The sequence below is a fragment of the Sciurus vulgaris genome, assembly GCF_902686455.1.
Source record: "Sciurus vulgaris genome assembly, chromosome: 7".
NCBI classification, from domain to species: Eukaryota; Metazoa; Chordata; class Mammalia; order Rodentia; family Sciuridae; genus Sciurus; species Sciurus vulgaris.
Genome location: NC_136467.1, coordinates 105,667,940 through 105,740,028, shown reverse-complemented (window position 1 = coordinate 105,740,028; position 72,089 = coordinate 105,667,940). Strand labels below are relative to the sequence as shown.

The 72,089-nt window shown below is 39.1% G+C and overlaps 3 protein-coding genes and 1 pseudogene across 5 annotated transcripts in view; 2 read left to right on the top strand and 2 right to left on the bottom strand.

The window, feature by feature from the left end:
- Window positions 1-115: 115 nt before the first annotated feature.
- Window positions 116-3,666, top strand: IL17A (interleukin 17A). Its single transcript, XM_079146429.1, has 3 exons — window positions 116-178; window positions 1,250-1,452; window positions 3,105-3,666. Exons 1-3 carry the CDS (start codon window positions 152-154, stop codon window positions 3,340-3,342), a joined length of 468 nt encoding a protein of 155 aa, XP_079002555.1. The 5' UTR covers window positions 116-151; the 3' UTR covers window positions 3,343-3,666.
- Window positions 3,667-33,029: 29,363 nt separating this feature from the next.
- On the top strand, window positions 33,030-39,592 carry LOC306665751 (small ribosomal subunit protein eS4-like; annotated as a pseudogene). The gene is made up of 3 exons: window positions 33,030-33,189; window positions 35,183-35,316; window positions 38,701-39,592. The product of its transcript is annotated as a small ribosomal subunit protein eS4-like (transcript).
- Window positions 39,593-41,964: 2,372 nt separating this feature from the next.
- Window positions 41,965-48,723, bottom strand: IL17F (interleukin 17F). The gene is made up of 3 exons (XM_079146428.1): window positions 48,654-48,723; window positions 43,527-43,747; window positions 41,965-42,545 (listed from the first exon to the last, which is right to left on the bottom strand). The coding sequence occupies exons 1-3, from the start codon at window positions 48,708-48,710 to the stop codon at window positions 42,308-42,310; spliced, it is 516 nt and encodes a 171-aa protein (XP_079002554.1). The 5' UTR covers window positions 48,711-48,723; the 3' UTR covers window positions 41,965-42,307.
- Window positions 48,724-71,178: 22,455 nt separating this feature from the next.
- Window positions 71,179-72,089, bottom strand: part of MCM3 (minichromosome maintenance complex component 3) — an 18,439-nt gene continuing 17,528 nt past the window's right edge. For both annotated transcript variants that reach the window (XM_079147634.1, XM_079147635.1), the window contains one exon: window positions 71,179-71,835. In XM_079147634.1, the coding sequence (XP_079003760.1) occupies window positions 71,637-71,835 (199 nt within the window). In that variant the 3' untranslated portion in view covers window positions 71,179-71,636. The remainder of the gene's footprint in view (window positions 71,836-72,089) is intronic.

Below are 72,089 nucleotides of genomic sequence, written 5' to 3'. Positions count from 1 at the left end.
ATGGTGTCAACACCAAATCCACTCCAACACGCCAACGTAAGAGACCACAGAAGAAGCAAAGCCCTATAAAAAGAGAGAATGTGGTGCTGCATTTTGTCCATCTCACAGCAGGCACAGCTCATCCAGCCCCAGTTGATAACAAGAAGCAGTGATGTCTCCTGTGAGGACTTCATCCGCGGTGAGTCCTGCACTGTTGTGCAATGCACTTGTTGGTTGGGACCAGAGCATATTTCTGGACTGTGGCATGAAAATTGCTGGAGTCTAACTGTGGAGAGCCACAAATGTGGCATATGTAGGATGGGAAATTAAGCCTTTGGTAGATAACTGCACTACATTTTCAGGAATTGATACACATCAATTTGAAAGATGAGATTAAAACTGAAAGATGTCTGTATTGGGGCTAAACCACACAAGAAGTGTGATATGATGCTGTATAGTAATATAAATTTTTGTTGACAGTCTGTTTTCCTGATTATTGGGATTTAATATAAATTCTCCCATGGTGTTTTTCTTTGATTCATAGTAAAATGGGTTGCTATCTCTGAGGCCTTAAAAACTGTGGGTTCTCCCCACAGTTTTTCCCTTTGTTTCTATTATTTCATGCTACTTCTTGGTACATGAAAACTACTCTTATTAGGTAGATGGATAACTGCTTTAGAATGAATGGACTTAATATTTTAAAAAATATTTAACTTAAACAAGAATCAATGTCTGGTAAATTCAGAAGAAGAAGAAAATATACCTATGGAGACATAAAGGGGATACAGTTTTTAGTAGGTTGTTTTCCAGTGGTACACACAGTATTTCTAACATGAATACTGATACCACATGAATTTGCTACAGTTCTTTTCTCCAAGGTGCACATTTGATTTCACAGAATGATCAGACTGAGAACAGTGGTGCAGAAGGACATTTCCCCCTAGAAAATCAAGGTCATCTCTGATCCTATTGACCTGGTACATGTGCTGATAGGCTCTTGTTGTGGCGTGGCTTGACATTTTTACCAAAATTACTGTCAGCCAATATGCATAACATGCCTTTCCTAAGTCAAAAGAAAATGTTGAAAATTGGTAAAAATTTCAATGTCTTAGCATTATTTTGATCATCTAATGGGGTTTTTATGTATTTATTTATCTGATCTAAAATTTTCGTATGGATTTTTCCAGTATGTTTCCTATGATTAATAATACAATCAGCATCACAATGAATTTATCTACAAAAACCTATCTCTGTCTCCTTTCCCATTCAGTTCCAGTCCCTGCTGCTATTACTGAGCCTGGTGGCTATAGCAAAAGCAGCAGTAGCAATCCCACGAAACCCAGGATGCCCACAGGCTGATGACAAGAACTTCTTTCAGAATGTGAAGGTCAATCTGAACATCCTTAGCTCCAGTAAGAATTCCAGAAGACCCTCTGACTACTACAACCGATCCACTTCACCCTGGAACCTCCAGTACGTAAGGATAAAATCTCTACATCCTTCAATTCTCCCGTGCACCAGACTGCCCTAAGTCACCCAGAGCATGACTTTTTTTATTTTTATTTTATTTTTTGCAGTGCTGGGGATTGAACCAGGGCCTTGTGCATGCAAGGCAAGCACTCTACCAACTGAGCTATATCCCCAGCCCCAGAGCATGACTTTATTCACTCAGAATCACTAGAAAAGCCCACTGTACAGAGCTGTAATTTCCCGACTTTCATTCTACAGACTTCTTTGACAGCACAGGACACCCCATTCCACAATACCTAGCCTGTTAGATCTCATTGTCATGACACCAAAATCAACTCAAATTAATGATACTCGTTATTCTAATATTTATAAAACCTCAAGTCTACTAATCTTTTTTTTTAAATTTGTTTGCTTGTTTATACCACGGATTGAACTCAGGAATACTTAACTACTGAGCTACATGCCCAGCCCTTTATTATTATTATTATTATTATTATTATTATTATTATTTGATACAGGTCTCTCTAAGTTGCTTAGGTCCTCACTAATTTGCTGAGGCTTGTGATCCTCCTGCCTTAGCCTCCCAAGCCACTGGGTCAATTTTTTTAAATTAGACTTTTATCATAGAGGATTAATGCTTAAATTCTTTCTACCAGACCTACCATTGAGAAGACATGTTGAAAATAACTAATAACTAGCTAGGATTTCTGTGCCTGTCCTTGGGGAGAGGTCATATGCGCACTCAGGAAATAACACCTTGAATCCTAGTGGAGGAAGAATCATGTTGGGTATTTCTGTTCCTGTTTGAGTTAGATAGTTTGATCTATCCCCTCAACACTTGGCACTTGCTACATTGTTAGTATACCTACTATATAGACCCCATCAAAGATGAAATACAATGTATTTTGATAATTTGACTTTGTGCAAATAGCCAGTTATAGGAACCCTATTGATTCACCTGACTGTAGGATTTCTTCTCCTCTTGCCATTACTAAGAATAGCTAAACTAAATCAATTCAAGAGGCAAAGCAAGATGAAGGAGAGAGGGAAGAGAAACTTATAGAGGACAAGCCTTTGTTTCCACCCCTTCATATCATCTTTGGGCTCTGTCCCATACATGTGCTCTTAGATAAAATTCTGAGGCATTCCCTCTTATTGGGGTCGATTTCATCAAGTCACACAAATAGCTATCTTACTCCTAGATGATCTCAAGTCTACTCTTCCCTTGGTCTTCTCCCCTCAATCAAAGGTACCCTAAAAATGTTTCCTTCATGTAAAACTAAATCCTCGCTATGGTCCCAGTCTATCTTATTTTGTTCATTCTTCAAAGAAATTAGGAAAAACTGACCATTGCCTTCTTTTCTGTAATATTCCATATGCTTGAAAATTCATGTTTCAGAGTTGGGGATGTGGCTCAGTAGTACAGCATGTGCAAGACCTTAGGGTCAAGCTCTAGCACTACAAATATTTTTTGAAAAAGAAAGAAAAATGCAAGTGTCCCCCAAAGTTCTTCCTTAAAGTAACATCCCTTAGAGATTTCGCCAGGCCTATAATTTGTCACCGGTGAATTTGCCTCCTTTCCCTTATTACTGTTTGGTTTTCTTCCTACTTACACTGGGAATTCACTTTCCTCCTGGCTTTTGTCTCCCCTGCAGCCGCAATGAGGACCCTGAGAGATACCCCCCTGTGATCTGGGAGGCAAAGTGCCGCCACCTGGGCTGTGTTAACGCTGAAGGGAAGGTGGACCACCACATGAACTCCGTCCCCATCCAGCAAGAGATCCTGGTCCTGCGGAGGGAGCCTCAGCACTGCCCCAACTCCTTCCGGCTGGAGAAGATGCTGGTGACTGTGGGCTGCACCTGTGTCACCCCCATCGTCCGCCACGTGGCCTAAGAGTTTTGGGTCAGTCCAAGTCTCCCTGCAGCAGTTAGGTTTTCTGGGGAGACCCTGGTCCTTCAAAGACCCAGCCCCATTTTTGGCCAAACTCAAGGTTCTTAAAATAGTTTATCAGATTGACACTGGTTCAAAGAAGGAACCCAAATGGTCCTTCCTTCTCCCCAGAGAGAAAGGTTTAGAATGGATACAGTGTACTTCTTGTTTTCTAAAGGCTTTAAGTTATTTATGTATTTAACATGTCCCAAGATAACTTTGGGGCATAAGATTTTATTTTAATTAATTGCCTATCTTATTTTGTGTTTCTTTTTAAAGAAGAGTCAAGACTAGGGGATTTTATTATTTAAAAAGTAAAACCTTTATTTATGGATCTATTTATGTTTCTTAACTCTTTAGAGACAGGTAAAAGAATATGATTATCAGTTCTGCCTAGGGAAATCCTAGGTAGCATTCAATGGTAGTTGAACATGTGTTTTGCTACATATGGATATGGGATTTTTCTCCTCTGTGTCTCTTAGAAGTGCATGGCATGGCTTAAAAGAGAGAAAGACTAAACTTAATAGTTTCCTATTTATTAACTTGTTTTTAAATTATTGAGATTTCTTAAAACAGATGGCAAATCTGTTTTGTTAAAAAAAAAAAAACCTTTACAATAAAATCACTCTAATAAAAATAAAATGTGGAGGAAAAATTTGTTTCCTTATTCTTTTTTTCTTTCTTCCTTTCCTCCTTTCTTTTCTTTCTTTCTTACTTTGGCAGTGCTGGGCATTGAACCCAGGATCTCACACTTACATGACGCTCTGCCACTAAGTTATATCCCTGATCTTTTTTTTTTTTTTTTTTTTTTTTGAGATGGGGTATCACTGTATTGCCCAGGCTGTTTGGGAACTCCTGCCTCAGCCTTCTTATTAGATGGGACTATAGGCATAAAGATATGGGTCATCATGACCAGTTCTTTCCTTACTCTTTCTCCTTATCTCCTTAAAAGTACAGTCAGCCCACCATATCCATGTGGTCTGCAGCCTCAGATTCAACCAATCGGGGATCAAAATTATAGGGAGGCCTATGATGGTCACATCTGTCCTGAACATGCATACCCTTTCTTATCAGTGTTCCCTAAACAATACAGCATAACAGCTCTTTACACAGTATTTACATTTTTGAGGTATTATAAGTAATAACTAGAAATGATTTAAACCATACTGAAGAATGTATGTAGGCTATATGCAAATACTACCATCAAGCATTTGTGGATTTTGGTATTCCGGGGATAGTGGTATCCTGTCATAAATTCCCCAAAGATACTGAGAACAACTGCACTTCAGCAAATTCAGTTCTTCCCTAATTGGAAGGGTATCCAAATTCACCTACAGAGCCAAACATGCCATTGAGCAGCAATGCCCTCAAACCACCCAAGCCCAAGTTCTTCATTTCCCATAACTTTAAGACAACCACAGCAAGCAATGCTATGAACAGAAGCATTCCAAAATGATTTAAGCAAATAAAATACTGGTCCTGGGAAAATGGCATGTCATTACTAATGATCAAATGAAAAAAATAAACGACCTCCCAGAAATATAATCTGAAGTTTGGTGTGAAAGAGGAAGTACTGGGAGGAGACTGTTTTCAGATGAGGTTGCCCAGTGTCTCCCCAGAACTCAGGCTTCCTTTGGAGGTTAAGGGTCACCAGAGATCAACAGGGGAACAGTTTTCTCTACTTCAGCCACACTCCCAGGACCTGGCCTCTCTGATCTGACACACCAAGGACCCAAAAAGGAGCTGATGGACCAGAACCAGCTGAGAAAAGTTTAGTCCAAATAAAATGAAAACTGAATCATACTCAATTCCAGAACAGTTTCAAGTTTAGAATCCTAACCATCTCCCACCTGCCATGGCCCCGCCAGCTATCTTGCCCTACGTTGGAGGCCTCTGGAAATTCTCCATCCAATTCCACAGTCTTCAGCCTTCTTGAAAAACTTCCCCTTCACTCCTTCATTTTACCAGCATGTTCTGCCCAGAAGCCCATGGCCTTTCTCTACTTCTTTCCCAACTCCAAATCCAGGTGTCAGCTTCTCTAGCTCCATCCTTTCATTATGTGCTCCTTATGTTTTTGCTCTTTTGCGCGTTCCAGTCACCAGCATCCAACAGGATATCCATACACAGTTGCAACCAACAGATTTTCAGAATCCTTATGCTTTAAAACTCTTCACTAAAAACACTGCTCATTTTTGGTTTTCCCTAAAAGGTAGTGGTAGAAAGAAAATTTGGGGGTTTTTTTGTTTTGTTTTTGGAGAAGACCTAGAAAGGGACATATACACATCCATGTTCCTGAACTGTTACTTCCTAGATTGTTTCCCTGAGAAATATTTTGGGTAGATAATGGCAGTTGCCTTCTGTCTTAGTATGTTTTGTGTTGTTATGACAAAATACCTGAGGCTAAGTACTTTATAAAGAAAAGAGGATTATTTAGTTCTGGAGATTTAAAGCCATAGCACTAGTATCTGCTTGACTTTTGGTAAGGATTTAATAGTGGATAGCATCACATGGAAGGATCACGTGCCAAAGAAGAAGGGAAGGTACCAAGCTTGCGTATAGCAGGACAGTCCCCTGAGACCTGATCCACTTTCATTAGATAGTATAAATCTCTTCTAATGGTGAGGTCTCTATGACCAAATAACCTTGCGATAGGTCTCACAGCCTAAATATTCCACCACCTCAACACAGCCACACTGGGGACCAAGCTTCTAGCACACACATTCTGGAGACAAACTCCATCCAAACCATAGCACTTTCTACATCCACCCTAATCTGACATGCCTTGATTTTACTCTACCCTCATGTTTCCCAATTAGCAATATCATCTACTCACTCATCCAAGGTTTTCCTGACTCCTCTTTCCTCTTTATCGCTCCTAACATCCATAAATCCTCAAACTCTATTTTTTCACTTCCCAAAAGTTCTCAGGGGTCCCTCTTCCTCCTCATCAATACCTTTCCACCCAGCTTCAGGATTCCATCTGTTACTTCCTTCCTCATACTACAACTTCTTAACTGTTCATCCTGCCCCCTCAACCCATCCCCCAACATTTACATATGGCACAAAGTCAAACATAATAGATCTGTGATCTTGCTCTGCTCGCTCTTCTGCTTTATCTCGTGCCACTTCCTCCATGGTATTTCATGATCCGGTTGTAGTGAGGTTCTTGTGGTAACCTCCATGCTGTTGTTGACTTTAGTGTCTCAGTGCCTATGTCATGTGGTCCCCTCTGCCTGAATGTCCTTCCCAGCCTGTGCCCAGATCTTTCTTTATTCATACCCTGCCTTCTCTTCTCCCCTACCCCCAACACTTTGTTCATCCACTGAGGTATCATCTCCTCAAAAAACCTTCAGATTCATCAATCCCTGTTATCCTAGATTAGACCTCTTTTCTGCACTCCAAGAGCATGGTGAATTTCCTTTATCACTACTCTTAGAGATTATTGGTTTTATTTATTTAACCAGTTTGTTGTTCTTTGAGAGCAGAGACATCAACACTTGACCTAGCACATAGTAGAAGTCAATGCTGAACTGAACTTTGAACCAAGAGTTCACAGACACCTTGATGTCTACAAAGACAAAAACTAGACTATCTTTACTCCCAAACTAGCTCCTGCTGCAGTTTTCATCTAATGGAAAGTCATCACCCACACATCTGAACCAGAAAACTAGTTCTCTCCAGCCTTCATTCCCTTCATCCAAAAACTGTCAAATACCCCGTCAACGCTCATGTGTCCTCTCCCTCCCTCCTCTCTAGTTCCAAGGTTGCTGGTGTGGTTACAGATTCCCACTACAGTAACACAGCCACATCAATGTTCACTCAATTCACAATAGCTAGATTGTAGAACCAACCTAGATGTCCTTCAACAAATGAATGGATAAAGAAACTGTGGTATATATACACAATGGAATATTATTCAAACATAAAGAAGAATAAAAGTATGGCATTTGCAGATAAATGGATGGAATTGGAGAATATCATGCTAAGTGAAATAAGCCAATCCCAAAAAACCAAAGGCCAAATGTTTTCCCTGATAAGTGGATGATGATACATAATGGGGGGTAAGAGAAGAATGGAGGAACTTTAGATTATATAGAGGGAAATGAGAGGGTAGAGAGGATGGGGGAATGAAAGATGGTAGAATGAGACAGACATCATTATCCTATGTACATGTATGATTACATGAATGGTATGACTCTACATCATGTACGACCATAGAAACAAAAAGTTGTACCCCATTTTTGTACAGTGAATCAAAATGCAGTCTGTAAAAATAAAAATTTTAAAAAAGTTTATGTTTATAAATGTTGAAATAATGCTTTAAATGTATTATAAAGTTAAATATACCAAAATTTTAAAAAATTCACCTGTTTATTTTTTCTTTGTTAACATAGCTACTACAATTTTTTTCATTAAAATTGGTGATCATTGTATTTCTGTTAGCCAATGAAAGAGATGAAAAGGTTGAAAACCATGTGTGCAGGGTTTAAGGACCAATCTTGTTAACCAGATCTCAATCACCCCAAATTAATGCCAATGGATACTGGGAGATGTCCTTTTTCTGGGTGTCCAGAAAAGAAAATTAAATGGAATTTAATAGACTCAAAGCACTTTACCTTGTCCACATACAGAAAGAATGTCATACTCCTCAAGCTGCACAAGTGCAAACAGCTGAGCTGCTATGGGGCTACTTTCTGGTGGAAGAAAATTTCCATTGCAAGTGAGAGTGAGATTATTATAACTTTGAATCTTACTAATCTTTAAAATATTCTTTATAAAATTTTGAATTTGGTATACTACAGAGCAAATAGCTTGCATGTGGCATGCCTCACAACCAACTCCAGCATGCCTACGTTCTATAATCATGCAATAATCATTGCTGCATCCCAGCTCTCCTCGTTTCCAGAATGTTCTAAAATGTAAATCTCACAGTTGCTGATTGCTCCTCAGTAACTCCCCTATGCCTGTAGTGTAAAGTATAAACCATCTCAAATAACACAGAATAACTCATTGGCCTGACTCAGCTCACCTCAGTGCTATGACACACCTTTCCCCCACCCTGCCACTGGTTCTCAAGGTCATGCTTGACTGAGTCCCACTGGGGCTTTGCTTATGCTCTGGTTTGCCTGGAATATCCCTCTTGGTTTCCCCCTTTCTCATCAACATTAAATTGTTATAAATATCTAAGCATTTTTTTCAAAATCAGGTCAAGTTAAAATGAATCTCTGAAGCTGGGCATGATAGTGCACACCCCTAATCCCAGTGACTTGGGAAGTTAAAGTAGAAAGATTGCAAGTTCAAAGCCAGCCTCAGCAATTTAGTGTGGCCCTGAGCAATGTAGCAAGACCCTGTCTCAAAATAAAAATTAAAAAGGGATGGGGATGAGGTTCAATGATTAAGCAACCCTGGGTTCAATCCCCAGTACCAAAGAACAAGCAAACAAACAACTGAAGGAGTTTGAGAGACTATTCTTAACAACCTCCCTAGGTGGTTTTGATGCACCCTCCTTGGCAACAAACAGTCTTTTGGAATCACTGATGGAGATGATTAAATTGAGATATTCTCAGAATACAGATGAATATTAGCAAAAAAATGAATTATCAGAAGAAATTGTGGCATATATACTAAATGGAATATTACTCAGCCTTAAAGAAGATTATGTACAACTGTAGAAGTGAAAAGGTGTACCCCATTTGTGTACAACAAATCAAAATGCATCTGTAAAAATAAAAAAAATAATAATAATAAAATAAAAATAAGTAAAAATTAGAAGAGATGACAGGGCAGTAATCATCTCTTATCTCTTATTTCCAACTAAGCAGATACTTAATAAAATTGTATTAAATTGAAGAAAAAAAGAAGAAATGAAATTATGGCATATACTGATAAATAGATGGGCTTGGAGAATGTTTTGATAAGGGAAATAAGCCAATCCCAAAGAACCAAAGGCTGAATTCTTTCTCTGATATTCAGATGCTCATTCCCAATATGGGGGGTGGGGGAAAGAATAGAGATACTTTGGATTAGACAGAAGGGAGAGAAAGGAGGGGAGGGAGTGTGTTTGTAAGAAGGATAGTAGAATGAATTGGACATTTTTACCCTATGTGCTTATATGACTACAAGACCAGTATAACTCTACATCATGTACAACCAGAAGAATGAGACATTATGTTTCATTTATGTATGATATGTCAAAATGCATTCTACTGTCATGTGTAACTAATTAGAACAAATAAAAAAGAATTCTCAAAGTAAATTGATCATGAATACAAAAGGGAGCAAGATGAACTATGTCAGCAATAGAAATTTTAAATAAGAGACATAAGTAATTTAAGGAGGTAAAATAAGGAAAGTTACAATAAAAGAATATATTCCTGGGTTAGGGAAAAATTTTTAAGTGAATCTGAAAAAAAAAAGTGACACAAAAAACTAGGTTTAGGCAAAAGTAATTTATATTCAATCTTTTTGTGTGTGTAGTACTGGAGATTGAACCCAGGGGTGCTTTACCCCAGCCCTTTTTATTTCTTACCCTAAGTTGCTCAGACTGGCCACAAACTTGTGATCCTCCTACCTCAGTTTCTCAAGTTGCTGGGATTATGGGCATGAGCTGCCACATCCAGTCATAATCTTTTTTTTTAATTTTAAGAATAAAGAACACATAAAAAGAATAAAGAACACAAAAAGAATATATAAAACACCAACTCAGGAACCAAAATTACATTGGCATCAGATTTTCCATATCAAACACTGGTTGTTAGGAGGGTAAAGTCTTTCTCAAAAGGGGGGAAAAAAGCACAGGTCGATAGCATCTGCTTATGCAAATCTTCCTGGACAAATTCATAATATTCAATTGAGCAGCACACTTAATGAGCGGCCTTTTTCTGTATTAAGTAATTTGTCTGTCAGCACAGAGGAGAGTCTGGTGCCACCAAAAACACAAGGATCAGGCAGGTTCTGCTGCTGAGGAAGGTCCCACCCTCAGACCTCTAGACCCGTTCAGGTTTTAGAACTCTACCACCTGACCTTCTGGCAACAAACTGAGGAATCTGTACAGCCCAAAAGGAAAAGTTTAAAGAATCCCAGAGGGAGTTCTCCACAAATGGCCCCACATCCACCCTTTAGTGAAACTTAAGAGTTCACAAATTTTCCCATATGCACTGAGTTTCCAATCAGATTTTATCTTAATCTTGAGAAAACATCTGGAAAAAGTCCCTTGAACTTGAAGACCGATATCAACATAAACACAAAAGAGTATTAGGAGATAACATAAAACACACAAGGAGGGAAAAACACCCTCCCAAGGTCACTAAAGTCCTCAGAAAGTTCTCGGAGAAGTTTCGTGAAATCATGGATCCATAAAATCAAAATAAGAAGCTACTTCAGAAGGAAAATACCAAGAACAGAAAAAAATGCTCTTGAAAATTAAAAATATGAGAGCAGAAGTGAAATGGCCAACCAAATGCTGGGAAGAAAAAGTTTAGAACATGTTCAAGGAAACAGAGCAGAACCATGAAAAATATTAGAGAAAGATAAGAAAGGGAACCCATGCAGAAAGAACTATACCAAAATAGAAAGAACAGTGGTTTATGGAGAGGAAATCAATAAATTCAACACGTAAAAGAAATTTCTCAGAACTAGAGAATGAGCTGCCAGAGGACTCAATGCCTATTAGGTCTAGACAGACACACCAAGTCAGATCTTGGTGAAATTTCAGATAGTCAAGGCAAAAAGAAAATTCCAGCAATTCCTTGGGAGAAAAACAGACAGGTGCAAAGGATCCAGAATCAGAATATGCTCAGAATTCGGAACTGTGTCCCTAGAACACAGACAATGATGGAATAATATATTCAAATTCCAAGAGAAAGTCATTTCTTTTTTTTTTTTTGTCTTTTACTTATTTTTATTACCTCTTTACAACAAAGATCAGAAATAAAATTAAGTCACATTAAATTCTTTTATGTGTTTTACATATAAATCTTTTAAATTTCAATCTGCTTTCATGTATTAATGACATAACATCATTTCCTATAAAACATTTCTTTTTTTTAAATTCATTTTATTGTAAACAAATGGGATACATCTTGTTTCTCTGTTTGTACATGGAGTAGAGGCATACCATTTGTGTAATCATAAATTTACCTAGGGTAATAGTTTTTGATTAGAAAGTCATTTCTGACATAAAACTTCAGACACACTGAAGTTGTATTATGAAGGAAGAGAAAAGGCATTTCAGATAAACAAGATCTCAAAATCTCATCTCTTTCTGGGATGCTAGTTAACTTATTTATTCAGCTTTCATTTCTATCTCAACTATCTAAATTAAATTATCTGTGTTGTCCTTCCTCAAGAAACTTGAGGATATTTTCCATTAAAACAAGAGAGTAAACCAAGAAATAGGCAGATATGAAGCAGAGGAACTGAAGTTAACACAGGAAAGATGCTAAGAGTTTTCTGCCAAGATAGCAAAGAGATCCCAGAAAGATAGCTGTGCAAAAGAGGTACAGAGTACCCAGTATCTATGGGGCCATGTTTTTCAAGGGACAGACATACTGAGGACTTTCAATAGGAACATCTCTGCTGCCATGTAGCTCTCTTGAATCTGAGGACAGAATAACAGGTCAGCCTATCTCAAATTCTTATTTGTATGTAACTACTCTTGACTATGAGGAATTTCCTCATCTCCTTCTTGCCTCATTGTCTGGATTAGTTTAAGGTTTCATTCCTTTCCTCCCATTCTGCCTACCAAAGTATCTGTTCAGACCTGCCTTTGGAAAACAGAGAGTAGGCATGGTAGGCTCAAAACAGAAAATACAGAGCAACCTAATCACCATATATCTGCTAGACTTCAAGAACCTCTGGTATCAAAGTAGAATAAAGAGCCGAAGGGCAGACCCACAATGCATCATGACCAGACAGAAGCTTGTTTCTCACTCAAATGATAGTTCAGGAGAGGTATTTCTGTTCAGTATGTATTTCTCCTTCATGTTGAAATTCCAGAGCCCAGACTCTTTTTCATCTCATGTAAAAGTGCTGGGAAATGAGGTCTCTGGATAAGTAGATATATCCCACATGCAGCTCTGTCCTGAACTATGGGTATGGCTGGCAGTTCCACTTCCCTGGCCTCACTCCACAACTCTTGGGGTTTCCCAAGAACTTACTTACCAGAATATGTTCTTATAAAATCCCAGAAAAGCTGAACCCAGCCTACAACCAGGATCAAAGACTCACCTCATCCATGGAAGTCTCCCCAATAGTGAGAATGTCATCTTCTCATCAGCAAAGTTTGTTTGCCTGCCTGATTTTACAAAACTCAGCAATATATCATGTGAGGATGAAAAATAAATGTGATACAACCATAAAGAAAAGCAAGGGAAGGGGAGATCCAAGATGGCGGAACAAAGGAGGTCACGTTCCTGGCTGCTCTGCGACATGAAACCAAGAAAGCAGACAGACAGCTTCACCTCAAGGAGGGAGAACATAAAAAAAAGGGGGGGGGGGGGTACTTTACTGGACCCTAAAACAGGACACTTAAAGCAGACTGGGGACACCAGAGGTTGGATATAATAAAACAAGGAAAAAGTTCCCAGTGGCACAGCTGCTGCCACATCTGGGCTGGAAGCTCCAGTGGGAGCTGTCCCTCGGTGAGCATAGTAGAGGGATAAGGGAATTAAAGGAATCCACATTTTAGGGACCCAAGAGATGTGTCTGGGCACAGAGCATTTGAAGACCAAGGACACTGCCAACAAACCTGAAGGATTCGCTGCATGAGATCAGTGTGAGGCAAAAAAAAAAAAAACCACCATCTCTCTTCACAGTGTGAGGAGGACAAAGGAAGGAACTATTTTGCAACTACAGCTCAGGGCCAGCAACTGAGGGAAGAAGCTGATTCCTGGCAAACCTGACTTTGGCCTGAAGTACAGGCCCAGTAAACACAAGCTACATGACATAGAATGTACATAAGTGATTGGATAAATCCAATGTGGACAGAGGTTTACACAGGGGACAACTGGTGGTGGAAACCCACCCAGCTCTACCCCTTCCCCTCCAATCTGACTGCTTACAGGACCAACTGGGAGAGACGCCTCTGGCCAGGAACTCAGAAGAGCAAGGGTGGGAGAAATTGTTTGGAGACTGAATCAAGACCAGGAAATGTGGGGTCTACAGATGACATAGGGGACTAAGAATTGGCTCCTCCACCACACCCGTGGAATCCAGGGGAGATCACTGGAGTAAAGTCTTCCAGCATGGACCAGCAAGTACTGGGCACTGGAGGTGCCCTGATTTAAAATCTCCAGGCCAATCAGCATCCAGTGAAGAGCCTGAAGCCACCTAAGCCTAAACCCTGCCTCCAGGACCTCTGTCTATGGGTGACCTCTCTCACTCCAGCAATCCATGACTTCTTTAACTTTTCATCAAGAGTTCTGTTTAACTCTTTTTCACCATTTAATTGTGACTTTAATGGTACATGGACATTATACAGTCTTCTTTTTTTTCCCTTCTCATCCCTAGCATTTTTGAAGCCAGTTGTTTTACATGGATTAGTTTTTTGTGAATTAGGATGTTTGATTACTATATTTTAGTTTTTTCTTTTTCTTTTTAATTTTTTAAATTTTTACTTTATATTTATTTTTTCTCCAACTTATTTCCCTTGATTATCACTTTTCTAATTCTAACAGCCAATGTCCATTTTTCTCTCTCACTTTTCCTTTAATGTTTTACTTCTGTCTTCTCTCCTCCTCCCTCACAATCATCACATCCTATATCACATCTATTCTCTACCTGTTCACCATTTGAAAATGTAAACCCTTTTGCAAACATGCTGTTTTCATTATAGTCAACAACTGATCATATGATTTCTGTTTATTGTGATAATTAGCATTGTAGACATCATAATAGGAACTATTTGGTTCAATGTTTTAAATTGTTTGCATTCGTTATTGTTATTATTTATCTCCCCCTAAACAGTGAAGTACTGGAAACCGTCAGGGACACTATAAGTCCACAGGGTAGAAACTCTACTGCCTCAGATCCATACTATTAAATGGATAGACATACAAATAACATGAAAAAGCAAAGCAACAAATTGCCCCAAGCAAATCAAGTTACTCCAATAACAGAATCCATCAACACCACAGTGGAAGAAATGTCAGAGAAGGAGTTTAGAATGTACATAGTTAAACAGATCTGTGAAGTAAAGGATAATGTAAGAGAACAAATACAGGTAGCAAAACATCACTTCAATAAAGAGAGATTCTGAAAAATAAAAAACAAACAGAAATCCTTGAAATGAAGGAAACGATAAACCAAATTAAAAATTCAATAGAAAGCATCATGAATAGATTAGGCCACATAGAAGAGAGAACCTCAGGCAAGGAAGACAAAACATATAATCTTGAAAATTGAGTTGACCACAGAGAGAAAATGTTAAGAAATCATAAACAGAATTTTGAAGAATTATGAGATAACATGAAAAGACCAAATTTAAGATTTATTGGGAGAGATGAAGGTGCAGAGGTATAAACTAAAAGAATGCACAATCTTTTCAATGAAATAACATCAGAAAATTTCCCAATCTAAAGAATGAAGTGGAAAATCAAATATAAGAGGCTTACAAGAATCCAAATGTGCAAAATTACAACAGATCCACACCAAGGAACATTGTAATGAAAATGCCTAGCACACTGAATAAAGATAGAATTTTAAAGGCTGTGAGAGAAAAATATCATAGTACACATAGGGGGAAACCAACTGATTTCTCAACCCAGAACCTCAAAGCTAGGAGGTCCTGGAATAATATATACCAAGTTCTAAAAGAAAACAGATGCCAAACAGAATATATACAACAAAATTAAGCTTCAGATTTGAAGATGAAATAAAAACTTTCCATGAAAAACAAAAATTAAAACAATCCACAACCAGAAAGCCTACACTTCAGAATATTCTCAACAAAATATTCCATAAAGATGAAATGAAAAAAAAAAGTAAAAACCAGTGAAGGGAGGAACTACAATAAAGGAATAGTCAACCAAAAGAGAAACTAATTCAAATTAAAAACTAGAAATAAACCAAACACAAATCAGATCTCAATAATAGCCTTGAACATTATTGACCTAAACTCAACGAAAACATATCTCAAGAATAGCCTTGAATGTTAATGACCTAAATTCAAAAGACATAGACTGGCAGATTGGATTAAAAAGCAAGACCCAACAATATACTATCTCCAAAAGATTCACTTCATAGGCAAAGACATCCAGACTGAAGGTGAAAGGATGGGAAGAAAACATATCACTCACATGGATTCTGTAAACAAACAGTGGTTTCTATCCTCATATTAGATAAAGTGGACTTCAAAGCAAAGTCAGTCAGAAGGAACAAAGAAGGCCATTTCATACTGCTTAAGGGAATCATTCATCAACAAGACATAACAACAATAAATATTTATGCCCCCCAAAATGGAGCATCTATGTGCATCAAACAAACCCTTCTCAACCTCAAGAATCAAATAGAGGTTTTCAAGATGGCAGACTAGAGGGTGGCTGCATTTCATGTTGCTCCAGGACTCAGGATTCAAAAGAGGAGATATTGAGAGACTTGGACCAACTCAAAGCAGCCAGGTGAGTCTCTCCCATTGGGGAGGCGTCCTGGATGGGGCGGTAGTCCCGGAACACAGGGAACTTTGTGAAGTAGAGCTGCCTGGCGAGACACCCCTCCCCCCGCTGGAGCAGTGAACTCGGACAACTGGGAGCATCGTAGAGGAGGCCGCTCAGCACAGCGTTTGGACTCGGAGCAACCACTGGGGCTCCGGGCGGCTGCCCAGAGGAGGAGCTGCAAGGAGAGTTGTTTGGACTTGGAGCAACCACTCCTGAACACCGGGGCCTGCCCGGAGGAGGAGGAGGAGGGGAGGAGGAGGAGGAGGAGCGCGGCCACTTGGACTCAGAGTGACTGTACCACAGCTACAGGCGGTTGCCAGAGGAGGAGCTGCGTGGAGAGCCGTTTGGACTCAGAGAGACCGCTTCTGAACACCAGGGGGCTGCCTGGAGGAGGAGGAGGAGAAGGAGCGTGGCGGGTCGCTTTGACTCGCAGTGACTGAATCAGAGCTCCAGGCAGCTGCTCAGAGGAGCAGGCGAGTGATGAGTTGTTTGGACTCAAAGCGACCGCTCCTGAACACCGGGGGGCTGCCTGAAGGAGGAAGAGGAACGGGGCGGGTCACTTGGACTCGGAGTGACTGCCCAGGGCTACAGGCGGTTGGCAGGAGGAGGAGGCATGCAGTGAGTTGCTTGGACTCCTAGTGATGTCTCCGGAACACCAGGCGGCTGTCTGGAGGAAGAGGCATGCTGCGGGTCACTGGGATTCAGAGCGATTGTACGGGGCTCCAGGTGGCTGCTCAGAGGAGGGGCCGCATAGCCAGGTGATTAGGTGCAGAGCAGGGTCCCAGGACCTAGGAGGCTTCTTGGTGGAAGGGCCACACAGAGACACGCTTAGGGGCGGAGTGAAGGTTCCAGGACTGTGGGCAGATCCTCTGAGGAGAGGCAGCCTAAGGAGACTAGTCTGCGAAGGGTGAGGCTCCCAGGCCCAGGAGGTAGGTCCGGGACCCTGGGACGTTGCAGAGGAAGGCAGCCCAGCCCAGGCAGTAGTTGTAGATTGAGGGGAACCTCTAAGAGGGAAACTGACCGGCAAGACCTCCCCACCGGGTGAGTCTTCCCTGCCAGGTGAGGTTTTCCCACAAGGACGGAAAAACCAGAGACACAGGCCCAAACAGGCCTTGCCTCAGCCTGCAGCCTAGATCCCCTTCGGATGACCATTGGTCAACAAGTGGAGGCACCTCTGCCCACTAGCAGGGAATATACCCCACCTGAAGGCCACCACCCCTAGAGAGGCAGCTTCCTTGTGGAGCACCGCACTATCAACTTCCTCCAAGACTTCAGCCTACTGAAGGCTAAGAGGGGATATACTAGAAATCTTCAGGGACATTATAAGTCAATAGAGGAAACCTGCAATATCTCAGCGGTCCACTAATACCTGAACAATATGAGAAAACAATGGAAGAAAATGCCCCCCAAAAATCTAGATGTTACATCAATAAAACCCAATGACAGAATGGCAGAGGAAATGACACAAAAGGAGTTCAGAACGTACATAATTAAAATGATCAGGGAAGCAAGCAATCAGATGAAAGAGCAAATGCAGGCACTGAATGATGAGATGAAAGAGCAAATGCAGGCATTGAATGATCGCACCAATCGACAGTTAAAAGAGCAAATACAGGAAGCAAAAGATCATTTCAATAAAGAGTTAGAGATATTGTAAAAAAAAAACAAACAGAAACCCTTGAAATGAAGGAAACAATAAACCAAATTAAGAACTCCATAGAAAGCATATCCAGTAGGATAGAACACCTGGAAGACAGAACCTCAGACATTGAAGACAAAATATTTAACCTTGAAAACAAAGTTGAACACAGAAGATGGTAAGAAATCATGAACAGAATATACAAGAACTATAGGATATCATGAAAAGGCCAAATTTAAGAATTATTGGGATTGAGGAAGGCTTAGAGAAACAAACCAAAGGAATGAACAATCTATTCAATGAAATAATATCAGAAAATTTCCCAAATCTGAAGAATGAAATGGAAAATCAAGTTCAAGAGGCTTATAGGACTCCAAATATACAAAATTACAACAGACCCACACCAAGGCACATTATTATGAAAATACCTAACATACAAAATAAAGACAGAATTTTAAAGGCTGTGAGAGAAAAGAATCAAATTACATTCAGGGGGAAACCAATATGGATATCAGCAGATTTTTCAATCCAGACCCTAAAAGCTAGAAGGGCCTGGAACAACATTTACCAAGCCCTGAAAGAAAATGGATGCCAACCAAGACTCTTATACCCAGGAAAACTTACCTTCAAATTTGATGATGAAATAAAATCCTTCCATGATAAACAAAATCTAAAAGAATTTACAAAAAGAAAGCCAGCATTACACAATATTCTCAGCAAAATATTCCATGAGGAAGAGATGAAAAACAAAGAAGCAAATCAGCAAAGGGAGGAATTATCCTAAAGGAATTGTCAAATAAAGGACGAACCAAGTCGTGTCAAATGAATAAATAAATAAATAAAATTTAAAAATGAATCAAATGACTCGGAATACAAATAATATCTCAATAATAACCCTGAATGTTAATGGCCTCAATTCATCAATCAAAAGACATAGATGGCAGATTGGATTAAAAAGAAAGATCCAACAATATGTTGCCTGCAAGAGACTCACCTCATAGAAAAAGATACCCATAGACTAAAGGTGAAAGGATGGGGAAAAACATACCATGCACATGGACTCAGCAAAAAAGCTCGAGTATCCATCCTCATTTCAGATAATGTGGACTTCAAGACAAAGTTAGTCAGAAGGGATAAAGAAGGACATTTCATACTGCTTAAGGGAAGCATAAATCAGCAAGATATAACAATCATAAACATCTATGCCCCAAACAGTGGCTCATCCATGTATGTCAAACAAATCTTTCTCAATTTCAGAAACCAAATAGACCATAACACAATAATACTAGGTGATTTTAACACAGCTCTCTCACCACTGCACAGATCTTCCAAACAAAAATTGAACAAAGAAACCATAGATCTCAATAACACAATCAATAATTTAGACTTAACAGACATTTATACAGTATACCATCCAACCAAGAGCGAATACACTTTCTTCTTAGCAGCACATGGATCCTTCTCTAAAATAGACCATATATTAGGCCACAAAGCTAATGTTAGCAAATACAAGAAGATAGAGACACTACCTTGTATTCTATCACATCATAATGGATTGAAGTTAGAAATAAATGAAAGAGTAAAAAACAGAAACTACTCCAACACCTGGAGATTAAACAATATGCTATTATACGATGAATGGATAACAGAAGATATTAGGAAGGAAATTTAAAAATTCTTAGAGGTAAATGAGAACAAAGAAACATCATATCAAAATCTCTGGGACACTATGAAAGCCGTACTTAGAGGAAAATTTATTTCATGGAGCGCATTCAATAAAAGAAGTAAAACTCAACAAATAAACGACCTAACACTACAGCTCAAAGCCCTAGAAAAAGAAGAACAGATCAACACCAAAAGTAGTAGAAGACAGGAAATAGTTAAACTCAGAGCTAAAATCAACTAAATTGAAACAAAAGAAACAATACAAAAAATTGACAAAATACATAGTTGGTTCTTTGAAAAAATAAACAAAATTGATAAACGTTTAGCCACACTAACAAAGAAAAGACGAGAGAAAACCCAAATCACTAAAATTCAGAATGAACAAGGATATATCACAACAGATACGATTGAAATACAAATCATAATTAGAAGCTATTTTGAAAATCTATACTCCAACAAAATAGAAAATTTCGAAGACATCAACAGGTTTCTAGAGACATATGAATTGCCTAAACTGAACGAGGAGGATATACGCAATTTAAATAGACCAATTTTAAGTACTGAAATAGAAGAAGTCATCAAAAGCCTACCAACAAAGAAAAGTCAGGGACCAGATGGGTTCTCAGCCGAGTTCTACAAAACCTTTAAAGAAGAGCTCATTCCAATACTTCTCAAAGTATTCCATGAAATAGAAGAGGAGGGAACCCTCCCAAACTCATTCTATGAAGCCAATATCACCCTGATACCTAAACCAGACAAAGACACATCGAGGAAAGAAAATTTCAGACCAATATCCTTAATGAACATCGACGCAAAAATTCTCAACGCAATTTTAGCAAATCACATACAAAAATATATTAAAAAGATAGTGCACCATGATCAAGTGGGTTTCATCCCAGGGATGCAAGGTTGGTTCAACATCCGGAAATCAATAAATATCATTCACCATATCAATAGACTTAAAGTCAAGAATCACATGATTATTTTAATAGATGCAGAAAAAGCATTTGATAAAATACAGCACCCCTTCATGCTTAAAACACTAGAAAAAATAGGGATAGTGGGATCATTCCTTAACATTGTAAAGGCCATCTATGCTAAGCCCATGGCTAATATCATTCTAAATAGTGAAAAACTGAAAGCATTCCCACTAAAAACTGGAATAAGGCAGGGATGACCTCTTTCACCACTTCTATTCAATATCATCCTTGAAACTCTGGCCAGAGCAATTACAGACCAAAGAAATTAAAGGATACGAATAGGAAAAGAAGAACTCAAACTACCCCTATTTGCTGACGATATGATTATAAACTTAGAGGAACCAGGAAATTCCACCAGAAAACTTTTAGAACTCATAAGTGAATTCAGTAAAGTAGCGGGATATAAGATCAATGCACATAAATCTAATGCATTTTTATATATAAGTGATGAATCTTTGGAAAGAATAATTAGGACAACTACCCCATTCACAATAGCCTCGAAAAAAATAAAATACTTGGGAATCAATCTCACAAAAGAGGTGAAAGACCTCTACAATGAGAACTACAGAACACTAAAGAAAGAAATTAAAGAAAACCTAAGAATATGGAAAGATCTCCCATGTTCTTGGATAGGAAGAATTAATATTGTCAAAATGGCCATACTATCTAAAGTGCTATACAGATTCAATGCAATTCCAATTAAAATCCCAATGATGTACCCTACAGAAATAGAGCTAGCAATTATGAAATTCATCTGGAAGAATAAGAAGACCAGAATAGCTAAAGCAATCCTTAGCAGAAAGAGTGAAGCAGGGGGTATCGCAATACCAGATCTTCAACTCTATTAACAAAAACGGCATGGTATTGGTACCAAAATAGACAGGTAGGTCAATGGTACAGAATAGAGGACATGGACACAAACCCAAATAAATACAATTTTCTCATATTAGACAAAGGGGCCAAAAATATGCAATGGAGAAAAGATAACCTCTTCAACAAACGGTGCTGGGAGAATTGGAAATCCACATACAATAGAATGAAACTAAACCCATATCTCTCACCATGCATGAAACTAAACTCAAAATGGATTAAGGACCCCGGAATCAGACCAGAGACGCTGTAGATTATAGAATAAAAAGTACGTCCAGATCTTCAACATGTCAGCTTAGGACCAGACTTCCTCAACAGGACTCCCATAGCACAAGAAATAAAAGCAAGAATCAATAACTGGGATAGATTCAAACTAAAAAGCTTTCTCTCAGCAAAGGAAACTATCAGCAAAGCAAAGAAAGAGCCTACAGAGTGGGAGAAAATCTTTGCCAATCATACTTCAGATAGAGCACTAATCTCCAGAATCTATAAAGAACTCAAAAAACTCTACACCAATATTACAAATAATCCAATCAAAAATGGGCTAAGGAAATGAATAGACACTTCACAGAAGAAGATCTACAAGCAATCAACAAACATGGAAAAATGTTCAACATCACTAGTAATAAGAGAAATGCAAATCAAAACCACCCTAAGATTTCATCTCACCCCAATTAGAATGGCAATTATCAAGAATACAAGCAACAACAGGTGTTGGCAAAGATGTGGGGAGAAAGGTACACTCATACGTTGCTGGTGGGGCTGCAAATTAGTGCAGCCACTCTGGAAAGCAGTGTGGAGATTCCTTAGAAAACTTGGAATGGAACCACCATTTGACCCAGCTATCCCACTCCTTGGCCTATACCCAAAGGACTTAAAATCAGCATACTACAGGGATACAGCCACATCAATGTTCATAGCTGCTCAAGTCACAATAGCCAGATTGTGGAACCAACCTAGATGTCCTTCAATTGATGAATGGATAAAGAAACTGTGGTATATATATATATATACAATGGAATATTACTCAGCCATAAAGAATGATAAAATTATGGCATTTGCAGGCAAATGGATGAAATTGGAGAATATCATGCTAAGTGAGATAAGCCAATCTCAAAAAGCCAAAGGTCAAATAATATCGCTAATAAGTGGATGAGGACACATAAAGGGGGGAGGGAAGGGTTAGTGTTAGGGTTAGAGTTAGGGTTAGGGAGGGGGGCAAAAATGGAGGAAGGAAGGACTGTATAGAGGGAAAAGAGGGGTGGGAGGGGTGGGGGAAGGGAAAAATAACAGAATGAATCAAACAACATTACCGTATGTAAATTTATGATTACACAAATGGTATGCCTTTACGCCATGTACAATATGTATCCCCTTTGTTTACAATAAAAAAATAAAAATAAAAAATAAAAAGCATACACATAGCAAGAAAAAAACAAAAATAAACAAAAAAAACTTTTTAAGATGTAGTATAAATAAAAAGTGAAAATCATAAGTAGAAGAAAGACTGATTCAACTCTGAAATAAGACAGAGAAAGAACAGGAAATAAATATGTAAAAATGCTAGCAGAAATTACTCTGGATTGTGATGAATGGATAATTTTTATTTTTCCTTTAGAATTGCAGACTAAAGGAACATCTATTTGTTTTTAACTGAGGAGTATCTTCTCATGATCTGAAAATTGACAACGTTAAAACAAATGATTGTGACTTGATGATTCGATTATTTCTATTCTTAAAGAAAGTGTAAATGAATGGGGGAGCTTAGGTGATGCAACAGTGGCTCAAAGATAGAATCAACCTCTGAAATCTGGAAATTCAAACTGAAAAACAAAGGAAACCAGGCTGCTTTGCTTATGGTCTCTTGCATCCCCTGGTGGTAAAACACTTCAGGAGAGAAACAGAAGTGAGAACCCACTCAGGATGAATAAACTACAAAATCTAGCAAATGCTTCACTCTAAAAATAAAACTTGAAAATACCAGGAAAAAGATCTCTGACATGTAAAGCAACACTGAAATAAAAACACTTTCATCTTTTTTTGTGTGGTATCACCTCCCAGGGAATAAAGACCCAAAGCCATACATATGAACTCCTAGAACAGCATTAAGCAACCATTTAAACCAAAAGACTCAACAAGTCCACTTTGGAGCATGAATTATACACATGGACTGAAGATTGAATGAGCCTCTCACTGCTACCTCTCCATTATCTTCTTAGCCTTGGGGTCTCAGGTGACAAATCCATTCTGCAGGATCAAAGCAACGTAGGGGTGGAGGTGAGGACACAGGAGGAAATGGGTTCAGAAGCTTTCAAGCATCCAAATACCACAAATTGAAATCCTCAGATAGTGATTTTCCACCTCTCAAACTGGGAAAGATTTTAAAATATTGTAACACCCACTCTAATCACACCCTCGCCCAGGCATTTCTCCAAAATAGTTCCTCCCACTGTCACCAACAGCTTCCACGTGGCCAAGTTACAAGTTGTTTCTCAGCCCTCGTCTTACTTCACCTTTAACGACACGTGACGCTCATGAGCATGCCCTCTCCTCTCTGTCACCAGCCAGCTCCCTTGCCATGGTTCACCTTTCTCAAGCAAGTTTTCTTCAGGTGTAAGAATGCTATAACAGAAACATGAAGGACAAACAGAAAGATGAAGTAAAAAAAAGTCCCATGCTTATAGTCCTTCTAGGTGCCAGCACACTCCTCCCGCACAGCATTTAATGCTTCCTCTGTCTTCACCACTGAGAAGTGCACACCTGGTGGGGAACCTGAGTTGCAGCCTAGCCAACCTTCCCCTCCACCCGGTCTCCCAGCTGCATTGTTGGAAGGCCTTCCTATGACACTAGCAGGAAAGTCTGACCTAATTTTCTGGAGGGAAAACAAAGGCCCCACATTGAACCTCATCCCAGAGAGAGGGAAATTCGGGTTTCATCCATTTCTGCAGCACATTCTACTTCCAGATGTGGCCCATTTCCTCACCTGTTAACCCAGTGCACCTGCCTGACCTCATGTAGAGTGAGGTTGCTCACTTTCCCTGAGGATTTGTTGTTAAATGTCTTGGGCTCTGAAAGATTTTCAAACTGTTCACCAAGAAGTCCTGTCCTATAGACCCATAGCTGACCTACCCTGAATAAAATTATATAGGAGAGAAAATCTGGCCTCCCTGATCCCGTTCAATGACCACTTTCCCCAGCCCTTTGTCACACACTGCCAACTGCAGTGCTAACCACATTTCCAGAGAGGAAATACTTCAAGGCATTTAAGTATTTCAATGGTGAGAAAGAACTTGGGACCGTGCTGTGTAATTCAGTGTTGGAATTTTCAGGAGAGATTTATTGATTTAGGGAGCAGTAAGGGAGAATGTTTAAAATCTGAACTGATTTACACAATTGTGAGTTTTCCCTACCTTCCAAAAGCATCCCTTACTTCTGTCTAACAACCCAGCTTGCTATTTTCTTTGCATCTTTCCTCAGCTGCCTGGCAGAAGGGTTCTTTCTGTTCCATCCTAGGGTATGAGTGACATGCATTAATATATCTTCTCTTCTCATGCACAGACACAACCACCCTTGAAGTCTCTAGGCCTAGTCTGACACAAAATGAGCAAATCAGAAAAATATTGGGCCTCGGGTATAGCTCAGAGGTAGAGCACTTGCCTAGCATGCACAAGGCCCTGGGTTTGATCACCAGCACTACAAAGCAAAGTAAAGGTAAGGTGCTAACCATCAAAAAGAGAGGCCTAGAGACCCCAAGGGTGGTTGTGTTTATCCCCACACATTCTCACACTCCCAGGCAACAACTCTCATTAAATATATAATTTAGCACTCAAATAATATGGTTGATTCTCAAAACATGAAGTTCTTAGGGATGTCAGGGAAGTTGACGTATGTCTGGGGTTAAAAGCAAACAGTCTTTTAAGGCCTAGATCAAAAGTGATCTGTACCTCACATGCCTCATTCCAGAAAAATCACAGGTAGATTACTCCCATAAGTTCCTGGAAAGAGTAACCGTGCACAGTGATTTGCTCATACCTGTATGTGTGCCGAATATGAATGATGGTGATGGTGATGAAGACTCAATTATAAGATGTCATTTATTGAGGGCATCTGTGTCATTGTTTCTGCATGAATTACTACAAAGTCAAAGGTGGGAAGGTCAACTCAGTCACCTTTACCTGCTCAGGGCCTTCCTGGAGAAATAGGACCTTAGCTGCCTCTTACTGGATGATTATAAGACAATTATGGAATCATCATGCTGGAAAAGTTTGCATGGTCTTGCAGCCCATTTCTCTGACAAAATATATAAAAAAGTGATACTATTCATGAGCAAAAATACTGAGAAAATTTTTAAAGAGTTTCACATATGAAAATCTCACAATTATCCCAAAAAGTCCTTCTTTTTGTCCAACTGAAATCTTTGTTCATGTATGTAAGAATTCATTCCATTCATTACCTTAAAGGAGATGTAATGAGATATCAAAGAAACCATAATAACCTTACCTTTTCTTCCTCCACTTTTTCAAATTGATGCATTATAGTTGCACATAATGGTGGGGTTTGTTGTTACATATTAGTACGTACACACAACACAACAATATAACTTGACCATTATCACCCCTCAGCATTTAACCTTACCTTTTAATTCAGAAAATTATATACATGTATATAACTGATTCAGGAATAAAGGAGCATTATTCATAATGACATAATATAGAGATATAACACTTTCTTAAATTGTATCCAACAAATTGCATATTGCAAGGTGCACTCCCCTTTGGGAAGATCTGTGTCATATGAATTAAGAAAAAACTACAAAGATGCCTTCTTAGGGAATAATCCTGGAGCAGTAAACTTGAGCAGGGGAAAGGGACAGAAGCCAGTGAACTACTGGAAGTGAACTACTGGAGGAGTCAGCCTTGGCCAGCGTACAGTCAGGTGAGTCACAGTCATGGGACAGAAATCAGATTCAAGAGAAGGGGAGATGTTATAGGTCTAGAAGCTCCCTCTGGTTTCTTTTAGGGTCTGCATAAAATAAGGAGTAAGGTCACCTACTGAGGGTGGAAATGGTGGCACAGGTATTGGAGATTTTTGAAGAGTGTATCAACCAAGATAGATTTGGGAATGGAAGGCAATAAATTGATAACTGGCACAAGAAAATAAGGAAAAGGGTGAAATAGTCCTGTAGGGGAGGGTTAGTAGCATCATGAACCTAGGTGAGTTTAGTAATCACACTTTCAAAGTGCAATGAGTCAGCAGAGATGTGTGTTTTTCTTCAGGCAAAATCAGTAGTGCAGGTTTTAAACACAAAGTGGAAAAGTGAATTTAACAGTGGTTGGAATTTTACCAGTTGAATATGACCAAGTGAAAGAGCCAAAAGACTGAGATCACATGCAAAAAAGCAGTTGTTGTGACTAGCCATGGGATTCCAGTTGGGTAAGGAGGGAAACGGAACATGAGGACAAAGGACAGAAAATTGATTATAGGGCTTAGCAAGGATGGAGTCAAAGATCGCTGGAATTGGGATCCTCAACTGACATAGAGTCACCAGTGACTATTGATTTTCCTAATGCTTACACCTCAGTGAATCTAGATTAGTTTAATCTACTCCTATTTGGTGTTTCTGACTCCCACCCAGCCTAGAGACTGGTGGATTTCATAAATTGCAGAGTAGAAGGTTTGGGCTATGAGGTGAGACAGGAATAAGGAAGATTAATTAGTTTAGACTGCTAATGTGGTTGAGCAAGGAAGCTGTCAAGAGAACATATCCAAGATAGAATAAAGTCCTCTACTAGAAGATGGCGCTCCCTGCCCTGATAGTGCCTTGCTTATATCAGGTAGTTGTTGAATATGTTGGAAGAATAAAATGGAACAGAGGGAATAATTTTAAAAGATATGATTTGCCTGAAAGAGAGAATAAGATTGGCAGTGGAAGTGGCCAATCCAGCAGGAGAAAAGGCAAAGGCAAACATGGGCTCAGTGCTGAAGAAGAAGAAACTAGAACCAGATTCCTCACAGTGCACCACTGTTCTGAGAAGACAGGTTCACAGGGACCCTCACAGGATTGGGACGTGGTGACAGAGAAGAACAAGTGAAAAGTCCATTACCTAAGATGGGCCTGCTAGTGCATGGGATTAGCCTTTCATGCATGCACACCCCCCAAAATAACACCTAGAGAAGGGACAGAGCTCCTTGGTGTCATGAATGTTTAAATCAGTATATTGTGACATGAAAATTTAAAGCACATACTTAGGCACAACCACAAGAGTGACTAAAATTAAAAACCAACAATGCCAGGTTTTGCTAAAAATGTGAGAAAACCTGTAATTCTCATATATTCCTGATGGAAATGCAAAGTAAAACAGTCTGTTAAACAAAGTTTATGGGAGGCCGTAGCTTTGGACTGGCCTCCTGCACTAAGCCCACTAAGTCCCAGCAGATCAGACCAAACCAGAATGGAGTCACGTGTGCAAAGCGCTCAGTAATCCAACTAAATAAATGGACTGGTTTTCCAAAAAAAAAAAAAAAAAAAAAAAAAAAAAAAAATTGATAGAAGATTCTCAGTCAGCCTAGTTCAACACAAAAAGAAAATGCCCTCTGTTTTAACCCCACATGGAAAACAACTTTGAAATGATCATCCACTTTTTGTTCCGTTTCTTCCTTCTTCAGCCTTTTTCTACTTATAAAGCCAAACTTCTCTGCTCAGTACTGAGAGCTCTCATTCTATAAAATAAAATGAAGTGCTACCAATTTTTAAACTAAACTTGTTGTAGTTTTGTCTTCAGACAAGTCATTTTGTAAAATAATTCAGCAGTTAAATGGAAACTTTCCACACTTTCCATATGCCTCAATCCTATCTTAGGTATTTACCTGAGAGAAATGAAAGCACACGGCCACACAATTATCTATGGATAAACTTTTAGTAATAACAGGCAAAAACTACAAATAGCCCATATGTTCATCAACTAGCGTATGAATAAACAAATCTGAACATATCCAAACAATGGAATATTACCAGCAATGAAAAAGAACATATCATTGACATACAACGTGAATGACTTTTAAAAGCATTATGCTAAAGTGAAAGAAGCAAATGCTAGAGAATACAACCTCAAACTCCCTGCTGCCAAATTTTGACAAAAATTCTGTTGTTAAAAAAAAATGAATTTATGTTTGAACCATACATTTAAACTACCATTTTATTAAATCAGGAATGAACAAACAATTTTGCCCAAGGTAAGTCCCAGGAAAAAAAAAAATCTGCAATCCTCAGTTTATTATATAAATTATTTTTTCTACCAGGATATGCTGGGCATTCATTTAATGTTTCTTTAACAGAGAGTTTCAGATTATTTGCCAAAGTTTCTGCAATGTCATGAGAAGTATCTGGTTTAAAGTTTTGCCCTTGAGGAGATGTTGTGGCATAGAATAGTCATGAAGTTCTTCACTGTCCCAGATAGCCTAGACTTTATCTCCGCATCACATCCAAGTCAACTCCCATAAGTCCCTGCATCTCTCGCCTTGGTCTACCTTGTCTCTCAGCGAGCCCGTGTGGTTAACCAAACTGTCTACAGCTTTTCTGATAAACTGGCAGCTTGCCATAGTGATGCTAACCACAATAATATATAACTCTGTTCTCAGATTCAGGCTGAAAAAAGGAAAAAAAATGTACCTTCTTCATTGCAGTGAAGTAGAAATTTTCATCTTAAATAATAATAATATGGGTGAAACTAAGCCTAGCCAAAAAGAGAGCTACTCCAATACCAGTCTCTTCCTCTTCCTTTTAAGACCCTTTGTCTGCCTTCTTATCAGCTTCAAGAAGAGAACTGAAGAGAAATTAAACAGAACAAACTGTTCTTCATTTCTACAAAAAGTGAAATATTCCTCCGTCTTTCATTCCTCAATCTGGAATACTCCCGAGTTGTCACTGTTTCTTGTAACTTTTCTAAATTTCTCTAAAACTGGCAGATCAATAAACATGAGTATTTCCTAAATAAAAAAGAAAAGAAGATCAGAAAAAGGAGAGAGTGAGAGAGTGAAGGAGGAGACACTGCTATTCTTTGTTTTTTTTGTTTTTGTTTTTGCTTTGTTTTGTTTTATAGTACCAGGGATTGAACCTAGGGGTACTTAACCACCGAGCCCCATCACCAGCCTTTTTATGTTTTTATTTTGAGCAAGATCTCACTAAGTTGCTTAGGACCTAGTTACTGAGGCTGGCCTTGAACTTGTAATCCTCCTGCCTCAGCTTTGCCGTCACTTGGATTACAGGTATACACCACGGTGCCTAGCAAACATACTTGGTATTTCTAAGTGTTCATTTTAGATTAGTCATTAAGTGCCTGAAACAGGACTTCAGAAATTTACACCTGAAAGAACTCAGGTTAAGACAGGAGTCTTACGTGGGCTAAATTCTCATTGTGATTTAAAGAATCAATGAACTTAATCACCCATGATTTTTAGCACTACATCTTAGGGACCTGGGTGCATTCAGCCTAAGCCACTCTCTCATCTCTGTTCAGATCAGCAGCAATCAAATACACAGGGAAAACTTCAGAGACTTGTGTTATCTCACAGGGTGATTTTTAATGAATGAGTTCATATGATCGAGAGTGTATTATTTTTATACATGTCAGTTCAACCAAATGTGACATATCTAAACAATGTAAACTTATGAGACAAATATGTAAATATTCGAGATAAATACTGTTAATAAAATATGTATTAAATTCATCAGTATCTCCTAGAAGTACATTTAAAGCGTGTTCTGTCACTTGAGTACATTTAGGAACATTTCTCCAGCAATTCCTACATCTACTGTGCTAAGTTTTTTGTTTTTATTTTTGTTTTTCATTCTTTCCAAGATCCCAATCCCAATTCATTCTCTTCCTCCTCCCCAGAAAATTCTTTTGAACTAAAGGCCCCCAATGTTCACTCTGTCCTCAGCGAAAACCCTCTTTTCTGCCTCAGAGGCACCTCACCCTGTGTCCACACTCCCACACTCCTCCACTTCCTTGAAACCATTCATTCTTCCCCCTTCTTGATATTTTTCATCCCTTCTGTGGGATCCCACTTCTATAAAAGATGTTTACCAGTTGAAGACATCCAGAAGACAAACTCTCTGACAACACTTCATGCAGCCCAAAAGCAATATTTTGAGAAAAGTGACCCAAGGACATGAAGGCCCTGGTCTTTTGTTTCACAACATACAGCCCACTCTAAATGTGGGGTTTCAGGGGGACCAGGCTGCCCCACTTCTTTTAGGCTGATTCAACAGGGTGAGCCTGGTAAGGAAGTCTTCTCAGATCTCAGGAGACTCCAGGAGCTACATCCTCACTGCTCAAGTACCCTGATCATCTGACTATATGGATGAGGCCTACTGGGTCCTTCGCCCAAACCAAAGAAAGTGCCTGTTTTCCACAATAGTTGATTCTCAGTGCTTCCTCACAGAGCACCATTTCCATCTTTCCAGTAATTCATAGGCATCACTGCATCTTGCAAAGCCAGATACGATGAACAGCCACTTGGTACCGATTGCGTGTCTACTACCTCACCTCCTCACCTCCACCAGCTTCCTAAGCCCTTATGTTTATCTTTTACGACAACAATGTAATTGAAATTGATCTCTCCAATGCCATCTTCTAATTGTTCCTGGAAGAACTGCTCCTGGGTTTCCCAACATTTCACTATTTTGGTTCTTATTCACCTTCCTCTTGGTCTCCTCTGGAAACCCCCCTTCCTTCTCCAAGAAAATAAGCCCAAGGGCTTGTCTTCATATCAGCTATAGTAAAATGGATTCATATATACTCATGAAACTGGAAGGGAAGAAGAAAGGGAGTATTGGATCTAAGGCCCAGGCAATGGCACTGAACTCTCCACCCACCAGGACTCTTAATCTCCGTATCCAGTTCTCATTTATTATTCTTGCCTCTGCCTCTGCGGTGTTGCCTCATCCCCTCCCATGCCAAAAAAAAAAAAAAAAAAAAAAAAAAACCTTTGCTTGTATGACGGGGAATGTGGCCATGGGCAGGTCCAGCTGATCTTTAATGAAAAGAGAGATTTCTCCTCCCTTGTTGGCTGAGGCTCCCAGGGCTTCCAGAGTTGACACTGCCCACATGCCAGGAGCCTCCGCAGAGTTAACCCAATAAGGACATTTTTGGATGCTGACCTATCTTCAAGGAAATCCTAGTAGAATCAGGTGGCTGACAAAGTGGGTTACCTTGCAGTGCAGTGGCAACAGGAATGCGGCCTGATGCAGGGGAGAACTCAGGCTTCTCTAGAGGGCCCAACCTTCACATGTGCCTGAGAACCTCATCCCAGGCCTGCCAGAATCCACTGGGATTATTTTCCGTAGTCATGTAAAATAAGAAAAAGTAAAACTGCAACCAACTTCCCAATTTTTGCCCTAAGGAAATGCCACAATATATGTTGCCATCTATATTAAAGAAGTATTTACAAAATACCTTGGAAAGGAGTGTCTGGTGCAAAAGATAAGGTCACTGGGACCTGTTTTAGCAAACAGTGAAACAGAAATAGCAAAAACACACTGAAAATGGAAGGTACTAGAATGTGGTGAGGGGCAACGGAAACTGAGAGGCTGAGAAGCGAAGATAGGTGGAGTCAGAGGCCAAGCTCTTAGGAGAAAGGCAAGGAGCTTATGCAGAAATGTTCACCCTGAGAATCTCTCACTGCCAGCAGTGGCTGAAGAATGTTTAGGAGCAAGAATATCCAGTATGGAGTGTTGAATTCATTGCTTCAGGGTGCGCCACTGGGCACCGCCCTCTGTCACTCTGCACCTTCAAGGACCTCTTTCACACACATAAAACACAGTGTGCTTTTCTCACAAGGCAAAGCATCCAGTCACCTCAGACCAGAGCCATCTTGCAGGAGGTGGGCCATGAGAGCTGACCCTGAGGACTGCCAAAACCAGGCTACCAGAAGAAACCTAAGATTCAACCAGGAGTACTCACTGGGATGGGAGGAGGGCAACTTGTTTAAACAAATCGTGCTCTACCAATTTCAGTAGACATGGTGACTCCAGCTGATGGGGGTCCTATTTTCTGACTTGTATTTATTTTTTGTCTCTATTTTTAGACCATGAACAAGATAAATTGAAAGAATCATTCCTTATTGATCTTTGATTCCTCAGTGGTTACTAGAAGACTGAATCTACATTTCCATGTTAATGGGTCAGCCACCTAGAGGTGTGTGGTTTTCAAAAAGCCCTCAAAAGTGATGTTTCCAAGAGAATATTTCAGCAGAAAAACGAAGATACATTTTGGAGGCAGTTTTCTCCCAGGGTCCCACATCACACCACATAGAAAATGGTTTCTTTCACTAAGATCAACACCAGCCAGCCATAGCTGGAGACACTTGAAAATGAAATAAAGAGTTAAGAGGTTCTGCAAGTAAAAGGGGCAGGCTTTCCTAAAAGCATAACTTGGCATGCCCACAGCGACAAATAATTACCCACTTATACCATTTGCCTATTGACCTTTCATTGGAAAATTCAAAGTTAAATGCAGCAAAGGATTTCAAGTAGTCTTTATATTAAATATGATCATCATGCAGTGTTTACTTTTATGCATTTAACCTTAAGCCACTGAGTAGGATGAAAGCCATTTTGGAGGCTGAAAATGTAGGTCAAGCCATCTTGGTTTAAGTTTGTGGAGGGAGTGCTCTACCAACACTGACTTCCTTCCCCTGGGGTTACTGTAAAGAGTTGCCTGCTGTTTCAGACGGTGAGAAGGCGACTTGGGGTTCCAGAATGCACCTTCCTGTCTCCCACATAGATCATGCAGTAGTCAAACTGAAACAGCATCCTTGCTGCTGCCTTTCACAATCCGCCCCATGAGTGAGTCAGAGGCACTTCTGAGCCTGTGTCACCTGCTGCTCTCAAGGATAGCAACAACTGAGCTGACTCCGGGATCAAGCCAATTGGCCATCATAGACTACTGGAATGGGGGCCTCGACACAATGAACCTGAATTTCCGTTCTGCAGTAGAAGACGGTGGCACAGAGATTGCAAACAGGTCGATAATGCCTGATAATTCCTAGAATGCATTCTCTTCCAGACTGGGAACGAAAGTCTTAGGCTAACTGAACATCTGAGTTGACGAAGAGTTGCTTAAGCAAAAACACTTTCAAAGAAGAAAGAATGCTCAGATACACATCGCATTTTATTAGTTTCCCATCAGTGCTGTAACAAATAACTACAAGCATGGTGGCTTAAAACAGAACACATTTATTTTACCGCAGAATGAAAATCAGGCGTCAGCAGCCTCATGTGGGCAGGGTCATGCTCCCTCCAGGAGCTGGGAGAAGTGTCATTTCTTTGTCTTTGCAAGCTTCTAGAGCTACCGTTCTGAACTGCTTGACTTGCAGTCCTTCCCTTCATCTTATAACCAGCTACAAAGCATCTGGTCCATCCTCACATGCCTTTTGTCTAAGATCGAATCTTTGCCTCCTTCACAAGAGGACCCTTGTGATTGTATTCAAGGCCCACACAGGATTGTCTCCCCATCTCAAAATCCTTAATTTAATCATATCTGCAAAGTCACCTTTGCCATATAAGGTAACAGTCACAGGTTCCAGATGTTAGGATGTGGATATCTTTGGGGACCATTTGTCAGCCTAATACATCATACAAGAATGATTTTCAAAACAGAAAAAACAGATGCACCTAGTACTCCAACACAACTGAACATAATAGCCTCTTGATTATACAGAGAGCAATATCTGAGGTCGTTTTCCTTGTGAACATCAATTCGTCACCATGTTCTTGGGGCACAGCAATACTTGTTAATACAGAATTCTGGTAAATAAATAAAATTAGAGGTAAAGCTGCATTTGACTTTAGAATAAATCACAAAGTATCGTCTTGCTTTTTTTACTTTCTTAGTGAAAAAAATAGTATTTGAAAATCTGCATTTCCAAGAGGTGAGTGCTTTTCTGCCTTGCAGGAAATGTGTCTTGAAACCCTCTATTTCTTTTCTGAACAATAAACACAGTTGGGCCCTTTAATTGGGAAAATGTACAGTAACACTGCATTTCCTAGAATCTAATTGCCCTTTGTAAAAGGTGACATAAAAAGTCGTTTTTACTGTAGGCGCAGTGGCATCTCTTCAGACCGTTTCATAGAAAAATGCCCAACTATCCATTTATTGTGCTGGTGTATATTGCTGCTTAATATTACACAGGTGTGTTTGTATGTTTTTAATCTGAGTTGTTGGATTAGCCAGAAATGCAACAGAGATACAAGGACACAATTTTCAATACCTGGTGGATAACAGAACAAAAAATAGAATTGAATTAGGCGTAATCTAGCTCACCTAGACTCACGAATTTAAGGTTGAGTGAACATTTAGAAAATGTAACGATGCTGGGATATTGCAATCTAAAATAATTATTCATGGAGGCTGATGTGATTATCAGGGCCACAAAACAAATCATCCCAAAATGAAAAACCACAACCATTTTATTTTGATTGAAAGACTCTGGCAAGGGCTCAGCTGGGTGTTTTTTTTTCTTGGGATCTTGGGGGCAGTCTGGCTCCATGGACATACAAAATGTGTAGACAAATCCAACCTGCATTTCAATGGGACACACCCTTGTTTTAATACACTGCCTAACATTTCTAATTCTTAAGTTTGCTTTAGGCCCCACTAATTTTGTTGCTGGTCCTGCTCCACAAATGGCATTTAGATTGTGGTGGAGCTGCTGCCACTGAAGTTCATTAGGCCAGACATCCAAATGGCTCCTTCACATGACTGTCTCCTTCAGGAGCTGGCTGTCAGCCAGGAGCTCATTTGGGATTGCCAACCAGAGCACCAATGCTTGGCCTTTCCAACATGGTGTTTTCAGAACAGTGGGGCTTCTTGCATGGCAGTTGGCTTCCCCCAGAATGAGCATCCAGTGAGAACAAGGTGGAAGCTACATATTTTGTGACTTAGAAATTTAGAAATCACAGAGCCTGATCAAAATTACTACGCCTCTACCTACAGGTGGCTGGAAGGGGCAGGTATTGGTTTCCCAAAACCAGACAGTTGGCCAAATTGGTAAACAACCTCAGAAAAGATTTGAGGAAAATGAAGATGTTGCCCAGAGATTCCCAGAAACCCCTGGGAAAGAGGACCTGGTAAAGGGCTGAGCTTCCAAAAGACAATCAAGATTAAGACCATCATAATTTGAGGTATTTATGGTAGAAGGCAAACCAAAAGGATCTACTGGTTATATCTCCAATGATATCTCCATAAAGCTTAAAATCCCATAACAGTATGACTAAGCAAATATTGAAATTAGCATGTTCCACTTGATCACTCACAGATAGGATGATCCTCAAAGAAGATTCTATGGTTCAGGGACTCCAGCATAAGAAAGTTCTTGGAGTGGGTCTCCTGCAAAGAGGCAAGGCAACTTGGTGGTAAATGTAGTATTATACCCAAAACCTTAGGAAAGGTACTAACTCAGATGGTGCCTCACTTTTTTTTAATCTCCAATGAGTACTTAATGTTTGAATTGTTATGAAGATTGAATGCTGAGTAAATTCATGAAAAGTCTGAAGAGTGTGTCTATTCTGTTGTAACACTTTTCCACTGAACAGTATTAGTTTTCATTGCCAAGGACTCTGGTACTAAGGAGAATAATGGGGACTCTCTTGCTATTTGCCCACTGTATGGTAGGAGTACTTATATTATTTTATTACTTCACCCCCCAAAATTCACTGCAATATGAATTTGAATGCAGTTGATCCAAATTCTTAACTCTAAATCAGAGTACTTGATAGATCTCATAAAATTAAGCACCAAAGATCCAAAAGAAAAGATTTGTTTGCTTTTATATTTGACACTATTTTCTGTGTATTTTCAAAAGAGTATCCAGAAGATCAACCTCTCACATATAGACATAGTCAAAAGCAAGAAGCAGAAGAAAACCTTGTTTTCGCAATCGATCCCACTTGGGGTTTGAGGCGACCGCAGAAGGCAATCAGGCATTTGACAAGTGGTCTGTGGGAAATCTGGGGTTTTTCCCAGGAGTGTGGAATTGGCACAAGGTTAGGACTCCAGAGAGCACTTGCCTGATGGATTAGTATCTTAAAACTACTGGACACTTTTCCATGAGCACAGTGTCCCTTTCAAGGGGACGGTCACACTCAGATCCTGCCTACTCTAGCATTCGGCACGCACAGCCTGTCCAGAGCTGCATCTCCCAGAGCTAGTTTCTGTCAAGGCCATGAGAATGTGGTTGTGGGAAATGGTTACGGGGCTTCTGGTGTTGTCACCACTACAAACAAGGTCTAGTCCTCACCTTAGGCCATACCAAGGGTTGTGGCGTGACACCTACAGACAGCACATAAGGAAACCACAGAGGTAAGCCAGTGGAGTCAGAAAACCTCTGAGTTTTGTGACAGCCACAACCCCAGGACAACTCAAAAATCCATCTTTGGCTAATGCTTTGATTTGCTTAAGTTTGAAAACAAGAATTAAAAGGCAAAAGCATTTATCCACACGACAAGTCTGCTTAGCCAATAAGACTGATAACAACTAGTTGGAACTGGAAACTGCTCTAAATGCTTGCAATTAGGACTGCTTTCAATCCACTTCACAATCCTATGAGGTAGTTATTATTATCATCCCATTTTATAGTTGAGAAGACTGAGACTCAGAGAAATTAAAAACGTACCCAGGTAAGCTATAGATTTGCAGACACATGCAGAATTTTAACATGCAAGTCAATGAAAGAGAGAGATTCATTCTTCTATCTGTATTATATCATCACAATCTTTAAAAGTAGTTAAGCATTATTTAATTTTTAAGTGGAAATACTTAAATGTCCAAAAATAAAGGAATACTAAATAAATTCTGGTTTATCACCTTGAAAGTACTATGTAGCCATTAAAAAATCACCATTGAAATTCTATGGAAACATTGGAAATACATGAAATAAAGCATTAAATTTAAAAATCACCAAATAAAAATTGCACATATATTACAGTTACAGCCTTATGAAGTATGTGTCTGTGAGGCAAGTGAGCAGAAGAGAAAGCAAATTATTAAAAGCAATATGTTTTTGTTCTGGGATAACGGATGATTTTCCTCATTTGAAATAATGCACTGAACAATCACACACTGACCAGGTCAGGTACTATCCTAAGTACCTTACATAGAACCTGATTCTGTCTCCTCAAATGAAGCTGGTTGTGGCATCGTGTCCATTTTACAACTGAGGAAAGGCAGGCAAAGACAGTTGAGTAACTTTCTCAAATTGTTAGTAGCAGTCACGGTCAGCAAGTTCCAGAACTGACAGTTGAACTCAGCATCTGGCTCCAACAGCCTTGCACGTAGTCACGGTGCTCTGATCTCTGTCATTGCTATGTCGTTGGTACAATGTAAGAGAATAAATAAACATTCTTCAGGCCAAAGCATTTGGGTGCACAAATCACGGTCATTCCTTTGGGAGATATATTCTTCTTCGCTGCTGAGCAACATCCTAAAATTTGGTACCCACTAATAGCTGCCAGTGAGACAGCAGTAGGTCACATTGTAGAGTATATACCTATCCAGCTGGATATTGCTACTCCTGCAGTTTCTTGAACTAAAAATGCTTTTCTTCCAAATTATACCACCGGAGTAGGTAACAATAAACAATTGGGTCCAAAGGGGTTTTTTAAAATGTATTAAATATATAGCTTCATTGACTTTCCACAACCAGAAAAGTGGTTTAAATAACCACTTATCCATTAGCATATAGATATCCTTTGTTTAAATTGCTTGGAATCAACTGAGTGTGTATGTGTTTTGTGTGTGTATGTGTGTGTGTGTGTGTGTGTGTGTGTGTGTGTGTAAAAATTCAGTGGAAAAAGCACTTTGCTAACCATGTGGAATAATACAGTTATGGTGCTTAAGTATTAAATTGGTTCTGAGTTTCCTTGGGCCAAACAAAGGGGAAAACAGAAGTTTTGCCCCTCTTGGTATAATGTCTATTAGTTACAGGGCCTACATTTCCTTGATACTGTATTAAGTCATTTACCTTTGTTACTTTACACCCAACCCTTTAAAATAGATACTATCCCCTGCCACAATTTAATATATGAGGAAGCTAAGTTTAAGAAGAACTAAATTGCCTAAATTCATACAACCAGAAATGGTAAAACCAGGATTCAAAGCCAAGAACTGTCTACATATAAATAGAGTTTTTCTACTTCTCCCTTTATTAGGGAAAAAAGAGACAACCAACTTCCTTTTTTCCTCACTGAAAATTACAAGTGAAATTTTTCACACAGAGCTTTATAAATATAAGTGACTGTAATCAAAATTTGGGGACAGAGTAGGAAGGGAAGAAGGAAGAGAGAGAGGCACAGAGACAGATTGAGGATATGGCTTTTTCCTCAGCCAAGCCTTCATAAATAAGAATTAGATATCAAAAGAAACACTATGTGCTTCCAAGGAAATTTCCATGGAAATTTCTTCTCACCACACAGGATGGGAACTTTGGATTTGAACAGCTGAACCACTCCACTTAGTTCATTTCTCCTACGCGCAAACAAGGGATCTCCAAGTTCCAGAAAGCTGGGCACGGAGCTGAAGAACACAGTCTGCCATCTTTCCTTGTCTACAGCAGCCAGGCTCATGGTCCCAGGAAGCATCTGAAGCAAGTAGCAGCTCCAAAGCATCGGATGTTGGATGAATAGACAGGTGTGGTTGCTCCTTGTCCACCCACTGGTTCTCACAAGCTGAGAAAATGTCTTCCTCTCACCATTTTTCTAAGGAACAGACTTAAGTATGCCCTGACAGGAGATGAAGTAAAAAAGATTTGCATGCAGCACATCATTAAGATTAATGGCAAAGTCTGAATCAATATCACTTACCCCACTGGTTTTACGAATGTCATCAGCATTGTTAAGACTAGAGGGAATTTCCGCCTGATCTATGACACCGAGGGTCATTTTGCTGTTCATTATATTACACCTGAGGAGGCCACGTAAAAGTCATGCAAAGTGAGAAAGATTTTTGTGGGCACAAAAGGAATCCATCATCTGGTGACTCACGATGCTCACACCATTCACCACCCTGATCCCCTAATCGAAGTGAGTGACACCATTCAGAGTGATTTGGAGACTGGCAAGATTACCAATTTCATCAAGTTTGACACTAATAACCTGTGTATGGTGACCAGAGGTGCTAACTTGGGAAGAATTGATGTGATCACCAACAGAGAGACAGATCCTGGCTCTTTTGATGTGGTTCATGTAAAAGATACCAATGGCAATAGCTTTGCCACCCGACTCTCCAACATTTTTGTTATTGGCAAAGGCAACAAACCATGGACTTCTCTTACCCCAAGGAAGAGGAATCGGCCTTACCATTGCTGAAAAGAGAGACAAGAGACTGGAGGCCAAACAGAGCAGTGAGTGAAATAAATGGTCTCTAGGTGACATGCCTGGAGAGTAAAGGTCTTTGTATCTTATTTAAAGAAAATATAAGAGGATGAAAAAAAAAAAAAAAATAACACTGGCTGCTCATTCTGCACAGCAGTGTCTCAAATCTCCAAAGAAAACAGATACCCTCCTAAAGCATTTATTTCCTTCCAACCTATGCTAAGGAATCTAAGAACCCGTGTGTGCAATGTGCCACCTTGTGGAAAGGAGAGGAAGTGCAACTTTCTGAATGACCACCAACCCTGAGCACAAGCAGGACGTCAAGCTGTGCTCAGGGCCCCGGCTCCAGGGCTCCATGTATTTGGATATGTGAAGGTACTTCTGTACCCTCTCCCAGGGTCAGTCATCCCTAGGCCATGTACAGAAGTGACTGAAATGGGGACTGGGGATATAGTTCAGTTGGTAGAGTGCTTGCCTTCAAGCCCAAGGCCCTGGGTTCAATTCCCAGCACTTAAAAAAAAAAAAAAAAAAAAAAAAAAAGGCTGAAATGCGTCCTCATTGAACACACTATAGCATTGTTTCAAAATTGACATGAAAAAATCATGAATCACGCTCACTAATTCATTCATTACTTATTAAGGAAATAATTTGTTGTATGTTCCCCACTGTCCCCATGTCAAAACGATCTTGGGTACATGAAACTACTCACTGTTCTGCTAACATATGAGGCTGTCTTGTACCTCTTGCCTTTGCCCATGCTCCTCCCTTTGCATGAAATTCTTTCCCTTATTTTCCTTCAGACCAGTTCATATTTATCGGGGTGCAAAAACCACCTCCTTTCTGACATTTCTCAGCAAGCTGTCATCCTAACATTTTATATCTGATCCTAGTATTTAGTACACTACCTTGAAATCACATGCGTACATGTGTAATCATATAATATCTTGACACTCAGAGGTGTGATTTTTTTTTTCCTCCCTGCAATTTCCTTCATTTCTATACTTGAACTGCTATCCAGAGGGCTTTTTATATGTGTGACCCTTGAAGTTGGGCTATTACTGCAAAATGAACAGAGAAAGGAAAATTCTTTGCACATATATAAACATCAAAATGGACTTGCACAATTCATTGCAAACTGTGTGTGTGTGTGTGTGTGTGTGTGTGTGTGTGTGTGTGTGTGAGTGTGTGTGCACGTTTTGCTGGGGATTGAACCATGAGTCTCACACATGTCAGTCCAGGGCTGTACCACTGAACTATGTCTCCAACTCACCATAGTAAGCTTTTGATAGACATAAGAGAAAGATTTTTGTTTCAAGAGCCTTAATGTTTTAAGTACAAAAGTCAATATTCATACCTTAAGCAAAAGATTCTGGAATAAATAAGTGAAGATTGGTCACCCCAACCACTCCCTTTTCCCCACCCTCAACCAATTAGATAAAAGAATAGGAATAAGAGCCAGGTGCCTGCCACCTGCCACCCTCAGTTCAAGTCCCAGATGAGAGTGAAGACTTATATTCCACTTCCTCCCTGGAACCTGGAAGGCAGCAGTGATGCAGGTGTGCTCTGAGCCAGTGGCACGTTGTTGGCAGTGAAAGAGAAAATGTGATATTCATATCTGGGCAAGGGAGGCATAAGAGGGCCTCTGAGTTTCCCCAAGGAGGCATGGAAACTGAAATATGGATGTGCATGTGCCCAAGAAGCATAAGAAATGGATAAAGGACAATAGGTGAATCCAAAGGACCAAAAGTCAAAATAAGAAGGATGCAAAATGACCACGTGGCCCTAATTACCAGGAGTTCTGTGGAAGATGCTGCCAACACTGCACCCTTTCATAGACATTTCTTGCTTTACCTTGTATTTCCAGTGGCTAGCAGAGAAGCCAGTAAATGTTTGCTTTGTAAAATAATATAGCAGTAAAGTGTTACCACGAACCTGGGTGCTATTTGGACAATTTTCCTTAATTCTCCTTGTCAACAACCCTCAAGCACCACTAATAATAAAATAAGTTTAACACCAGTACCCTGAAGAGGAAATGTGAAAAATAAATGACATGTATACAGAATTTCAAACTCTTTAGGGCTACACAGTCTTTGAGTATAAACTGAGACTGAACATAAACACCTCAAGTATTTTTCAATTAATATTTTATTATATTAGTCCTGCATATATTAATTTTTCTCCTAACATTTTATATAATCAATAGGTCATAAATATATGGGCAATTCCCTTGCAAATATAAATATTTAGCTGTTCAAGCCAAACTCATTAACATTTAGCTATTGCTTCCTACTGACGAATGTTCCAGATCCTTGTCCCCAACCTTACCAACCCAACCCACCCTAAACAGTCTGTCCCACACTCTCATTCATTTTATTTTCTGCATTTCCAACTACAAGAAACAGAGGCCTCTTTCCCCAACAGAGATCCCCAAGGAATAGCACTGGATCAGGGTAACTGCATGACTAGGAGGTGGTCATCATATGACTTAAAGAGAGTGCACTACAGGCTTCTTAAATCTCCTCCATCCATTTTTAGGGGGTCAGGACATTGGAACATGTCAGGACTATGTAATAATTCTAAAACACAGAGAAAGTTAACTCTACGTCTAACACAGAACTTTGAGAATTCCATGCAGGCCTTAGTAAGAGCCCTAAGAGGTGGACAGAACTGAGGATCAGATGGGACTTGCTGCAGAGAGCTGGGTAAGGAGTGTCATTCCCACAGCTTTCTCAGTAGAGCTGATGCGCAGCTCTTAAGCCACATGGTGGACAATGGGGGTGACGCAGGTGCAGCCAACAGTAACCAGTAACTTCTCCAGCCGGAAGGAATGAGAGCAGTCCTGGGGCTCCCTTCGGAGGACCAGGATCTCTTGCTGGATGGCAACTGAGTTCATGGAGTTGTCTTCCTGCCCCTGGGCATTAATGCAGCCCAAGTGTCTGCACTGGGCCTCTGCAATCTCGGAGGGGAACCGGTGGGGGTCCCGGGTGATGCTGCAGGAGAAGCAAACCAAAGTGAAATGGTGAGACCAGAGAAAGAAGATGGACCATGGATAAGAGCCCATAGCAGTGGGCAGGGAGCAGCTCTCAGTAAGACAGTTCCTGGAACCAGGCAGCCTAGATTCATATGCCATCCTTGGGCAGTTAACTCCCTAAACTTGTTTCCTCAACAATAAAATGGTGATTCTCACGTATCATTCTCTCATGGGATTGTTGAGACCATTCAGTGATACAAAAGCATATACAACAATCCCACACAATGTTAGCATCCAATTAATTTTAGGTCTGAGTTCATTTTTATTTGCATTATTGTTATTATGATCATTGCTATACTTTACCTAGAGAGTGAACATCACCACTAGATTTCCCAATATACAACCAATAAGCCTGCCACTTAGAAAGGAAAAGCAAAGCCTTACATGTCTGTGTTTCCAAGACCTTCTGCTAGTTTTTCTCTCAATACCCCCTTCTGCCTGGAGATACAAAGGCGGCAAAGTCAATCAGCCATTTTGCCAGGGTACGTTTTTCTCTTGTCAGGGGACCAATCCTACAACCCCCAAAGCACTTCTAATTGTGCCTGTAATCTGTTTTCATGCTCATATTTGGAGAGTAGAAATGGTGCTTTGTGATCCTAGGAAGGATCTCATGCAGAGATAATAAAGCGGGCTGCTTTAAAGAACCCTTTCTTCCAACACAGAAAGTTTGTAAATTCCAACCTGGGACTGCATGAAGCACAGAAAGGCAGAAAGTCATGGAGAACATGCAAGCAATACATTACAACCTTCAACCACAGAGGTAGACCTAGCCCAAAACAGCAAGAAAAGTCTGAGTTCCCAGAAGTGGAACTTCTACTGTTAGACTGAATATGAGGGTTTTGTCCTTCTATTTGTATATATTCCAAATTTCCTACTTTATGATTAAAATAAATTAACATATTTTCAAAAGAATGTGAAGATCTGTCTCCTGTGCACTTACTTGTAATCCCATGGAGAGGTGGAGCGGTTCTGAAAGTCATGTGAAATGGCAATGCCCTGGTTTTGATTGAGGATGCGAATGTCAACCCTCACACTGTTGTCTTCCAGAGGAGGGCAATTCCCAGGCTTCTGGAGGACAGGAGTCATTGCTTTGGGGTTTTTCCGAGCTGCTGCTTCCCTCAGGAAGGCAAGCCCCAACATCAACAGTAACAGAGACTTGACCTGGAACACACAGATGGTTGCAGTTTGTTGGACTCTTGTGTCACTTGCAAGTATGAGACAATGCATGTTCTAGCTGACAAAGCTTTCCTGGTCCCTTCTCTCTAGACCCCAAGTCTTCACCTGGAAATGGGAACAATTATGCCTGAAGATATTTGGGTGCCAAACAGAATAGTAACCTCATTAGCCTGGCACTTCAAGCCCACCATAACTGAAGAGCTCCTAAGCAGGGAGACAGAGATGTAAAGTCTGAGACTATGTTTCAATCTTGTCCTAGCTTCCCTGTTAAGCCCCTGGTTTCTCTTCTTCCCAAATGTATGGTAATACTCAGTTTATATGTTTTATGTAAAATACATATAAATCTGTTAAACGAAAACACAGGCTTAACAAATGACAACTTTGTTTTTATTTCCAACCTCAGATCCCTCAAATATTCACAAAATCCTTCCTCCCAACCATTCCTCTTCTTAGAATTCACTGTCCCACCTCTCCATTGAGTCCTATCCTTCCATCAAGGCCCCACTCATTTGTGGTTCAATTAGATGTTTACCATTATTAAATAAAATTTTTATCATTTGTCACCCAAGCAGCATTTTTATATTGTCTATAAATGTAGTTTTTGTGCTCATGTCAGTTTTACACCCCTTGGATTATAACTCCCTGTAAAATAATGTGCGTAATATAGATGTCCCATAAATACTTTCTGAATGAATGAAGGATTGGGTGAGCAAATGAACAGAATGATACATTTAAATTAAACAATATTGTTATTCTTGATGCATTAAGAAAAACATTATGCAAAACCAACTATAGCAAAGTTCCAATTATCCATGCTAATTGAAAGAAGCAGGGGTGCTAATGATGCACAACAGCAGAGAATATGGTAACTATTTCTCTTTAGCTCTGGAACATATATTTTTTTTACTAACATTGATGTATCAGTCTATCTGGTGCTATTGGAACACATAGAGAAAGAAAGCACTCGATGAAGACCTAATTAAAAGAAGAGCTAAAAATCTGGCCAGCTTCCGTTTGGCATGACAATGACTTGCTCATCTGAACATCACTGCTGACCCTTACAGGGGATAGAAAAGGTCTATCATAATGCACAAGAAGAGCTGAACCTAGTTGCTTCCATTCTATGGCCCAATGTTGCTCAGGTTCATACTTTTCAGGTAGGGCGGGTGATTAGACATGTTGGTTTAAAAGTCCCTCTTTTTCTTCTTTTGCAGATGCTGGAGGCAAGCAATGGAAAGAGTAAACAAAAAAGTCATGATGTCAACTAGCTGTACTGAGGTAGCTGATACTAAAAGAAAAAAAAGTTGAAAGCGAGATTGACCCAGATAGGCCAGAATGAAGCTGAATGAAGCTGATTTTCCTTTAGATAATCAGCAGTCATCTACTCCTCTCCCCCACAACTAGTTCCTAATTCCGTGGTGTGGTGGCTCTAGAGTCAAATGTCCAGAGTTCATAACACAGATCAGGATACTCACTGTGACTCAGTTTACTCCACCAGAAAATGTGAAGATCAAATGCAATGATCCATATCAATCAAAATGAGCCCTGCCAGTATGTAAGTATTCAATATGGGTAGCAGTAGTCAACACTGAGCTAATCCTACACAGTGGGAAAATAAGTGTGGAATTTACTCTGTGCACCTTCTGTCCTGACAAAGCTGTGAAATTTAATAATAAAAATGGATGTCAACTCATATCAGAAGGTCCTTAGCTAGCTTCCCTATCTAAGTTAAGAAACTTTAGGTTTCTTAAGGAAATTCCCTCTTTTAGTTTTCTCTTTCCTCTTGTGTGCCATATTCACTGGATCATTTCATTTTCTTGATCGAGGCTTAAAGTAACTATACCTTAGGTTTATATGATTTATTAATAATAACCATGCTTCCAACAAGTCATTATTATTTTTACTTAAGTATTCTTAGAGTATTTTAGAAAATGCACTTTCACATCTCTTAAATACTGGACACTTAACAACTGTGTTGTAAGGTACATAGCTAATATTAATTATCCCAATTAGGTGAAAGAGTTACATCTAAGAAGCAATAAATACCTTGATTGGATTCACCAGCCTATTAGTGCCGGTTCAGAGACTCCAACCTACATGCCAGCAGTTAAAGCTATTGCCACTGAAGGTCATTATTACCAGCATTGATATTAGCTTCATCTCACATTGATCTTCTTCATCTCAGAAGATTCAAAGCATTTTAAACAATGTGACAGTTTTATTAGAATTGCATGGCTCTTTATCAGGAAATCAGATGATGTCTGCAAATCTGGTTTGCTCCATGAAGCTGTAGATTTAGCTGTAGATTTATGCAATACAGAGCAGAAGCTCTGATAAGGCTCTTGCTGTTTTTTTCTTTTTTTTTTATATTTTGTTGTTTGTTTTTCCAGTACTGGGGATTGAACCCAGGGTCTCATGCATGTGAGGCAAGTGTTCCACCAGTGAGCTATATCCGCAGTCTTTTTTTTTTTTTTTTTTTTTTTGACTGGGGATTGAATCCAGGGGCACTTAACCACTGAAATACATCCCTAGTCCTTTTTATTTTTTATTTCAAGACAGAGCCTCACTGTGTTGCCCAGGCTGGACTTGAACTTGTGATCATCCTGTGTCAGCCTACTGAGTAGCTGGGATCACAGGTGTGCACCACAGCACACAGCTGTTGTTTGTTCTTAGCAATAAAAACAAAGAACACTTCTCCCCAGAAAATTTCAAAGCATTTTATAAACTTGAATTCTTATTGTCTTTTACTAATCAGGTAAATAAGTATCACTCTCATTCTGTAGAATAAGAAACAGGTGGAATGCTCCAACTGAAGGTGGCCAGTAACAGGACATGAACACCCTCAGCCTGCCTTGGGACCTCACTCCACTATGAGCCCAGCAGGGAGCCCATCTGAACATTTGCCCAGTGCTCATGTACAAGTTATGCCCACCCCATCTTGTGATGCCCTACAGAAGCTGGCCAGCTCTTAGGTCCACGAGAATTTGCCTCAACTCCTGAGGATGTCCCATCTGCTTGCCAAACCTTCCAATGTCTAGTCCAACTCCAATGCCTCTCACACTATCGTGTTTCTTGCTAACAATCCATCACATTTCTTCAAAGAAACCAGAAATAGAGATGGTTTGGGAGCAAAAAAACTACCCAAAAGATTTTCTTGGACACAATGGCTTTAAATTTAGCAATCTTGCCTCTGAATCTTTCATTAAGAAGCATACTGTACTTGGAACCAGAAAACTTAGATTCATGTTTTGGTTCTTGTGTTTACAGTATCCAGTGAGGTTTACTTGAGCTTTTGTTCATTTGCATAATGGAGGAAGTAATCCCCATGTACTTTAGTAGATTGATGAGTATCTTGGATTAATAATAATAATACTAATATTACCTGTTAACATTTGTCATATGTTTTCTCTATCTTTATCTATTACATGATACAAACTATCTAAAAGCAAAGCATGCAGAAATCTTCCACACAGAGTATAGACTAATATACTCTCAATATCAGTTAATCTTCAAAAGATGCTACAAGGGAAATGTCATTGTTATTCCACTGTGCAGTTGAGGAAATTAAAGCATAGAGAAGCTAACTAGCCTAAAAGTCCACATTTATCCAGCAGTGGATCTGGATCTGTCTGACTCCAAACCCTCTAAATACTGCATTTTACCACATTTCTTATAATCTCTAAAATAATATACAAATATAAAATAAAAGTGTTATCCTTGCCATATGCCATGAACCTTTTATGAAATCCAACTTCTTTTAAGTCACTCAGCTTTTAAAAGGACAATAAAAGAGGAATTATCTAAACCAATAACATGGTGCATGATTTCCTAAGCCTTGTTTTCATGTATTTCCATCTTAAATTCTTCCCAGGCCTTTTCTGACTAATGTCAGGCATTGGGGAGGATATATACTTCCATCACATTAGCATCCCTCTGATTATGAGAGGAATAAGATGATGCAAAAAAAAAAAAATCTGCTATCAGAGACAGGAAATTTCTGTCCTCCAGGAGCTGTCCAAAAGTTCAATACTGGATGTTTCATTTTACTTCCAGGATGCTCCTGTACTCAGGGGCCCCAGCTTCCTTGGGTAAAATACATATGTACATGTCCCCTAAAGGACTGACCAAGTTCCCACCATGAGACAAGAGTTTTAGGCCAACCTAACTCTATAATGAGAGGTCACTGAAAAGACCATGCCTGTCATCTGTGATGCCAAGGACTACACATGCTAATGAGACCAGGGCAAAAGGACAGGTAGCTGATTTTCAAAGAAAAGGAAATGGCTAGGTAACATTCCCCATGACCCAGTTGCTAACAGCTTCCAGGGGAAGGGAATGATCACACTTTCCAACACAAGCAATCACCACCCCCCCACTCCCCCCCCCCCCCCCCCCCCCCCCCCCCCGGACAGCTCTCTCCTTGCCTTTTGGTCACTCCCACCCTTTGGTCATGTAGGCATGAGAAGAAAGGAAACCTTAAGCCCTATTAAAGGGCAAGACACCAGCTCCTCTCCAGAGGAAGAGTCTCCCCCACCCTCTGTTCTATCTCTTAAATAAAACGTATTTTCTTGCCTCAGTGTTTCTTGGGTGTTTAATCGTCAACACCAGGGGAACCAGGACCTGATCCTGATTTTCAAGACCAGTTTCACATATACCACGTGGGCAAAAACCATCAGGCGGAGAGCTGTTTTACACTCCATTATAAGTTTTCTAGTTATTTTTTTCTTTCTGTCCACCAAGCAAGAATCAAAACTAAAGTCAGCTTTAAAAAAAAAAAAAGAAGAAGAAGAAGTAATTTTTTAAAGACTCTAATGAAGACTCACTCCTTAGAAATTTACTTTTCTGAAACCCTAAGCATGCTTACCCTTAAGCTGGAGTTATAACTACTCACCATGGCTCTATCATGAAGGTTCTTCATTATTTCCCTCCAGTTGCTTGCTTTGTGCATGAAGCAAGTCAGGTCTCCCTGGGTATGCCTGTGTGTGTCACCAGTAGTACCTGTCGGTTTTATAGCAATCACTGCCCTTGTTTTGAATGACCTGCTTACTGTCTTCGAGTTGTGGTTGACCCAGAGATACTGACATTGCTGACAAATGCAGTTTTTTTTTTTTTCTTTTTTCGATTTCATTTCCTGAAGGGGAACAGAAGGGGGATCCTTTACAAAAAGGGATGCCAAGAAAAGGACCAAATCTTCCTTTTATTCTACCCAATTTCCACCCCCATTACCCTCAAATTAAGGTGAAATTCTTAACTAATTTACTACAGAGATGAACCAAGATACAAATTACTGTCATGATCTTGTAGATTCTTCAACAAATTGCCAACACCCTCGTCATGCCCTACGTGTTCTACTTTCCAGTCATGCAATACTCGGAATTGAACAAGAGGACCATCTCTAGCTCCATTTTATGTACGGGAACTCGATACCAAAGAAGTAAATTGCATCAGTGAGATTCAGGAGCTATATCCTAGGTAGTTCCTGAACTAATTCTATTTAACCCTATGATTAGGCCCCTACTCGTCCCTAAGGGCCATTTTTCATACAACATACAAATGGCCACACTCTTGTTTATCTCTGATTTATAATCTCTTTTTTTTAACCAAAATGAATTGCAAGTAGAAGTCTTCAAAGGCTATGATGTGTAATTTTAAATGATATGCAAAATTTTCATTTGCCCCAGTTCAGTTCAGGTCAACAAACGTTTTGTACCCAAGGGATACACAGAGATTTCCAACAAATGGTAACTCTTTTTTAAAACCTCTGTTAAAATCAGGCAGATTTCAGAAGGCAGAGCACATTCTAGTATCATGAACTTATTTTCCACCATCGTTAACATGTTTGAACAAGTCTCCTCCATTTTTCGTTTAAGAAAAATGTTACTAATATGTTAATATTTCAGCAAAATCATTGCAATAGGTATAAAAGGCGGGCAGACACACTTATAAGAGGCTATAAAGTAACAAAGACGTTTTAAACAATTAAAATATTACACAGACCTATGGAATTTATTGACTACCACTTTTAGAAAAGGTTAAATCAGGTATTAGGACCTGTAATATCTCTGAAAGTAAAACTTTTAACTGCTTCAGTTCTAATATATTTCTTAACTTTCTCCCAAATACAGTGCTCTCAAACCCAGAAAAGAATTAAGGAGATAAAAAAACCCAAACACTAGGAACATGCAGACAAAAGAAGAGCTAGAAATTTCTGTGCACTGAATACTGTATGAGGAATCTATTAATCATAAAATTGCCTGTAGGATTAAAAATTAGCAATGTACAGCCTATTAAATTTTTTCTCACAAGTTATATTTATAACAAAACTATAATTAAAATATTTACTACACTCCCTCATTACACATTCAAGGACAAAGCAGGTGCATATGTGTTTGATGGGTTAGCATTCACTTTATTGTGCTTACTTATTTCTGTAATGAACAAGCAACACATACCATATCTTTCCAACATTTCAGGGTAATGAAATAATAACATAAAAGTCTCCTAAGAAAATAACCGGAAATTGCATTCAATACTGCTTTAATTAGGTATAACTGCTATAATAAAACAAACAACATTATACAGTATTTTTTTCAATGAGCTCTGGTTTGAGAAAATGAGCAGCAGAAATCAATCTTAAGATTTGAATCATGGCAAAACTGGTAGTTCTTTGAAATCTGGGACATGCATTAGTATAATCACAGTCTATCCCTCATCTGGAAAAAAATTTTTTTTTATTAATTTATGGAATAAGACTGAACACTGGTTAAGATATGACTCATTGAAGTTTAAAGTCACCTGGAAAACTGGTCCAAGGAATGAAGAGAATTAATGGTACTGGCAGCAGGTGAGAAATAAAACTTTTCGTGGGGCTAACCAACTGCATATTTTATTAAATCACTTCAGACTTAAAAATGTGAAATGTTTCATTGTGTTTTCCCAGAAACAAATCAAGATTATAGAGACAAACAATTTGGAAACATAAAGTGGATGCTGAGTGACTAGAGGTCATTCCAGATGTGGAATTTTAGAAAGTTAGTCCTCGGAGTAAATGGCACCGTGGCTCTAGCAGCAGATACAATGATTCTCTGGAGAGGAGGTTGGGACACTCTGTGATCAGCCAGTGGGTAGATGAGGGTTGCAGCTGGAGGTGGGATCTTTAATTTTGTGTTTTATCTTCCCTTGTTCATGCCTCTGTCTTCACAAAGGGTCATTTTGGTAACTCAAAGTCCTCTCTCAGTAAGGTCGGTCAGCAGGAGTCCTCGGGGAGCACAGGTCTTCTCATTCTGTTCTTGAATATATTTGGAGACCACTTTCTTCAGAACTTCTCATATTGAGTTTCCATGCATAAGAAGATGGTAGATGCTGTTAACAAGCCAACCAACCTTCAAGATACTATTGGCCCCCAAACTTCTCTGCTTCCACATAAAGGTAATTTAGAGTTCAGATTGTTTCTTCAAACTGCCACCTATCAATCTGGTTCTCCAACTTCACCAGGAACTTGGTCTGGAACCAGCAACGAGTGCCACTGCTGTCGTTTCACCTTCCCAGATTGCCTCTTCTGCCCTCCAGCTGCTCAAAAAAAAAAAAAGAGGGAAAGCTGTCCTTGGCCTCAATGGAAAGGCCTCCAAAACGGATCAAAATTCTGAGATCATGGACTTTTCATCCAGTTGGCTCCTGTCCATGCCTGTGAGTCTTCTCTTCACCTCTCCTGTGGAACAATCAAAGGTTAACTCCTACAGAAAGCTTTCTCAAATCATCTCTCGGGCACTGCTCCCTTCTTCATTACCTCTGAGCTTAGATTGCACCTGTCTTGCATTTGCTTATGAGTTTTAGAATGGTTCTCTAGGGTCTTCATAGATTTGGGGTAGCTTTAACCCCTCCCCAGTAATGTCTATAGCTTCTTTCTCCAAATATGCATCCTCAAGATGTAATCAAAATTAAAACGATGCAGATTCAAGAAAAGTCCATAGTCAGATTAAAGAAGTCCCCAGGTCCATCTTATACAGAATTTTAAGGCCTCACCATATACTTTCCATGTACACAGAGAAACTAGCTTCACTGAAAGCAAGAGGCATGCATTTAGCTTTCCATTCTGCTTATGTTACTTCTTCTGCCAAAACAAAATATGCAACAGAACTTTAATTTGAGTAAGTGGATTGAGCCCCTCACTTTCTTCAATGGTCTACTCCATACAGAGCTATAGCTCAATGCACAGGTTACACCAGCCATCTTGAAGAAGGAAAAAGTACATCACTTTTAACTAAGAGTACCTAATTCACTCAAGAGGATTTTCTGGATTACACAGGAGAACAAAATGACCCCTCATGTAAGAAGGGAGCAACACTGACCATTATATCCAGTGGTCAAAGAGTTTTCTCCCTCTAGGTTAAAAAAAAAAAAAAAAAACTGTCTTACCAGGATGCCAAACTGGTAAACTAGTAACTGGCTATCACCAAGTTCAAACAGATCTATACTGTGATTCAATTAGTAATATCATGAGATTGTTGGGAATACTAATGGTACACATTTAGATTCATAAATCTAACTTCAAGAGGTTTTTTCCTCATTTTTAAAAGATGAGTCTAATCAAGATATGCTGCAATATATCTGAAGATAGAGAAATTGATGCCTGGAAGGGAGGTGCTGCCTTAAAGGAAGACTAAATAGTGATATTGTGACAATGGTCTGGAGGCAAGCTGTGGGACAGTCAGACTGTAAGGTGGATAAAAAATGGTCTGTGCTCTGTAAAGGCAGAGCATTTGGCAAAAAATGGTCTGTGCTCTGTAAAGGCAGAGCATTTGGCAAAACTATTGCCTGCAATCACTTGAGAAGCAGATCTTAGACCTAATGACTTGTAGCTCAAGAGAAAAAGATTAGAAAACAATGTTTTTTGTGTGTTTTGGATGCTATGTTCTGTATTTGACAAAGTAACACAAGACGAGAGGAACTCAGGAAAGAGTTGACAGGTTTACAAACAAAATACAAAGGTAATAAAGAAAGTCCAGAAATCCAGAGCCCTGCATGTTTGAAAAAGAAGGAAAGAAAGAAAGAAAGAAAGAAAGAAAGAAAGAAAGAAAGAAAGAAAGAAAGAAAGAAAGAAAGAAAGAAAGAAAGAGAGAGAGAGAGGGAAGAAAGAAAGAAATGTTTCTATTATCCAAAAGTAAAAGATAAGAATGAAAAAAGGTTTTGAAGGAGGAATACCTAGTACAACTTTCAACCAAATAAATATTCTAAGTATGAGAATCAGAATGAAACATGAAGTAAATCCTTTTAATTGAAAAAAAAGGATGCAAAATAAAATGTTTAAGAATAGATCTTATAACCTACAATTAAATCAAGATAGGAAGTTATAGGAATGAAAAAGCTGAGAAATAGAGATGTTCTGGAAATGTTGCTTCATAAAACTGAACTTAAATGAGAAGTTTACTACGTTTTTGAGAAAGCTTTCAAAATTGATCAGGAACCAAACCTCAGTCCCCCAATATTGAGGAGCAGGAACTATAAGACCCCCAACCAGGTATTCACCAACACCATTTCACATGTGGCCAAAAAGAGTACTAAGAGAAAATATATATATTTCTTTAAACCTCCCAAAGAATTTAGGGACCACAAAGTAAAAGAGGTGATCCACTCCTAGAAAGTAGAACCAGGGTGTGGTATGGGATATTCCAAGTGTCTGGCTGTGTGGTCCCAATAATTCAGCCAAGCATGATTTCAAAGTTGCTACAGATAAAAACTCCTGCTCTTTTCCCACTCTATTTTCAAGTAGAAGTATCTATTGCTATTTTCCTGTTTCTATTCTACCTGCTCAGACTTTATATAATGAATTATGTACACCATCTAGAAAACCTTGATCTGTGTGAGATATTCTGATTGCATGGAGCTTTTGGGTGCTCTTTCTTGGGGAGGGAGTGAAGATATAATGTACGCAAGGACTAAGAACCAAGGATTAGGTGAAAAGAAAGGTGAACCATGGTAGGCAATGTTAAAAGCAACAAAATGCCTCCTTACTATGTGACTTGCTTTGGCCCATGAAATGTGAGTGAAAGTAAAGTGAGTCACTTCCAGGCAGAAGAATGTCAAACCCGTGTGTTATTCACCTAATTTCTCTTCTGCCTTGGAGATCATGGAAATATGTGGGGAAATGACACCACTTCAAGGTGACTAGAATGAGTTGTCGTCCTGCTGACCCACATTGGGTTTGGCGGCCTGGTCAAGAAATGAGCTCTTCCATGGATAACTAATTAGAACAAATGAAAATTTTTAAAATAAATAAATAAAGAGAGAGTTATAAACCTAAAAAAATAATTTCTGATCTTCTAATGAAAACAGTGGTGGAGATGGGTGGAGAGGGGAATCAGAGGCAAAAGTTGAGGAAGAAGAAAAAGAGAAAAAAGAAGATTTAGGAAAGGGGTTTCCCCACAGTGCTATGTGAGAATCCTGGGCAGAAGTAGGGTTTAAGGCACTGGAGAAAATTCCTCAAAAGAGGGATCTCTTAATTCTGACCTGTGAAAGTTTTTACATCTCAGTTTTATCTCCTTGTTAACAAAAACACCTACTCTGTGCTGGGTAAGAGGAAGAAAAATCAAAGTACAATCTGAAAAAGAAGAAAGGCCAGGGATATAATTCAGTGGTAGAGTGCTTGCCTAGCATGCACAGGCACAGTGCTCAGTCCCCAGCACCGCAAAATAAATGAAAAAGACTAAAATCACCATGATGTTTTTTTTCCACCCAGCTGAGTACTGAGCTTTGTGCTAGATGAGATAGCACTTGTGTTTTGGAGAGAATTTTTGGAAGTACACAGGTAGAGCCTACTCCAGAGTCGAGACAGAGGCAATCACTAGAGACATAAATATATCAAGAACTTGAATTAACCCTGGAGAGAGAAGACATAGGGAAAGATGCCAGGAACAAATTCTTAGTAGCAGAGATGACCAGGGGACTTTTAAGACTCTAGTCCAATTGTTTTCATGTCTACATTGTCTTTTCATTCTCTCATGAGTCCCAAGGCTGAGGTACAATTCTTCCCATACAAAGCAGGCTTATGATGTCTATGTGGAACAAAGTGGCATGGGGAGTAGACAACAGCCTCAGGAAGAGATGCAGCAACATTTACAATGAGCAAGTAAGCACTACCTGTCACCCCGCAATCTAGGAGGATATTGCTGCTCAAGCTTTGGGCCCAGGACCAGCAACATCCAGCATGTTAGTAAAAATGTGATCTCAGGTCCCCACTCCACACCTACTAAATCTGACTGCATTATCACTAGATGTCCAAATGATTCACATCACATGGAAGCCTGAAATGCACTCACTGCATTAAGGAACATCAAGGAAAATGCCAGACATCCCACAAAATTGCAATGGGATTCACTGGACGCATTACATTTTCCAAAGCTGAGATTTTGACAATCAAATATCCCTGAAAGTCTGTTGGGCTAAGAAAACAGAAATCTTAAATCTGGGGTTTTCACTTCCTGATAACTAAAAGCCATACCTGTTCTCCTATACTCTGGAAGGTTCTTTGGCAAGTGTGGATGAAGAAAGTAAGAGGAAAAAGAGGCTGCTGTATGGCTGTGGTCGCCCTAGTAACTACAGGTCAGGGGCAGCCGCTCGGGGTTCCGTGCAGACTTCCACTTACTCAGCAACTGGGCTCATTTCCTGCCTTGAAGTGCATGCAATTAGTCAACCTGCTGCCAGAGTAAGATGCCTGGGGAAAGCCCGGCTGAGTATTGGTGCACAATGTCAATTTTTCCTGCTTCCTCCCACCACAGTTTCTCCACAGCTTGTTTCTATGCAGGCCCCAAGGATCAGCAACTCTTGCCCCCATACTTCTCCCAGGTCATCTCACTGGCAACCAACAAACTTTTGGAGTGGTGGGTGGGGTGGCAAGTCCAGGCCCAGAAAGATGGCCTTTCGCTCCATTCCTGCCCCTTGATTAAATTACCAGTTCCTTTTTGCATTGACCTAAATCTCATAGCCCCTACCTAATTTATTAAAGATCACTTTCCCAAACCTTATGCATGAGGCAAACTCAGCTGTCAGCTTTTGCTCCACAAAATGTTTTATACTTGCAAGTCCTCACCCTCTCCAGGCTATTTCATCCCTGAAGTGACCATTCAGTTCTCTCTGCTCATCGGAGTTCTACCCAAAGTCCAGATTCTTCTACAACATCCTTCTTTTTCTACTCAAAATCCACTTAAGTCTTTCTCTCTTCTGAACTCTCAACTCCCATGACATTTCATTTAACCACTAACTAGACACAACTTTTCTGTCACAATGGGTATTTATATGGCTTTGCCTTTTTAAATTTTCAAGGCTTTGTTCCCAACTGCTCTATGGATCTTAAGCTCTTTGAAGTAGACTACTGTGACTTTTGTTTTTGTTGTTCCCACCACTCCTACACCCCTAGCAAATTGTTTTATTCATAGCTGATGCTCAGTAAGTATTCACTTGACTTGATTTGATGACAGTATTATTTTATTTTTTCTTCCACCTAGTTTATTATTATATTTGATTCCTAATATATCAGACAAGTTGTCAACAAAATTATTAAGTGGGAATATTACAGACCCGAAATGACATTCTCAACTATCTGGAAGTTTTTTCAAAAAGAAGAGGGATTGGACTGCCACCCAAAGGTCACAGCAGCTTGATGAGCATCTGGTAGTGATTCCTTCAGGAGGAGTCACACATTCAGGGGTGAATCTTCTGGACAGGACTCCAAATTTAGGATCCTATGGAAACCAAAAGTAAAAAGAATATTATAATTAATCATATTCAGAACCTCAGCCAGAAAGTAGGAGCGTGTGTGTATGCATGTGTGTGCTCAGGTGCGTGGTGGAGAGGGGTAATACAGTTCCTGCCCCCAGTCAGTTTTTTCCCTCGTTCTGTGGAAAGCAATTGCAGGATTCTAAATGCTAAAAATTCAAGACATCATTACTGTAGATTTCCTATTAAAAAATCTAGACTAACAGGGTGCAGAGCAGAACCAGACAGAGAACATTGAAAGAACACTTCTGAGAAATACATCAGTTCCATGTGGATGTGACTCAGAATGGTAATCTCAGGTTCCCTAGATTGGGGTAGAAAAGCTGTAGGACAGGATGAAACAGGTTTCCTATGAGTGACAGTTCATCACCTTTGCAGCAGTGGGGACTGGAAGGAGGCATGGAAAAGGAAATAGAAGAGAGGAAGCACCTGAAAAGGAGAAGCAGACCCTGTGTGCCTTCCAGGTTCTGGTGATACTGGTCTTGGAGATCAGGATGGGGTCTTCGATCCCCCAGGGTTGAAGATTAAACACCCAAGAAACACCAAGGCAAGCATAGAAAGCAAGTTTTATTTAAGAAAGAGATAGAGACAGATTTCTCTAGAGAGAAGTAGAGCCCAGAGCTAGGTGCCCCCTGGAGTGGGTGTGTCTTGCTCTTTTTAGACCCCAGAACACCCCACCTTCTCATTCTTCTCTGTGTATGTGCCTAAGAGCAAGAAGGAGCAGTACAGGGGTTTATTGCTTGTGCTGGGCAGTGTGATCCTGGAGGTATTATCAACCCCTTGGGCTGGGAGTCTGATCTGGAGGTTAGCTGTTAGTAACCAAGTGATAACCAGCCATCATCCTCATCCCCATCATTCATTATCTACACTGACTGCCAGGTCTTCCACCCACTCCCTCAGTTTGCTGAGGAATGTGACATTTCCTATCCCCTCAGGCCAGGTGGGGCTGCAGGCAGATTGCTTTTTGGCAAAAAAAGCATGTGGGGAGTCAGTGCAGTGGGCTTTTTTTAGAGTTATTCTCTTAACCTGGTGTTCCCACCATCCTCATCTATTTGTTCCCTTACATTCCCCCTCAAGGACTTTGGGCCCCTAAATTCTTTTAGGGTATGTGGGCATAAACTCATTCTGGCTGGGCTGCTTCCAGCTGAAAAGGGGTGTCATCTAGGAGAAGGAAACCCGAAGTCCTTGTTTTCCACTAGGAGGGGTATGGAGATTTAAGGGTATTTAGAAACAGGACAATAAACAGGTCCATGGTGGCAGGTGGTGGGTGACTGGATGAGGTACACATGGAATAGGGATCATGCTATAACAACAATAAATAAGACAGCAAAGCATTATTTTTTGCAATTAGCAGAAAAGCAATCAGTATTATGAGCTGGTCTCTGAATACCATGAAGATGATAACTCATTAATGTTCTATTTGGGATCCACATGCCACTGATTTGTGAGTGGAGGTCAGTTAAGACTTTAGAAACCTTAGCAGAGTTGTTAGAAACCTACGTAACGTTTAGTTTTTATGTCACAGATGGTCCCATAAGATGTAGTTAAGATATCTGATGCCATCTGATTTTTGTAAAATACCTTTCTATTGGCATTACCTCTCAGTGTTGTAGAGATCCCTTTATTTCTGTCACTTAGGGATAGATAATCATACTAACAAACACAGATCAAGCCTTCATAGGCAGGAGATTAGGAAAATTTGCAGATCTCAAACTGACTAAAAAAAACTTCTGACTACGATAGTCTTTTTTAATAGTTATCAGGCACTCCATCTAAGAATTCTTCTTTCATAGTCTCTAGCTTTACTCACTCTTGGTGGGGCTGACACAAGTGTACATTTTCAGTTATATTAAAAGAACCATTATCTTTCCTTTTAAATGCCCAGGTATGGTTGTTCTTTGGTTATAACTCTACTGCCAGGTATATAATACCAAAATAGTCAAATTGACCCTTGTTCTTATCTACTATTAAGAATCAGCTGATTTTCTTCAGGGGATCAATCATGAGAACATGGGAGAAGCCTCTTAGCTTCTTTAGTGACATTTGCCAGGATAGGTTAGGTTCTTGATGCTCATGTGTGGCTTCCCTTGGAAGCATTAGGGATATTTCCCTCTCTAATGACCCTCCTCTTTGCAGCATGTGTACCAGTTGCCTTCCTGATCTCTAGGGTTCCATTGATCTCCCTGATTGGGAGGTCATGTGGCCCAGAGTCACAAAGCCCTTAGGGAAGTCCCTTTATTCCCTAGGTTCAAGCTGAATCAGAGGGCAAGAGCCCAATGTTGGCTATTTTCATTGGCCTTTTTAGTTTCTTTAAGTAAGTTAGTCTCCAAGTTTTGGTTTTAAACATCTAGCCAGTCAGTTTTACCAGTCTCAAAGTAGGAGTACTGGTTTTAACTTTAATGTTTATAACATTATAGTTATTTACCCTTTTCATTTAATTGGAATCAGTATTGGTACTAGAAGTCAGTCTTATATCTTGCCTGTCCTATAGGTGATAGCCTATTATCTCAAATTAACTCAGGTTGTTTTACTAGAAGTTGTACTTCTGTAAGGCACTAACAGATGATAGTTTTAAAGCTAACAAGGAAAATACAAAGTGAAATTAACAGGAGTAAAAACATATTTAGTTTGTATAATAGCAATGAACCATAATTTTTATAATCCCAAAACTTTACTTAGTTACATACTATACTCCCTGTTTATTTTAAGATCACAGTAATTTTTATAACAAAAAAATCTATTTTTTGGACTTAATTATAAACAAACTTAAGTAGTTATCCTTTCAGAATAAGGTAAGAGGCAGAGTCTTAACTGAGGTGGCCTCCTGACAAATCTTACTTTAAGTGTTTTATTTTTTAAGCTGATCTTTGCCTCTTTTAAAATATTATTTTACAAAGCCTCATATGTTATTCCCTGAGTTTATGTGAATATCAGTTAACACAACACAACATTACATCTGAAATATGAATCAAACAAGCTAAGAGAGCTTTTAGCCCCTTTTTTGTGGGAAAATGACAAATATTTTTATGTTCCACATTGTTAAATAAATTAGGCTTTTAAATAAATTAGGCTTTTCCTATTACCTTTCAAACCACATTTAAATTCCTATCCCAGGATAAAGAGTAACACAATGTGTTATACATAACTTATTATTTCTAATCCAATTATAAAATATTAAAAGACATAAATAAATTCCCAACTAAGTTTGCTATTTATATATAAGTCTGAAAGAGACAACTGCTACAGAAAACTTTAGTTTGAAAAACACCAGCATGGTAAAGTGCTCTTCTAAACCTATATTGTAAAGACTTGTATACTTGGAGGCCAAGAACACATTTAGTATACAAAGTCAGTAACAGCACCACAATTATACCAATGTTCTTATATTAACCAAGTTTAGTTTTTAAAGAAAAATTTTGAATCTATAGTGTAGTATAATACTCTAAAATAACAATTGTTGTTTAACCAGAGTTGTATAAACCGTAATTCATTTAAGACTAGTTTCTCCTAAATAATAAAATTTAACAGACACAAGAAATTACCTTCATAGATAAGAGCATATTAATGTTTTAAGAAATCCACATTACTTTAACACATAGAGGATTAAACTGGCTTATATCACCACATTAGTATTTGACCTTAGGAAAAATCTTAAATAATTTTAACTGATTTTGCTAATTATAGCAACTTAACCACACACAAACTTTTTGAGATTTACCTGCATAATCTTTGTACAACTTACCTAGACATTCTACAACTTCTTTACTTTGTCACACAAAAGACTTTCTTGAGAAACATTTCTTTTTCCTTCTAGCGTTCATACTAGAATATATTTCCATTCCTAGAACTTTCTTATCTCTCTTTCCTAGTTGTTTACCCCTTTTTAAATTTACAGTCTGAAACAATCATTATAAATTTCTTAATTTAGACAAATTACTCCATTTTAATAAAATGAAATAATTTATGTTGTTCTAGTACTTTAACTGAAACCTTTTGTATTCTTTGTATATAGAATTATACCTGATAGAATTTTAACTCTTAATAACCTTGATTTTAGTGAATTCACAGAAACAATCTTAAACTTTTTCCCATTCGCCAATTTATGAAAACACATACAATATTTAAATATACATTAACCTATGAAATTTAAGAAGTCAAGAGTACTTGATTTTATATTTAGCAGTTGATGTTTAGCATTTAACTTTGCAAATTAATCAGATGTCTTCTCTAACAAACATATTTATGAAGAGTAATTCCATTTATGATAAATCTAATTTGCTCATTTTTAACTGAAAGAAACAAGATATCAGACAATTATAGTTAACAGTATTAGCCATCTCATCCCTGTTGAAGAAAAATCCTAGAAGCAATGGATATTACATATTAGACATTTTATAGAAACCAACACTTTATTGTTTGATCACCTAGAAAAACTTGTTAGTAATTTTTAAAGACATCTTTACTCTCATCTGTTTAACCAATTTAAATGAACTTTTTCTTAAGTCACATGAACTAAAAGGTATTTGGATCCATTCCTTTTCTTAAATTTTGATGTATGAGTGCTCATTTATCTATATTCCTATTATGGTGCCATGTAAATGATATATAGATGGAGACAAACGTACAATACACAGGTGTTCACAAACATACATAAAATCCAACAGGAAAAAAGAATTTTGAGCTTTCCCTTGAGTGATTGACCTTTGAATAAAGATGAAGTGCAAAAAAGACCTCTACAGTTAGATGAAATAAGACTGATCAAAACAAAATATATTAATTTAGGTGCACAGGATTCAAACATGAATTCACCATGAAACCATGAACTCAAAAAGAAAACCCAGAATTTTTTTAAAAAATACAGATGTTCTAAAAAAATGACATGGCCATAATTATTCTAGCAAAACAGCATGTCTAACATATTTATCAGACCAGAGTTCACTTTTGGGTTAGATTAGTCAGTCAGATATTTAAAGAATTTGAGAGCCCTAAAAGCTTCAGGTAAAGATTCTCAAGGCAAAGAAAACTTGTATATGTGATCATTCTATTTTCCCTCCCTGTGCTGTAGCAGTTAGGGAGGGACTTGTTAAGAATGCAAAGTGACAAAGTGTAAGAGGCATTTAGGTCCTGCAGTGTCTTGAATTTTAAAATACTTTTTTTTCCCTTTGGTCCCAGTTTTGGACAATTGCCTCTGCAGCTTACATTCCAGATGCAAGCTTTGGAGAGACAGGGATCTGACAGAAAGAAGTAAGGAAAGCTACCATTTTGAGCTTGAGAGGCAAAACCTCATGCATAGGGCACTTTTGACCTTCTTTTTTTTTTCTTTTCCCTTTTGTAAAATCACTTACGTTTCCTTTTAGATCATTTTTTAAATGGTAATTTAATTTACCTGGTTATCAGGCCAGGTTTGGATGTAGAAAATTATAATACATCTCCTTTTTTTAACTGTGATTAGGTTATCGCTCATTACTTTTCTTCTTCTTCTTCTTTTTTTTTTTTTTTTTTTTTTTTAATGTGGTGCTGGGGATTGAACCCAGGGCCTTGTGCAAACAAGTCAAGTACTCTGCCAACTGAGCTATATCCCCATCCCTCATCATTACTTTTGAGGATGAGGCTCCCCTTTGAACAAAAATTCTCTCTTTGGCTAGGAGACATCTCCCTGATCCTGGAGCCTCTATCAGTTATCAGTTCTCACCCATTCTTCCAAGACCTCTGGATTTTTAAATTTTGTTGTTCTTATACATGACAGTGGAATGTATTTTGACATATTATACATATATGGAATATAACGTCCCATTTTTCTGCTTGTACATGATGTGGAATTACTTTGATCAGGTATTCACATATGCATATAGAAAAGTAATGTCCAATTAATTCTACTATCTTTCCTACTCCCATTCCTCTCCCTTCCCTTCATTCCCCAGTGTCTAATCCAAAGTACTTCTATTCTTCCTTACCCCCACCCCTTATTGTGAGTGAGCATCTACATTTCAGAAAGAATATTAGTCTTTGGTTTTTAGGGACTGCCTTATTTCATTTAGCATGATAGTTTCCAGTTCCATCCATACCAGCAAATGCCATAATTTCATTCTTTACAACTGAGTACTATTTCATTGTGTATATAATCACATTTTCTTTATCCATTCATCTGTTGAAGAGAACCTATGTTGGTTCCATAGTTTAACTACTGTGAATTAAACTGCTATACACATTGATGAGGCTGCATCACTGTAGTATACCAATTTTCAGTCCTTTGGGTATATGTTGAAGAATGGGATAACTGGGTCAAATGGTGATTCCATTCCAAGTTTCCTGAGGAATCTCCATACTGCTTTCCAGAGTAGTCACCCCAATTTATAGTCCCACCAGTGATGTATAAGTATACCTTTTCCCCCATATCCTCACCAACATTTATTGTTGCTTATTTTCTTGATAATTGCCATTCTGACTGAAGATGACATCTCAGTGTAGTTTTAATTTGCATTTCTCTAATTGCTAGAGATGCTGAACATTTTTGCATATATTTGTTGACCAGTTATATTTCTTCTTCTGTGAAGTGCCTGTTCATTCCTTTACCCATTTATTGGTAGGGTTATTTGGTTTTGTGTTGTTAAGGTTTTTGAGTTCATTATATATTCTGGAGATTAATGCTCTAGCTAAGGTGCAGGTGGCAAAGATTTCTCCCATTCTGTAAGCTCTCTCTTCATGTTATTGGTTGTTTCCTTTGCTGTGAAGAAGTGTTTTAGTTTGATAAGATCCATTTGTTGATTCTTGATTTCACTTCTTGCGCTTTAGGAGTCTTGTTAAAAAAGACAGTTCCTAAGCCAACATGATGTAGATTTGGGCTTATATTTTCTTCTACTAGGCATAGGGTCTCTGATCTAATGGCTATGTCCTTGATCCACATTGAGTTGAGTTTTGTGAAGGGTGATAGGGGTTTAATCTCATTTTGCTACATATGGATTTTCCAGTTTTCCCAGCACTATTTGCTGAAGAGGCTATCTTTTTACTCCAATGTATGTTTATGGTGCTTTTGTCTAGTTTGAGACAACTGTCTTTATGCAAAATTTTCTGTCTTCTATTCTGCATCATTGATCTACATGTTCATCTCAATGCCAATACCATGCCATTTTTATTACTATAGCTCTGTATAATAATTTAAGGTCTGGTTCACTTTCCCTGCTGAGGATTGCTCGGCTACTCTGGGTCTCTTATTTTTCCAAATGAATTTAATGACTGCTTTTTCTATTTCTATGAAGAATGTCATTGGAATTTAAATAGGAATTGCATTAAATTTGTATACCACTTTTGGTGGTATGATCATTTTGACAATGTTAATTCTGCCTATCCAAGGACATGGAAGAGCTTTCCATCTTCTAATTCTTCTTCAATTTCTTTCTTTAGCGTTCTGTATTTTTCATTGTACAGGTCTTCCAATAGATTGATTTGCTAGATTGATTCCCAAGGATTTTTTTTTTTTTTTTGAGGATATTGTGAATGAGGGAGTTTTCCTAATTTCCCTTTCAGTTAATTCATCACTGATGTATAGGAATACAATTGATATAAAGGTATTAATTTTATAACCTGCTACTTTGCTGAATTTGAATTCTGGAAGTTTTCTGGTGGGAGATTTTTGGTTCTCTAAATATAGAATCATGTCTTCAGCAAATGGGGATAGTTTTCTTCTTTTCTTATTCAAATCCCTTTAATTTCTTTCTTCTTTCTAATTGCCCTGGCTAGAGTTTCAAGGATGGTATTGGATAGATGTGGTGAAAGTGAACATCCTTGACTTGTTCCAGTTTTTAGAGGTAATGCTTTCAATTTTTCCCCATGTAAAATAATGTTGGCCTAGGATTTAGCAGTATAGCTTTTACAACGTTGAGGTATGTTCCTACTATCCCTAGTTTTTCTATTTTTTTAAACATGAAGCAGTGCTGTTTTGTCAAATGGTTTTCTGCATCTATTGAGATAATCATATGATTCTTGTCTTTATGTCTATTGATGTAATGAATTGCATTTATTTCCACATATTGACCCAACTTTGCATCCCTGGGATGAATCCCACTTGATTGTAGTACACTATCTTTTAATATGTTTTTGTATGTACAACTCATTAGAATAAAATAAAATAATTTTTAAAAAGATTGACTTTAACAACAAAAAAAGTTTTTGTATGTTATTTGCCAGAATTTTAGCTTCTATGTTCATCACGGATATTGGTTTGAAGTTTTCCTTCCCTGATATGTCTTCATGACCTTTGGATTTAACTGCTACCTTAGCAGTGTGGTCATAGCTGCTCTCCTTTCATGGATAGTCACAAAAAAAAAATGCAAGGCTCGGGATTAACCACTCTTACCATGTGATTTGTTACCCTGTGAGACTATGAGACCCTCAGATGTCTTTCTTGTAATAAATCCTGGTATGTCTGTGCTGAGCCTACCATTAGTTAATGAACTTTTGGAGGGAAATTGGGCCTCACCCAGAAAGGAGGATCATAGCTGAATCTAATTTACATTTTTGGTACAATTTGAGTTTTTTCCTAAGGCCTGCACATAGGAATTTCAGAATGTTTTCCTTCCTTTTTCCAGAACAGACTAAGCTGCAGAATGACATTAAAATTTATATTTCCCTCTGATGATCATGATTCTCTATCAGAAATTTGTATTGAAGCCATGTCTGGTAGAAGAAAATGAGGCACTCTTTCTTGAGCATTCAAGTCAACCTTGCCCCAGTTTTTCAGTACACAAGCTAGTGGTGAACCTTTGAGATCAAAACTCCCATCTGAGTATGAGAAAACAGAAATCAGGTGCCTGTGCCAGAGAAATTGTCCATTTTATTAGGGACATCTCCTTAATGAGTTTCTGATGGTCAGCAAATTCACCTCTCACTACCTGGTTCTGCCAGATTTATTGCTGCTTCACCAGAGAGAATATGAGGGTCTTTGTTTCACTTCATGCCAAAGACCTGGAGGATCAGCTGTTATTACTGATTTTCTCCTGCCACTATCAAATTTTCCAATGTGATGATTCACAGGAAAAATACTACAATGGGGTGTATTCCTCTGCTCTGTATATCTATATAATTATGTAGTCTGGTCTGTAAGATTTATTCCTCATTTACAGGACTTGAGAAAATTATGAAGCACCCTTAGACCTGGCACGCAGCCAATAAGACAGGCAAGATATCTCAGCTTTTCTGTCTGCTCCATCAGAGACTTCAGGAGTTGCCCAGTCCTTTGGAAATAATTTGGACCAAGTCTTTACACTGATGATAGAGGTTGAATACATTTCCTACAGATGGGCACTGGTGGAGAAGTTTGGCCCCAGGCTCTCGACTCCCTTCAGTCTTTATCTGAAAATAAAAGGATCTTTCTCTCCAACTCTTCCAGGGCCAAATTTCTCCGTTCTAGCCCTAATAACCTTTTGTCAAAATACTAACAAGGGAGGAAAATGATTATATTAATAGAATGATATTAGTATTTACATTGAAAATAAGTCATACTACCTCTCATAAAGTATTTTCATATATATTTTTATTTGACTCTCACAAGAATGTCATAAAATTATGATAAATCTCTCCATTGCACAGATTAAGAAACTGAGATTTAAAGAGTACAAGGAGCTGGTCACAGGCAATGATGCCTACCTGCAATCCCAGCTATTCAGGAGGCTGAAGCAGGAAGAAACCAAAGTTGAGGCCAATCTGAGCAATTTAGCAAGACCCTGACTAAAAAATAAATAAATAAATAAAAACAGCTGAGGATGTAGCTTGGCAGTAGAGCACCGCTGAGTTCAGTCCCCTATACTGGGGTTAGGCATAATATTTGGAAATTGTCCAGAGCCATACAGCTATTAAATAGCAGAGCTGAATTCAAACAAAGGTATTCTAACTTTGAGCCCAGAAAAGAAGAAAATCACTTTCTTCAGATGCAGGCTGGAGAATATTGGGAAAAGATGCTCAGCCCAAGGTGGAAAGGTGAGGGCTTGTCAGAGGATCAAACTTGCAAAGAGAGCAGCATCTGCTACATGTGTCTGGCACTGGGGTCATGAGTAACTGTCTGCTCTTTGAAAATGATGAGATGAGAGCTGAAACCAGTCTTTGCTCTTTTGATTCTAAACCCTTCTCAGTCTTTACATTTTCTTATATGCATTCTCTTTGTATTATCAAGAAAAATGGAAACAGGATCAGGACCTGTGGTTTCAGTGACAGCTCTTCAGATGCCTTACTTGGTCAACTTTTTACCTCTAGTTCTTAACAGTGTTGAAAAGTTACCTTTTCTACACTTGCTCTATCTATTAACGACAGGAAGAATTTTCAAACCACTTCCAGAACTCTGGAGTTGCAGGTACTGTTGAATAACAAATACCAGTCATTGACAGATTGACTTCTTTGTCCTTAGGGCACATTCCTGAGATTGCTCAGAGAGGTCAACCAGCTATGGAAGGTTTTGGATTTCAGCTTTAAACACTGATAGGAGTGTTACCGACCTTGGGTTCCACCACCTGGAGCTGCCCTTATCATCTGGGAAAGTTTCCTATATTATTATTTTCAGAGCTGGCATTTCTGTTGATGACATAATCTCAGAAGGCTGTGCTGGCTTTCCCAGCCTCCCATCTCCTGGCCTGTTATCACTCCCATAACCTCGAGGTAGTTCACCATTTGACTCCTAATTTCTGGAATGGCTGTTAACCCTCTAAGACTGAGAGCTACCCTGGTTAGCTGTTTTCCCTGAGAGGTGTTCTTCCCTTAGTCCTGGGGGGTCCTGTTTTCCGTGTGGCATCCCTGATTGTGTCACCACAGACCTGCTCTCATGAGAACTCTCATCCATGAGGTACAGTCAAAGATGTAGCTCTGACCCGTCCAACTCTTCAGGGCTCTCCCAGTCCTTCTCAGGGAGCAGCACAGCATCATGGTTAGAACACAGTAGTTATGATGCGAAACAGATCTCAGTGTGAATTTAGACTCCACCATCTACTAGCTGGAAGACCCGGGGGAAATTATCTTCTGGGACTATTTCCTCTTCTATAAAACTGAGATAATAAAATCCATGTCATAGGATTGTAGGGAGGATTTAAAAAGATATTTTATATGGTGCTTGCAATATTATACCACTCCTTTTCACTTAATTACCAAAGTGCATGAATTAGTTTTCTGAGAGTCAAAGTTTAGTTGAGGGCTTGGAATCTATATACATCACCCACTGCTAACTCTAATTTGCTTGGCTTTCCATGGTCTATTAGGATTAACTGTGACATGAAAATGTTTGCATTTCTCTATAGTCTTATTTTCAGAAACTGGACTTTAAATTCAAAGTTTTGAAAGTATCCTTAGTCCTAAATTCCAACAGACCATACTTTATTAATCTTAATTACCAACGTTTACTCTGAAACTTGCTGATACAACTGGAAATATTGAGGTAGCACTCTTAAAACATGCTTTAAAGTTCACCAAAAATAAACTATAGCAATTACAGTAGGGTAATAATTTTCGGTTCTCCTCTTTCCTAAATATTCCATATTGCTTTACGCAAAATACTTTCAAAAACTAGAACTATGCACTGAGTTAAATTCCCATTTTATGCTTTGTTTTTGGAGATTTTACCAGGTTTGATTATGGCTCTCCTTCCAGACCCCAAGCACTTAAATCACTAGAATAACAGCATCCTACAAAAGCTGGCATGAACTGACCTTTCTATTGCAAAGTTGAATAGTGGTACCTAAAGGTAGGAAGGCTTAGCTTGCTACAAAAGTACCTGCTGAGAGGACTATTATCAGAATGGTAAATCTCAGCAGAGGCTAATATCTTCCTACAGGCTGTGGGAAAATACTCAGGACTTAATAGTAAAAATATTCAGGAAAAAAAAAATCTAAAATATTAATTCTTTCCCTCACAGAAAAACTGAAGAGAATGAGCTAGGATTACATGCTGCTTGGTAATGAGCCAACCAGAACATAAGACTCATCCCTGAAGCATCAGACTTGAAAAAGAAAGTAAACCATGTTTATATTTCAGCAAATTTAAATGAATTAAAATTAATTTTGTTCTAGAGTCTTTAAAGGAATTAAATATCCCTTAAGATCATTGGAAACATCCAGGCTACTCACAAAATAGGGAAGCATAGGAACCACTGCCCTTAAAAGGCATTCAGTTGGCCCTCTGAATCTGCAGGTTCCATATCTATGGATTCAACCAATTCAACTGAAAATATTTCTCCCAAAAGTATCTGTACTGTACAGACTTTTTTCCTTATCATTATTCCCAAAGCAATACAACTATAGTATTTACTTTCAAACCCTTCAGATAGACCTCACCTTGGAAAACCTTGGGTCATTAGGACAACTAGTATAGTCTGAACACTCAAGAGAAATGAGAAATAACTGGCTGTCTTTGATTTCTGAGTCCTTCTCCTTTCTCCTCCTCCATCTTCTCCCAACAACCCTACCTTGCAGGGCTAATATAAGGTAGCACTGCCCACACTAGGCAGAAAACCCCAGACCCTGGACGAAAGCTAAAGAATCTATTGCCACAAGCTAGAGGTAAGAGTCTTCCCTGTGACAAGTGCTTCAGTGAGAGCCACACTGACTGGAGGATAGGAGCCATCAAGGAGCGGAAAGATAAGGAAGGGAAGAACACAGGAACACAAGGGTGAAGTCGACATCTTTGTCTTGTTTTATGTTTTGGGGAGGGTGCTGGGGATTGAACTCTGGGCTTTGTGCGTGCTAAGCAAGCACTCTACCACAAAGCTACACCCCCACCCCAAATTCCTTTAATTTTAATGACAGGATACTTTATTAAAACATTTATCAAAATCAATCACCTCAGTGGGCCCTGGAAATTTAAGTGATACCACCACTATGGAGCAGTTAGGTCCTAGGAGCTTGCCACCTGCTGTCCTACTTGTGTCTCACAAGCATCCTACAAAGCAGCAATTACCCCATTTTACAGCCCAGATAACAAGTCCCTCAAAATTTACCACTTATTTGGTATAAGCAGCAGAGACTCAATCCAGCTACTGTCACCAAATAAACCATTCTAAAAACTACCTTTTCATCCTGATACTTCATTTATCCAAGAGACTTAAGGAATAAGGTACCATAATTTTTCAAGATAGTTACTACTCTGAGCTCAAACTATTTTTTAACTATTTCAAATTAGTTATATTAAATATAAGCAAACTTCCCCTTTGGAATGAAGCATATAGATCACTTATTTTTTTCCTAATGAATCCAGGTTAGACAATAACCCCATCCCTGACATCCTCTCTCCTGGTCTGTGCAGGAACAGCAATGCCTTTGGCAACAGCTGGCCTATGGGACGAACAATAGCCTAAGCAGCTCTTCTAGGTTCCTGGCACAGGACACTTGACAATGAGCAAGAACCTATCCTTAAATCCTTACAACTTCTTTTGTGTGCTACCAGATAGGAAAACACATAGGCAACTTTCTGTAAAGATAAACCAAGCTCCTAAGAGCCAAGTTATTTTAACACAATTGATATCTAGTGGAGCTGAGGGTGTGTAGCTTAGTGGTAGAGCGCTCACCTAGCACACACAAAGGCCCTAGGTTTGATCCTTAGCACAAGGCAAAAAAACAAAAAACAAAAAAAATAAAAACAAAAATCTATTTTGTCAGCTGAACACACTGTCTTCTACCTTCTATTCTTTGGCAAGCTCAAAGAGAGCTGAAACAGTTAGCAAGGTAAAACTAATATTACCAACATACTGGGTGCACTTATTTTGCTCTATGCCTGTTTCCTTGGGGATGAAGGATAGAGTCCTTTTTGAAACAAGAGTATTTGATGAGGCCCCTAAACACCCTTGATTTTTTTCATAGCATTAACCTCTACCCTACTCCTGACACTCATAAAGTAACACATTTTTTTGCTCTATTTACCTAACCTTAAAAGATCTTTGGAAGCTACTTAAACCATGCAACAGTAAATCCCTGTTCTTGCCCCTCCACAAACTTATACAAAGTAGCAAATCCCAAAGGCTCCACACTAGGTAATTTCAAAAGTATCCTGAGGAGAGCTCTTCATGGGCAAGAACTCATATGATTTTGAGGGTATGTGACTTTTCATTTCTCTGTCAAGGGGCTTAATGACTCAGGTTCAGAAAATCCAGAGGGTTAATTCTCCTGGATTTTCATCTACTGGCTTCTGTGGTCATTTAGCTATTCCAAATCAGCAGTGTGGTTTTCACAACCTGTTTTCACTGATAAAACCTTGGTTATGGAGGAAGAAAACTGGCTCAATAGAAAAACACAATCCCCAAAGAGATCACAGCAGGCTGCTGCCACCTTATGGTAGCTTGGTGCAAACTCAGGAGCAGGAAATCTGCAGACCAGGCTTTCAAGAAAACAAATATATACATAAAAAGCACATGTACCCATAATCCCAGTGACTTAAGAGGCTGAAGAGGAAGGCTGCAAGTTCCAAGTCAGTCTCAAATCTTGATTCAAAAAAAAAAAAAAGCTGAGGATGCAGCTCAGTGGTAGAGTACCCCGGGTCCAATTCCCCCATACCATAATACAATAAATAAATAAAAGCAAACATTATTAAGGCCATGCATATAAAAATGGTTAAGTTTATTCAATATCCTAGATATTTAGTTCAGAAGTACATATCAGTCTTGACTGCAAAGAAAAACTTTCTCATGACCTGCTTCAGAGCCTCTCCACCAGTGTAGAACTCAAAGCCTTTTCTAGACCCAAGTGCTCTGGAGGAAAAGCAAAACAGCCAACAAACAGAAAGGATAAACAGAAACCAGCTGTGCCCCAAAAGACTCGAAAAGTCATGTTATATGCACAAAACAATGCTGGGTCTATTTGGGATGGGAAGTGGGGTGTACCATCCAGTCCTTCTGCAATAAAGATAACGAGTTCTAGTCCTTCCCCACTTTCCCTTGCCATACTTCATGACAGTTTTCATCACCCATTTCCAAATCTCCCACCAGGTGCTGATCCAACTTCATCACCCATGTCCCTCAACTTCAGTTCAATTAAACACTGTTATTTGGGGATTGAAGGCATAGGCTAGTGCCAGGGAGGGGGTTGGAAACTTGGGAGAAACTTTCTTAGCACACCCCAAGTTCAGAGATGAGGCCTTCTCAGATAAGAAAGATGATGCCCTCAGACACCATGACCTGGTTGTCATCCTGCATCCTGTTCAGTGCAGCCTGGATCTCTTCTGAAGAGAAAGGCTCTTCTTTGTCCCGGTTGATGGATTCTGTAAGGCGATTCATGCCCACAGACTGTGCATGAGCTTCTCGGAACACATCCAAGAGGGCCACCTTGAATGCCTTCAACCTGCCCAAGACAGGAAAAAAGGTGGAGGAGCAGTAAATTCAAACACTCTCAATGTGATAATACAGCAGAAGTGTTCCCCCAATATTCTCATTTCACACACACACACCCCTCAGCCTCTGATGGCTGCTCCTGAGTATCTTCCTTTAAAGCTAACCTTGTGTACTACAAAGCTTCTAGCACATTAAGAAATAATACCACTTTAAAATTAGAGGACTTAAGCCATGTATGGTGGTGCACACCTGAAATCCCAGCAA

Coding starts and splice junctions, on each gene's coding strand:
- IL17F (XM_079146428.1), bottom strand. CDS start 48,710: ATGCACAAAGCAAGCAACTGGAGGGAAATAATGAAGAACCTTCATGAT. Junction 43,748..48,653: donor ACCTTCATGATAGAGCCATG/GTGAGTAGTTAT, acceptor TGTGTGTTCCAG/GTCAAGTCTCTGTTACTGTT. Junction 42,546..43,526: donor ACCTCTCCATGGGATTACAA/GTAAGTGCACAG, acceptor CTTCTCCTGCAG/CATCACCCGGGACCCCCACC.
- IL17A (XM_079146429.1), top strand. CDS start 152: ATGTCTCCTGTGAGGACTTCATCCGCG. Junction 179..1,249: donor CTGTGAGGACTTCATCCGCG/GTGAGTCCTGCA, acceptor TTTCCCATTCAG/TTCCAGTCCCTGCTGCTATT. Junction 1,453..3,104: donor ACTTCACCCTGGAACCTCCA/GTACGTAAGGAT, acceptor TCTCCCCTGCAG/CCGCAATGAGGACCCTGAGA.